Below are 71,719 nucleotides of genomic sequence, written 5' to 3' on the forward strand. Positions count from 1 at the left end.
CATGGTCACTGCTGGAGCTGAATGCTTTTTGCATTAGTAGTTAAAATGCCAAAGAGATATTTGGGAGTTGTGGGGGGGACCACCTCTGGAAAACAATATTAAGTGTCATACAATACAATACAATACGATGTCATAATGTCATACGTTAAATGTATATAATGTCATACAATACAATACAATGTCATAGTGTCATACGTTAAATAATGTCATACAATACAATGTCATAATGTCATACGTTAAATATATATAATGTCATACAATAAATGTCATACAATACAATCATTTTCAGGAATCCTTTTTCATTAGACAAAACAACACAATCTTCCCTGGTCCTCTGGGGAAGATAGTTGAGCCTTTGCTATCCACTCAGTGGGGCAGCCTCAAAGAAGGGGGAAGGCAGGATCTCGCTTTTAAGCATTTGTCCCCCACCCCAGACCCTTAAAAAGAAGAGGGTGGACGACCTGGGCGCTACAAGGGCGTGTGCCATGCCTCCAGCAGCACTGCCTACCGCACCCTGCCCCAGGCTTTGACCTGGAGCGCCTGAGGGCTGGCACCCAGCACCAGCCTTGTCTGGACACCTCAGCCCTCAGTGGAACCCTTCAGGGGGGGGCAAGTGACCTCACCCCGCAGCGCCTGCCCTGCCGGGGAAAAACACGGCCCCCGGGGCACCGCAAGGAGAGAAGACGACTCCCCGTGAGCAGCAGCACGGGTAAGGAGGCGGCCCCAAGCCTTCGCGGGAAAGGACCGTGAGGAGGCCGCACTCTGCAGAAGATGGCGGAGGCCGGCGGCAGGGCGGGAACGCTGGCCCCGCCCCCTCCTCCGGCCCCGCCCCCCGGGCCGTTCCCCTGGCAACGCCTGGGGCGGTGACCGCCCCCGCCCCACCTCGCCGCGCGGGCTCGGGGAGGTGAGGGGGCGGAACTTCCGGTCCGTCTTGCCCTCCTCGGAAATGACATCAGAGTGTCAACATGCAAGATGGCGGCGCATCATCGGCAGAACACGGCGGGGCGGCGGAAAGTCCAGGTGAGGGCGCGGCGGGGCCCAGGGCGGGCTGCGGCGGGGCCCAGGGCGGGCTGCGGCGGGGCGCGGCGGGGCTCTGGCCCGGTCCGGCTGGAGGAGGAGGAGGAGGAGGACAGCTCGGGGCGGCGAGGCGGAGCGCGGCCCGAGAGAGGGGCGGCGGCGGCGGCGGCGGGGGTGGGGTCAGCGGGCGGGGGCGGCGGGCAGGTGGCGGCGAGTGGCGGGAGGGCGCCGGGCCGGGGACGCTGCCCCTCGGGGACGCTGCTGCCTGGCCCTGAGGGGCTGCGGCAGCCGCTGCTCTCAGCTGGGGACGGAGGGGTAGGGATTGGGGGTTTCTATGGCAACGCAGTCGCCTTCTTCCGTTTCCCCACAACGCTGAGGTGAAGGGGCGACCCCCCCCACCTCCCCACCCCCTCAGTGGCGCTCCCCACCTCCACTAACGCCCGTGGAGGGGACGAGGAGCTGCCCTTGGCACCGCGGCCTGGCCGGCCGAGGGGGAAGAGGCGCTGCTCGCTGCCGAACGGGGTCAGGTTCCCCAGCCCGGAGGAGGCAGAGCTGCCCCACCCCGCCCGTCTGCCCTTTCCAGCTCCGGTCAGAGTTTCTTAAATGAAAACCGTGGCCTGGGCAGTCTGGTGGGTGTAAACTTTCTCAGCTCGCCTCAGAGACCTCGTGGTGTGGGCTTATATGTAGCTGTGAATACACTGTTGTGGCCTTGGAGGAGACTGGAATTACTGAAATGTGTGTAAAAAGTCAAGACTCGTTAACAGTAAAAATCATGAAAATGGTTTTATTATGGTCCTCAACTTTTTTGTTCTTGTTTGTGATACTGCCAGCACTTTAAACATTTTTACAGCTTTCACTGTGGAAAAGATTTAATGCCTTATCAATGTGCAAAGCTGCCTACCTCTAGTGGCAAGTGCACGTTTCAGCTGTATCTATCTACTGTGATCGAAAGAAATATTGATTAAGCCTGAAATAGCGTTAGAATCCTTCCAAACAGAGGTGGGTTGGGTTTTTGAACACATCTTTTGTGTTGTATCACACAGACGAAATGGGCACTTCTTCATAGCCTTTAGTGTTTTTCATGGTTAAGGTAAGCACTCGATCAATACTGTATAAAGAAATCCCTTGCCCTTCCAAAAAAACCCTCTGATATTCTTTAAAATACAAAGAATCCAAAATATAATATCCCTTTATTGACTTCCTTGCCTGTTCCATAAACAAGTTTTTGCAGGTTGCTCTCTCAAGGAGGGGGATTTTATGGTAACTAGATATTTCTTTGATGTAGTCCTATTTCTTTATGAAGTATTACTTCCCTGACAGCAACATGCATCAAAGAGTACATTGTTTCCTTTTTTGCTACTACGTTCCTTTTCCAAAAATTAATTAGCTCAAAAGCTTGTATTTACAGGTCATTTTGTGCTTGTTTATGGTGGCTTCTTTTCTGCTTTCATTGTGTTACGTGAACTTTTTCACTTCATGTACTGTTACACTGATCTGTGTCTCAGCCAGTACGCTCGAAGTCTAGATCTGCAGAGAATAACTTTGGTTACATTATAAGCATATATAAAGCCTTGAGTAGAAGCTAGATATTTTCTTGCACTCTCATTATTTCACCTACTTGGTTAGAGACAGGATTTTGTTCATGGAATGGAATTTTAAGTGACTATTGTATCCAGCCACTGATGGAAAGTTAAAACCACTAATGATTTATTTTGCTTCTCAGTGGCTGAGCATTTAGGGTACTGCTACGTCAAGCTTTTGAGAGTGAGAGGAGAAGAAATTTCTCCAAAACCTATGAGGCTAGGGGAAGAAGCTTTTTAAAAAAATGCCTCTTGGGCATGGAGGAACTTGATTCCTTACATGGCAGGAGAGCTGGTTGAAGTTTATGGAAATCAGAATTATTATTATCTTGGATGCACCTGTTTTACTGGTAAGCAGAACCATCCAAAATAGTCAGTTTAGGGTGCTGCTGCATATAATTGTACGTTTATAAGGGTTTAATCAGAATAGATGTTTTAGGCCTCAAAATAAATTCCATGCATAAAAAAAGGTAAGAAGTTTAATAACTTACATGTAAGTCAGGCATTTGAAATGTCCAGCGGGAGGCTATTGGTTTCTTAAGCGTAGCCATGCATGTCTGAAGGCTGCAGTAGCAAGGTTGTCTGATTTGGGAAGGGAATGGGGATGCAGAGGTGTGTCAGACACTGCTGTGTGATGCGAAACAGTTGGCCACACACTGTAGTTTTCCGATAAGTTACTGTGAATTAAGTCAAGACAAAGCCACTTTTCAGCAGGTGGCTTAAAGTAGCTGCCCTTGAGGGGCTGCATTGCGACTGCTCTCCCAAATTCGCTGCCTAGCCAGAATAAACTCACCCCCACACTCAAAACCTATTGAATGAACATGGGAATTTTGCCGTAAGTCATCTGGATCAGCATCTTTATTATGAAGTTATTGAATTAATTTTAAGTCCTTTTTGTCTTTAAGTCTTGTACAGAGTAAGATCTTTTTGCACTGACTTTGTCATGTGCACTGATACTGCATTATGACAGCAAGTAGAAGGTAATTAAACAAAAAACCTTTTACATTTAGAAAATATTTCAGCTACTGATTTTTTAATAGTACCATTTATTAAAAGCACACTAGATGTATGCTGTAACTTATTAGATTTTATATATATTATCTTTATATTGCATATATAATAAATATATAAATTATATGTATAAACTGTATTTATTTTACATATAATACCTAAGCAAACAAATAGCCAGTAAGTTGATTCCATGTAAAAGGATAAAATGAACTTCTTACTGCCTTCCATTACTTTTATCCTAGGGCCTAGAGCGCCTGATAAAAATTCAAATATCAACATGTTCTTAATTTAAAAATTTATTTTCAGGGGTACATCTGCTCTACCAAGATACTAAGGCAATAGATTTTTTTTTTTTTCTTGGCGGTTGATTGCTGCTTCTCTCATTTTTTGATGCAATTCATGTCAGATCTTGTGGAATCCTTCCAGTGATTTTGAGAAATATCAGGTTTTTAGTTACTCACAATAGCATTTTTGTCTTTGACATTTTTCTCTTCTTACAAACAAGAAGTGAGTGCTGTCAGAGCTTGGCTGTTCGCTGTTTCCTCCACCATGACGGTGCGGTGGTATTTTTAAAAGAAAATTCTACCTATCTATTAAGACATAATCTGTTATAAGACATGTAATATAACAAGGTTTCAGATCAACTCATACACTCATCCATGAAGGAAACACATGATAGATCCTATAAGAAATTCGCTTGGCTTTGTGTGCTGTAACGTATCTGTTGACAGTAGCTTTATCTCTGGAGCTCTTAGATAGTCATTAAAATGATTAGTACTGATCCATTTAGGGTACTGAATCCCATAAATTCTTTATAATGAGGGTCCATCACCTTGTAATGTTTGCGCACTGCTGCAATGAAAGATTCTTATTTGTTATGGAAGTTTATAAAAGCTACAGCAGTATAAATGTAAAAGGCCTTGGTCATTATTAAAATATTTCATATCCCACAAATCTTGCCCCTCCCAGACCATCATGGCAATAAACCGACTATGATCTATATCATAGTCATTATTATCTTTGTGGTTTGCAACTGGCTTTGTGAATCAAGGCAATGAACAAAGCAGAAATGTGCTCTCAGTCTCCCCTGTTTGAAGTAAATGCCGTTTGGTGCTTCGAGTCGCAACTTCCTGGTGACCTTCCCAGTCCTCTCCAGGCAGAATACAGTACCTTCCCTAGCGATGCCTAACGATGAGCGTGCTGCAGGTCAGAGTTGAATTTTATCACAGCAATTTCTTCTCAGCCAAAAGCCTGTTGCTTTTACATTGTTTAGATATGAGTGTGTACACGCATACTTGAATGTATACCTCACATTTTTGTATTTGTTTGTATAGTTACTATATTTACTAATAGTTCTTGTATTTCTGTGTTCAGTGACACTCAAATTAAAAAAAAAAAAAAAAAAAACAAACAAAAAAAACCCCAACAAAACCAAAACCAAAAACCAACAAACACTTTCTGACCTTTTTTCCCAAAAATAAGAATATAATGGAGAACCACATGTGGATTATCAGCAATCTTCCTCTGTTCATCTTGGTGAACTTCTCGGTTTACTGAACTTGCCTGCTGTCCACCACTCTTACACGTAAGTGTAAGGTCCTTTAAATCGAGTTGCTGTTGCCTTTATTGATCCATTTTAAGTTCCCTGTATTAAGAGAGGCATTTCAACACCCTTTCAACAGAGTTTGTGGAACCCTTAATTTGTCCCTCTGTGTTAATATATAATTAATGGATTTGAATACAAGCTTGGATGCTTCTGGTCTTATACCTCTCTTTCTAAAAGGTTCCATGTGGTGTACAGCAGATGTCTTGTGAGGTTATTTTTAGTTCAGCCACATATTCTGCGTGTCTTGTTCTAGTTTTTTTAATATACAAGATGTTTATTTCAGTCTCAATGACTGGTTTGCAAGAGTGGACCATTTAACATTTTTTGTTCTGGATGAGAAAAGAAATTTATTATTTCCAGTGTAAGCAACTCACAGTTACTAGGATGTCATTAGGCCTTCAGTAAGAGTCGGAGAGTCCATTTTTGTGCCATAGTCATAATTTTCAATTCATATTCTCTTCATGAAAAGTGGTTTGTCTTGTCCTTACCTAACTGCTCAAATAGCAGTACTCATTTGAAATGTTGCTGTGGTATCCAATAAACTTGCTGACCACAAAATGATTTATTTTCATCTTAATTTTCTCCCCTTGTGCTTTTAGTATTAGAAATAAAAAAATAATATTAATGAGCACAAGCTTAATTTGGATTAGAATCACCTTTATCATTGAAAAACTGGCTGTCACTGTTTCTTCATTACCTATTCTTTATACAATAGAGATTTATTTGCCTTCTTACTCTTGTGTCTTAAATTTGTAAGACAGTTTATCAGGAAAGGTATACTGTTCGTTCTGTGGATAGAAAGTAAAACTTTGTGGAATTGTAAGTCTGAGGAGAGACAAAAGTAACTGGTTGAATTCTGTGAACGGTAGCAGTCACTGCTGGGTAATTTAGTAAGTGTCAAGATGTTTTTGTTGTTTCGCTATCTTTTTTTCCCTCAAAGCTGTCATGTATGTACACAAAGAAAAAAAAAAAGGAACAGTAATAAATAAGATTTTAATCTTTTTTTAATTCAGTTGTTACAGCAGAGTTACTTTGTCAAGTTTCTCACAGGAAGAAAGAAGGATGATGCTATATTTAATGCTGAACTGGTACTGAGATCTAGCATTTGCTCTTAGATCTGCCACAGACTCATTAACCGTGAAACAATATAATTCCTCTCTTTGTCTCAGTTCTCTTAAAATATAAACAATACTTGCCAAGAGATGTTTGACTAAATGCATGTGTGGAAGTGATTAAAAGGAATAAAAGGCAAATTAAATTTGACCTTCATTTGAATGTTTCAGTACTGGTGGTAGTGGGAAACGGTTGTCAGCCTTCCTTGGTCATGTCCTTGAACGATGTTAAAACAGCGCCTCGTTGAGCCGACAGCCACAGTTTCAAGGTCTTCTAGGTGGAAATTTAATAGTTATGCAAATACCATTATAGAAAGAAGTGAAAATTATTTTTATACATCTAATGTCTATGAGCTTTTTTCACTGCTAGTTTCTGTGTTAAGAATAATATTTAGTTCTTTATTTTAGCAATAAAATATTTTATCCATTGTATTTTAATAAATTATGAAACGACTTTAATTCTGTCAAGATTAACATAGAAACATGGCTCAATTTCCACAGTCCCATCAAAGTAGCAGACATACATTAAAAGTATCTTGTTTACTAGAGTAGGCCACCATTTGCTTTTTTTCATTTTTAAAATATTTATGGTTGTTCTTCACTTGAACTCCTGTAAATTAAAAAAGTAACGTTGTTATGAGCAAAAAGCTCCTTGAAACGCTTGGGTGACTAACATAGTTTGACAGTCTTATTTATGAGTGGAATAAAGAGTTCTATATTATACCTGAAAATATAACAAATATGGGAGGTGACTGACAGAAGAGGGACAAATAAAAAAAGTGAGGATTTGTCAAAAAATATCCTGCTAGCAGTTTGGAGAAGCAAGAGCCGAAGAGCCCCTGCTGATCTTGAGTCCTTATTTCAGGAAGAGGTTGTTCTCGCTAGTAACTAACATCAAATTTGGTCTACTGACCTTTTGTTTTGAGTTCCTTTAATTTGTGTCTTACCTGCTCACGCTTAGTATTTTTAACTGAATATTTTCACTGGCTTTATTCAAGGAGTTTGAAAGCAGTGTGAATTTGATGGCCATCCCTTTGCCTTGTGTTTTGTGTCATGTTAAACCTTGACTTTGTTTGTAACATTCTTTTACTCAAGTAGTCTGTGCGGGTCTTCTAGCAATGTAGACGTGATGTGATCAAGCCTTGGTGAGGAGTTGCACATACATCTTGCTGTCTGCATCACAAACCACCCCCCCTCAAACTTCAAGTATGTGAAGTGTTTTAACATAACAATATTATGCGTGGTTGACGGCGTCTTCTCTCAGTAACATCTCTGAAGCTGTGTGTAGGCAGAGACTTGAGCATGGGTAGCAAGAATGTTACGGATGAGTCTGGAATGGGTGAGAGAAGCCGAGAGTGTTGGAAATTAGGACACAATCTGAAACTGGGAGGAAGAGCTGTGACTCTACAAGGACTATGGGTGGCTGACAAAGACTGTGAGCAAGAATTGCTTTAAGAGCGTTGGGGTGTAACATAATAAATGTAGTAAATGGACTTTTGGAATGGTAATGGAGAGTATTAGGGCAGAAGGATTCAGGAGGCTCTTAATTTTGATCCTCCAGTGTTGGTCTATAGGGCTGTTGCAGCTGTTTCTAAAATGGAGAACAGGACTGGATGTGTGCTTTCTAGAAGCATCAGTTCTCTTACTGTGCTGCACTGGGGCAGGATAATTCAGTTGAGGTGTTGCCCGCATTCACCAAATGGACCTGTCAGTTCTTGTGGTATAGGATCTGAGATGCTGCAAAATGTTTCTTCAATGATAAGGACCGCTGAACATTTTGTTTAACTTGTTGGTTTTATTTTGTGTAACTGAGATCTGATCTGGAAAACATTTTCTTTATACTGCTATAATGCAGTTATTGAAGTGAAAAATTGCTTTCAGATCTCTAGCCCAAGACTATTCCTTGAAAACATTTTCCAAAACACCGGTACATATGTATCCAAATGATTCCCGCTGTGGGCAGGTTGGACTATACCAAGCCTAACATTTTCCTTGTTGTTCTCATTACATTTTGCAGAATCTGGGAAGAGGCATAGCTGCCAGCTTCCCCTCCTTTTCTCGAAGTGTCAGGGCTTTCCTCACAGTAATGCGTAAACCCTCTGTGACCGGGAGAGATGCAGCACAGCGTGAATGGGGTAGCTCCAAAGAAACTGTAGTGCCTTATAATTGTGTTTACTGAACAGTAATAATGGAGAGTGCTGTAGCCTTTGCTGTATGTCTCCTTAAATCTCTTTTTAGTATTTCTGAACAAACCGATGAATATATATATATATACACACAGTACTAGCAAATATATATATATATTTGTGTGTATATATATATACACACAGTACTAGCAAATATATATATATTTGTGTGTGTATATATATATATACACACACAGTACTAGCAAATACAGAAGGAAACAAACTAAAGGAATAAGTTATCTGAGAGAGCAGTAAATATTTGTGCTTATTATATTAGGAAGTAGGTAGTTTTTAAAAAATAGGTTTCAGAATAATAGCGACACCTGAAATATAGCTAGCATTTGTATCTGCAGTCTTTCAATGCTTTGTGATCCTTAGTGACCGTATCCTCTCCCTTGTGTCTGGGAAATCCTGCCATCGCAGCTATAGAAACTATGAACCCTACTTAGGAAGCGAGACACAAACTCAGTGTGTTGTCTAAGATCACCCAGAATATCTGCGCAGAGCAGGGAATTGGACTAAGCATTCTCTGGGTGTAAGCTTGAGTTGTAATGATTAAATAATCCTTTGGGCTCCGGTTCTAGCACTGCTGATGTCTCCTCTGTGATTCTTCCCCATTTTCAGGGGGGTAAAAAACGACTGAGGTGGTGTTGGTAACTCTCAAACCGACAGACTTCTTTAATGCTTGTGAAGCTCTTAGTATTTTCTACCCGAGAACCTCACAAAGATGAAATTAGATGTTAGGATTTTATGGCCAAGTCAATATCTTAATACCGTAATTGGATTTGTGGAAATATATTTTAGGTCTCCTATGTGATTAGAGATGAAGTGGAGAAGTATAACCGAAATGGGGTAAATGCACTTCAGCTGGATCCAGCCTTGAATAGACTCTTCACAGCAGGCCGAGACTCTATAATAAGGATATGGAGTGTCAATCAGCACAAGGTAAGTTATGAGAGGATTCCTGTGTCTAAACCTACTTTTTCCCAAGTTATCATGCTAGTGAGCTGCCTACAGGTGTACATCTGATACTGTTTTTTAACAGCTGCCAATTATTATGATAGGAACGTCATTTTGATATTGCTCATACTGTGATATCTTACATAGCTGTATAGTTCTTTCACAAAAAGATTCTGGAATAGTGACTCCAAGCAGCTCTGCATTAGGCAACATTTGATCCATTTGAAGGTTGAAGAAAATATCACAACAGGATCCGATAGTCACAATCTTTTCCATTTGTGATGAGATCTTATAAACTTTTTTTTTCTTAATTTGCAGCAAGATCCTTACATAGCATCTATGGAACATCACACAGATTGGGTAAATGATATTGTGCTCTGCTGCAATGGTAAAACATGTAAGTATTTAAATGTTCGAAAACTGCAGTATTCAGAAATTGTGTATAAAAGTATATTATCTGCTGCTTTAATTATTTTCCATCTTGGCATGTAAAATTAATTTGGGATGTGTGTTGTAAATTTGATAAATAGCAGAAGGAGATGTTTTAATGAAAATTTAAATGTGTATATAAATGATTCTTTTAATCTTTTTGAAAAACAAATTAGAGTAGTATGAATATGCTCTAAAGTAATATATAAGCCATTAAAGTTTACTCTTTATTCTTTCCAATTTAGTGATATCTGCTTCTTCAGATACTACTGTTAAAGTGTGGAATGCACATAAGGGATTTTGCATGTCAACTCTAAGGACGCATAAGGTGAAAAACATTATCTGTAAAAACTGTGTGTTATCACTGACAATCTTTTAAATATTAAGATGGTGACTTCAAATGGATAATGTTGTTGATTCACGTTGTTATATTTACTTTATTGTAGGATTATGTGAAAGCCTTAGCATATGCAAAAGATAAAGAACTGGTAGCATCTGCCGGGCTGGACAGACAGATATTCCTCTGGGATGTAAATACTCTAACAGCACTGACTGCCTCAAATAACACCGTAACAAGTAGGTACCTAGGGAGGGGAGGCAAATGCAGTGCATTTTATTGAGTAGCGTAATCCGTGAGATCAATTTAAAACTATAGATACCTGTTTCTGTGTGTACATAAAGAAATGTGCAAGAAATTTTAAAGTGGTTGTAGTATGTAATCAGTCCATTTGTTGCGTTATATAATAGCGGAAAATCTAGAGCAGCCAACAGTCATGGCGTGTAGAATAGAGGACAGGTCCTTTGAACATTTTCTCCTGAAATGTAATGTGCTGGTGTTCTCTGAAACTTGACAGACCTTCAGCTTGAGAAGCTTTTTGCTCCTCAACTAGCCTGTTACAGAAATTTTCCCTTGGGTTATTTGTCAGTGCATTTTCTGTGTATTATAATTCGGTTATTTTTTTGAGGGCTTTTTTGTTTTGTTTATATAGATGCTGCAAAAAGTGCAGTACAGCTCCTACAGCAGAACTTGATACATTATCAAATCTATCTGTCAGAAGAATAAAGTTACTAGATAAATTTAGATTAAAAAACATGGAAAGTAATGCTAAGCAATAACTACACGTAAGGATAGCATACCAGTGAGATGTAACTCACTGGTTAGATATTAGACGCAAAGGGAAACTGTCCATAGATTCTACGTATCAGGGTTAATCCTTAATGTCATCATCATCTTTTAAGAAGTGGTCTGTCCTGCTTCTCTATCCTAATAAAGACATTACAATAAATTGTGAGATCTTTCCCCATAGAGCAATTCCAGCACTGCTTTCTTAGAATAGTCAAGGTAGAGCTGCTGAAGTTTCTCTTCTGGGAAGTATGGCACCAATCTTCAAGTTCAGTTAGATTTAGTTAGTGAATAACATAAATCTGGGTCATCAGCATCCTGGTTTCTATTGGCTATTTTACAGTATATTTTTTCAGAAAGAGGTCTAGTTTGACCACAGTGTGTTTTGCTGCCTATAGGAAGGTTGGAAAAATAGTGTTCAAAGTGACTGATCTCTTTCATTTTATACTTAGTGTTTGATACGTGTTTAAACAGTAGCAGAGTCTCAGCTGTACGCATTGGGAAAGAACGTATGAACTTGCTTCACCACCCCACTTGACTTTTCTAAATAAGACTACTTGCTTCCTCATTCATAGGTTAGGAATGACTCAAGAAAAATCTGCAAAACTAAAATTTGGAATTGCCATGACAGACTTTTAAGAAATTTCAGGAATATGTGATTTTGTAAATAAGAGACAGGTGTATAGTTGTTTTGGTGTGGGTTTTTTTAATTACTGTTTTGGCTAATTCTGCAAGGTATGTTAATTTTATGGATTTGGTAGCTTCTAAAACTAAAGGTGCATCTGGTTGGCAGAACTGTCAGTTTTGCATTTGTTCTGTCTACAGGACTTTTTAATTCAAGTATAGCCTTATGCTGGCATGTCTGTGTAGCCTTCAGAAGGGAGATGGCTTCTAGTGAGCTGTGTTGGACTGCAGGATGGTATTGGGATGGCACATGACTGCACATAACTAAGTAGATTTACCTTCTATTTCTCAGAAGTTTTCTTTCACTGAAAGTAGAATTATTTTATCACCAAACAGCATAACTTAGAGTAATCAGCAATCTTCTGATTGAACAGGGAGTTTTTGAAGGAAGAATTTATTTGCTGGCTCACAGGAAAACTCGGTTGTGGGGGAAAAAAAAAAAGGATTTCTCGAGCACCACAGCAGTGATACAGAACCTAAATGATTCAAGTGAATCATAACTGGGAGATGGGGAGTACTGAGGAGCTGATGCTTGTTTTGAGCCCAAGATCAGACAGAAGTGGAGGCATTACCTCTAAGATGACAGAAATAAATCTGCATTTCTAGAGTTAGAACAGTAATGCTTCATAAGGGGGAGAAAGGGGAAGCGGGGGAGTTGCTTTTCTTTCTTTCTAGTGCTCCCAACTAACAGTGTTTCTGTTGGGAAGAACACAGTATATATCCTTAAAGAAGCTGGTTTTCCTCAGTCCTTTCAAACAATATTGATTTTTTTCAGAATGCAAATGAAGATTGTTCTTGTGCATTAATTTCCTATCTGATGACAGGGAAGCAATGTACACAAGCCAACATTAAAAGGAAGCCTATTTTTAAAGAGTCTCTCAGTCAGCATAGCCGTAATTTAAATTAAGTGGAGAGATTTTGCTTTTGAGAGGTAGTCCCTTCCCAAAGAGGGCGGAGTCGAGTTTTGCTTTTCTTCTGGCATAACTTTTGCTTCTGTACACTTAAGATTCTCTTTTCCGTTCCTGATGTCCAGCTTGTGATAACTCTGTACATTATGCTTTCAGAAATTATTATGGTTGTTGAACAGTATGCTAACCTTCAAGAGTTTTCAGTTCTGCTTTTTGCCTTCAACTGTTCTCTGGGCACAGTGGAAGACTGTGACTTTATTTTGGCTACAAATAATAGATTTCATTTGAAAGTTTACATTTGTATAGCCATAGCCAGTGGTTAAGAGGACCCTGAAGTAAAGCTGCATAATTCTTCCGCTGTGACAAAATGTTTATGATACTGGGTCACAAATACTGTGTTAGAAACTTATTTCCATAATATACATAAATCATTATATGAAGTTTCACATTTTTGCTGCCAATACAGTTTGTTGCCATTCTGAGCCTTTTTGGCATACTGATCGCATGGTTTTGAGGCTTGATGAAATGTCTGACAGTGCTCTCTGAATAGATGATTTTCATTTGCTGTGTCTGTGCTTTTCCCAGTTGAGGGATTGGTACTTTAATCTGTCCAGAAGCAGATTAGGCTAGAGCTAGAAGGTACAGAATTCCTCGACTGATGACAGTTGCAATGCTAAGGAGTTGCCATATGGTTTTCCCAAATGCAAAGGTAGCATCCATGTTCAAGTAACACATTTCAGCACTGCAGTGTAACTTCCGTAACGCATCTCTGCTGAACTAAGAGAAGAGCCTTTAATATATAATGTGGAATTTTACTGCTACTTCGCTTGGGGAAAAAAACTCTGCACTTAAATCCGACTGTTATGTATTATAAGATCACATAGAAGTATCATTCTCTAGGAAAGTAGTTGCGAAGAGCAGGAGTACCTTGATGGTCCTGGCACTGAATTGTGGTGCCAAAAGGGCACCAGGACTGTAATGACCGTAAGTCTGAGGGGTTACTTTGTTTTTATGCTAGCAGTAGATTAAAAATTGGGATGGCGTTTACCTCGCAATATGCTGTCTACATTCTTTTTTTTTTTTTTTTTAAAGCAACTGTCTATATGGGGTAGAGTGGCACTGTTTTCATGGATCAAAGGGTATTAAAATACCCTAAAATACCATTTCTGAGTGAATAAGTATGTTTTTCAAATGACAGCATTAAAATTGAAAATGCAAATTTTATTTTGAAATAGCTTCTTCCCTGAGTGGGAACAAAGACTCTATCTACAGCCTTGCAATGAATCAAATGGGAACAGTTATTGTATCAGGGTCCACTGAAAAGGTAAGCAAAAATCTGGTAAGGCTAATTCCACTTCAGTTCAAAGTTCAGTATAAAGAGACAGTTTTATTAATTTTCAATGTCATGTCTGTAGCAGCTTTTGTATTTTTAATAGTGAGGGTAGATACTTTTTCTTAAGCGGGAGTGTAAGTGCAGGATACAAATAGCTGCCTCAGTCTGAAGATGTGTACATATCCGTATAGCTTTAATACACAGAAGAGACAATCAGATCATCTTGTGTAACCCTCTGTCTATCAGAGATCATTACATTTCACCCCAAGAGCTCTGATTTTGGGGCACATTACTCAGGTAATTAGAAAAACTGCAGCAGTTGCCACAGGTAAGAAAGAAGTGGTGCCAGCAATTTGTAAGACCCCTGCAATAGGTGGGAAATGAAGTGAGCGAATGAAGTTCAAGAGTTCCCAAGAGACAGCCCATGCTCTTTGCTGTAAAGGAAGGTGAAACACCCTAACGTCCCCTGTGAGTTGTGTTTTTTGTTTTTTTTTTTTTTTTTTACCTGATCTAACCTTGAGAGAATTTTATTTCCAAGTCAATCTAAAAATGAAAATAGGAGACACCAGCGAAGCATCTGAGAGGATTCTCAGTCACTTCCATTCTTTAATTTCTTAAGAAGACAGAAAAAGCCAGAGCAAATGAAATTAAAATGAAGCGAAGAAAATCACATCTGATTATTAGAGGTGCATAAGATCTAGTTATGTCTATCGTGTTCTAATGAAGCATGGTTTTGGTGATGGATGTCTGCGTGTTCAGAATAAGGGTCAGTTTATTTGGAAAGGCTTAATTTTCTGTAGAGAAAATGCATTGGTGGGAAGAATGCTAATGCCAGTTATCCAATGTCTGTCTAGGTTCTAAGGGTGTGGGATCCAAGAACTTGTGCAAAACTAATGAAACTCAAAGGGCACACGGACAATGTAAAAGCTTTGTTGTTGAACAGAGATGGCACCCAGGTATGTGCTTTAACTTGAGACAAAGGCATTTTACAGAACGGAGAAATGTCATTAGTCTTTTTAATTATTTTATGTCACAGTTTACAGAAGGTAGCTTAACAAGTATTTTACAGATATTTCGTAATTAAGGGAGGGAGGCTGGTGGGTGAAAGCTCTGTTTTATTATACGTCCATCTAGGTACGGAGGGGGTGGGTTACATAAAATGTCTGGAATTCGTGACTATAGTTGTTAACTGCCAGTCTTTGTTTAGCACCATCTTAATGGAAAAATATAGCCATAAGAATTATGAAAGCTCTTTATGGAAAAAATGATTTTAAAAGACTTAAATACCTGCTTGATTTAAGTATGATGGTTGTTGCTCAGTGTCTTTCAGGCAGCTCTGATGGGACTATCCGCCTGTGGTCCCTTGGGCAGCAGAGATGTATAGCCACATATCGAGTCCATGATGAAGGTGTTTGGGCTCTGCAGGTCAATGAAGCCTTCACTCATGTTTATTCAGGAGGAAGAGACAGGAAGATTTATTGTACAGATTTACGAAATCCTGATATCCGTGTGCTTATCTGTGAAGAAAAGGCACCAGTTCTTAAGGTAATTGAGTTTAATTCAGAGAATCACAGACTGGTTGAGGTTGGAAGTGACCTCTGGAGGTCATCTGGTCCACCCCTCTGCTCAAGCAGGGCCACCTAGGGCCGATTGCCCAGGACCGTGTCCAGGTGGCTTTTGAATATCTCCAAGGATGGAGACTTCGCAACCTCTCTGGGCAACCTGTTCCAGTGCTCAGTCGCTCTCACAGTATAAAAGTGTAATTGTATTGCATGTTGTCTAATGAAATAGTGGCTTGAGGTATAATTTGATAAAAGAATGTGTATTGGGTAACAAGTGTTTACTACCACATCTTCAGTATATTGCTGTTGTCTCCTAAATTACATCTGAAACTTAATTGTCTGAAGAAGATAAATGCCTGGCAGCTACCTAAAATATGCAAATTCAAATGTTACTGAAATTGAATATGCTTCAAACATGAAAAGTTGTTTTTACCAGACACTAGTATGGTTTTAAGAAACTAAGCTGGCATTGCCAAGGATTTAGACAAAAACAGATGTTTCGTAGCAGCGATATATATGCACAGGACTGTGTTAGGATATGTTCCATACTCATGGGAACCAGGAGTAAAATTTATTATGGTTTTTTTGAACATCTAAACATGATGTTTTCTTAACTGGAGAAAACTGCGTGCACAAGCCTGAGTCTTTGAAGAGACTGCTTTTTGGGTGTTTTTTTGCTGTCTGTAATTCTAGATGACATGAGCTTGGAACATGTAGGTGTATAAGGAATGTGCAATTGAAACAGATACCAGTGTATAAGCAATCTGGCTTTCCATGTGAGTGAACTCTGGCTTAGTATGTTCAGATAAAATCCTGGATATATTAATATGGTTTTGAAAAAGTCAGAATCTGAGAAATTTCAGTTCAAAATGGAAAATGAAAACTGTGCTCAGCTGTACAAAGATCAGAAGGGGTCTTCTAAGATCTTAGCTACAGTGATTCGTTGTTGTCCAAGATATGTAACAGCAGAGCCAAAGGTATAAAGTTCTGCTTTTTAATTCGTACAGAACTTCTTACATTCTCTTATTAACCATGTGAAGTATTTGAATGCAAAGTAATTCAGAAAATATTGTACTTATCAAACTGTCCATTAGACAAGATTGCATCATGCTAGAAGCAACTTTAAATACTGGGTGTTTAGACACATTGCATCTACTGTTGTGCCTGCCCAGAATTTATTTTTAGAATATTTGAAACAATTTCTCTGGAGTTTCAAAAATTGTGGCTTAGTTATTTTTCATTTAAACTTTGTATTTCTTTAGTAAGCTGAAAGTAGTGCTGTTTCTGAGATATATCCAAGTATGGGAGCATGTCTACACATAGCAAATAGTAACTGAACAAAGGAAAATTAAGTTAAGCGTGCCTAAAAGTATCTGTGGTTTCATTATTTAGATGGAACTTGATAAATCAGCTGATCCTCCTCCAGCACTTTGGGTTGCAACGACGAAATCCTCTGTGAATAAGTGGGTAAGTGATATATTTTACACTCTGAATTCAATTAAGTAGTCGTGGGACTTGCAGTCTTGGTTTTGGAACTGTTGGACTGTTGCTTGCAATTTGACTGTGACTTGCTATGATCTGTAAGCTTTCTTAAAAAAAAAGATCATAAAATGCTAATATTGAAATTGATCAAAAGACATTAAGCTTTGAATTATTTGGTGTCTATTTATGCTGCTTTTAGAAATAAATTATCTTACTCGGAACTGGAAAGTTAACATCTAAATAGCAGCATGAACTGGCCGTTTACTCACAGATAAAAGCAAAGTTTATAGATTATTATGAGTGTGTCATTATTTTGTTTCTTTCTTTAGACTTTGAAGGGAATTCATAATTTTAGAGCATCTGGAGATTATGATAATGATTGTACCAATCCTATACCACCCCTGTGTACACAGCCTGACCAAGTTATAAAAGGTAAACAGCTGTTTTCCAGAGAACCTTATAAAGCCTGTTATCATTAGCAGAAATGGGAGTTCTTTAAGACTGCCACAAGTTTTAGGTACTTGATGCTACGATTTCAACTGAAACAAAGACAATGTGGTTATGATCTATCTAGTGTTAGTTACAGTTAAAACAGTGTTTAAACCTTGGTGGTATCTAAGTCTTACATTAAATAGTGAAACCAAAGAACAATCACACATGTCATGTTATACAGTTTAATTTAATGTAATATTAGGAAAAAAAAAATCATTAGTGACCTTAATTCTTGTTTGTTTGCTAGGGGGTGCTAGTATTATTCAGTGCCACATTCTTAACGACAAGAGACACATATTAACCAAAGACACAAATAATAACGTGGCATACTGGGATGTCTTGAAGGTAAGTGTATAATTTTGGATGAAACGTCTACTGTTGGATGATTAATTGTTTTGTACCTTTTTTTATATCTTTTTTCATGTGTGAGATTCCTGTGGTAGGAAGTAAGTCATCTTTCTGTCCCAAGACATAATGCGAAGATGGCTTTTTGAAAGGGGAGGGGGCATTTCTGAGCTTTTCTGCGTCTTTGCCTGATGTGAGGCTGGGTACTGACATCTTCATTCACCTGAAATTCAGACCCTTGGATTCTCTCCTGAAAAGAGTAATGTTTGTTTTGATTGGGTTTTGTTTCAAAGAGGGCTTGTGGAGGCCCATGGGCACGTCTGCCCCGTGCAGCATGGAATATCATAAGAAAGCTTAGCCTGCAAAAGGGAAACCTGTGCTTCAGGTCCTGCTACAAACCCACACGCGCAGCATGGCTCCTGCCTAGTGTTACTTGTTCCTGCGAGGAGAGAGGGACTTGGCGTGGCATTTCTTTATCTTGCTTTACCCAGTGATTGGTCAAAGGAGAGATAAAAGAGTGCAGAGAGAAGGGACTGGAATCCAGATCAGCGAGATGGTCAGCGGTTTCTTCTCTTGCAAAACCCTGTTTGAAATTCTAAATCTTTTTTTCATATTGAACTATGCAGTGCTCTAGCCAAGATTCAGTAATGAAGTAAAGCACGCCCAGCTAACTTACTGGGCTGCTGACGGAAGTGAGAAAGAAGGGAATGAAGTTGGAGAATGTAGATTTGTACTAAAAATGATCTAGATGACTTTCGTGGAAAAGTGAATAGCTTTTCTTTCTTTCTGTTTACAGTTGGTATATATTTAAGTACAGTGTTAGATCTCAGGACCAAAGTTAAATGCTAATGTTAATTTGTACCTTCATTCAATTCTTCTTCTCTTGTGTTAGCAAGGGTTTCAGAAGTGTTTCTTAGACATGTTTAAATACATATTCACTTTAGAGATGGTGTTACTTGTCAGGTCAAAGTGTCATCTTATTTGTAGGATCACACTCTAAAGCTTGGACTCTTTCTTGAGAATGCTGGAAGAAAAGGTTTAGCTTAGATATTAGGAGGTTTAGGTTGGATATGAGGAAAAACTTCTTCACTGAAAGAGTAGTCAAGCACTGGCCCAGGCTGCCCAGGGAAGTGGTTGAGTCCCCATCCCTGGAGGTATTTAAAGAACGGATAGATGTGGTGCTCGAGGACATGGTTTAGTGGTGGGCTTGGCAGTGATAGGTTAACAGTTGGACTTGATGATCTTAAGGGTCTTTTCCAACCTTGACGATTCTATGATTCTATGAAAAGAGGGAGGTTTTCTTACCTGTAGCTACACTCTTCAATCTTTGCTTCCTGTAACTTCTCCTAGATTTTGAGGAAATAAGTCTTGCAAGGTTACAATCCTTAGAGTTTGCTTAAAGCATGTGTTTCAGGCTTCAGGATGACTCTGCAGGTGGATTACAAGAATTTGGATGTTAACAAACTTAACTTGAGGAACTCTAAAAATAAAAGTATAAAATAAACCAGAGAGAAACTAAAATGGGAAAAAAAAATCTGCACACAAATTCATTCACTGCTGTTCCCATTGCAGTAGTTGAGCTGGATTTGTTTCTAGATTTGCAACAAATGTTGGTGTTTGATGGAGAGTTGTGCTGAAATATTGATACTGATGGGGAGAAGAATGACAGAGGATGCTAGAAGACAGCTGTCTGCTCAGTGGTGGGGAAAATGTTTTTTATTAATGTGAAGTACTTCCGTACCTCTCCACAGGCTTGATGCCACTACCTCAGAAATAAATAATAAATAAAAAATAAAAATTACTTGCCACACAAACTGTTGTTCAATTTTTTGAGAAAAATTTGAACTTTTAACTTGGGTGTTTCTGGACTACAGTACTCATGGAGAAATCATAAGTCAGAATCATTCCAAGTGTATATGAAAGTCAAGTAAAGGATTTGAGGTGTTGATATGACTGAATACTCAGAATTTAAAAACTTGTATATTTCTGTTGGTGTACAGGCATGTAAAGTCGAAGACCTTGGGAAAGTAGATTTTGAAGAAGAAATTAAGAAGAGATTTAAAATGGTGTATGTGCCAAACTGGTTCTCGGTAGACTTGAAAACTGGGGTGAGATACAACTCCTAAATCTGTTGTTCTAATGTTGTATTTCATATACTGTTTGTTCACAAAGGTTTCAGTGTGTTTTAAGTTTTGAAGAACGATCATCGTTTATCTGATGGCTTAGATTTATTTTGAAGCAAACCAGCAAATTTTACCTCAGTTCTTAATAATCTGAATAACAGATTTCTTTTTTTTTCTTATGGTCTGGTCAGTTTAAATCCACCAGTACCAATTCTGAATTAGTACAGTTTGGTAACGTGTGCTATCATGCATTTAGAAAGTCTTTGTTTTGTATTCACAGCTAAGTATGAACAAAATAAATGTATAGACTTGTTTAATACAAAACGACCATTGCATTCCTCTTCCTGGTGGTCTTTTTCGAACAGATGCTGACAATTACTTTGGATGAAAGTGACTGCTTTGCAGCCTGGGTTTCAGCAAAGGATGCTGGATTTAGCAGTCCAGATGGTTCTGATCCAAAACGTAAGTTTTAACTAATATTAATGTTTTATTGAGACAAAAAAGCAGAATAAATTCCAGTATTTATGTTTCAAAATATTCCAGTGCCACATATGTCAGTAGCTGGCTAGATTTTAGGGCTTATTTTCTTGAGACTAAATTCTGCAGAGAATTCTCCAATGAGAATGTTTGCTTTTTTCTGGAACATTTCAGTCATGTTTCAAGTTTTCTATTTAACTTGGTTTTAAACTTTCAAGAAGCAAAAGGGAAAAAGTAATATTCCTAAACTTGGAACGATTGCCTAATCTAGAAAATGTTATAGCATGTGAGTGATCCAACAGTAGTGATTCTAACATCGTTTTTTTCTGGAAGATTGTAACGTAGAGCTCTGAGATTGCGATAAGCAGATTTCTGTGCCCAGAAATAGTTTGTTTTGGGAACAGAACTACTCAAACTTTTGGGAAAGTTTTCAGCTGTGGATCAAAGGTAGGATATTATGATGCCAATGGGTTTTATGTCACTGAAGTTCTACGTCGCTATGTCTTGACAGTAAACCTTGGGGGGCTTCTGCTGCAAGCACTTCTGGAGTATTGGCCTAGAACACATATCAATCCAATGGATGAAGAAGAAAACGAAATAAATCACGGTTAGTATTTTAATGTTTTCTTTTTTTTATGATTTTTTTCTTACATGCTGTTTGTTTATATTTCTGTTTCTTTAACAGATACAGTTTGACTTGCTGTCTTATACCTATCTCTGTATGCATTATAGATTAATGGTTTTTAATGCTTTGAAATTTGCTTTACACCAAAATTTGCTGAGCAGCTTTCTTCTTCTGAAGGTATCAACAAAAATCTTAAGAACTCTAGTCCATAGAAAAGTAGGTGACTAGATGATTCTGAAGTTACAGAAACATCATGCCTTGATGACAACCAGTTACTGGCAAAACTAAGGCTTGACTTGGAAAAGCAACAGCCTAGATAATGACGGCAGAGAGCAAAAGTTCAGTTATTCAACATTAGCCGGTATTCTCTTGACAGAAGTCCCATTTGTTTCTAGGTATTAGGAACAATATAAAATAAAAATTTATTGGAAAAAAATGTATTCAATGGCTATTAGAATAATACATGGGGTAGGTCTATACAAAACCATCTTAGAGCGGTGTTTTAAGGTAATAATGCTCAGTCTAATCAGGCATGAGATAAAAAGCCCAGCTATGTCAAATGTAAGACAGTGGCTGAATTTGGCAGAATAAAAGAGGCTGTATAGCTTCTAAGTTTGTGGATTGTTTTGAAATTAATTCAACCCAGATCAGAGTTGACTGAAAAGTCTTGTCTTTGGCAATTAAGAAATAACTTTCTACAGATAATGCAATTAAGAAAACTGTAAGTTCAGCAATATCTTGCCATTTTGTGACAAAGATTGTGCCAAGAGTTAGCTACTTTCTTCTTTCAAAAATGCCCTCCATGGAGGGTTACAGCACTTGGCAGGCTTTTCTGGATAAAGTTGCTGATTCTTACACTTTTGTGTATTGGCAGTCTACAGCTTGAGAGCCAGACAATATACGAGAAGTATTACTCAGGCTTTTGTATTGTTGGAGCGCTGATGCTGCACTATTTATTTCTGTGAATAGCTGTGGATTAGTGGAATGTTTAGAATATTCACTACAGAATCAGTCTTCATTCTCCCTTTCGAAAGTAACAATTGGGAAACTGGCACTGAACAGGACTTACGAAGATAAAGTGTACCTGTTGGACACTGAAATTTGTGTAAAGAGACGAGAACTTAAATATACATATGTATATATGTGCAGTATTGTTCCTCAATTGTTAACAGAAGTGTGAGGAAGAAATCTTTCAAACTGTAGGATTTTTCACTTGCTCTAACTTCAGTATCATATTCATCCCTTCTAATAGAGCATAGTTTTTCTTTTTTGATTTCTTTGCTTCATATGATTTTTGACCTTTCTTTCGCTGCATGTGTTGCTGGTTAGAAAGCTAAGGAACTATGCATCTCCTGAGACTATGCCATTTAAATTTCTTACGTTGCTTAAATTCAACATCGTGTTCAAATACAGTAATTAGATGCTGCAGTATAATTGAGATGATCTTTCTCAAATGAAAGGAAGGCATCTAAATACTTCGATATTGTGTTTCAAGATACCTGACTTGACTAGAAGCTCCACTGTTCGAGAGGTGCATAAATAATGCTGGTTTTTTTTCTTTAATCTTATCCTGTCCATCTGATGTGAAATCAGGTTCTTCAGTGTTTGAAGACTATACTGCTATAACTAGCTAAAAATAAATTGAATTTAGAATGCAGTAACTTGAAGGAAATGTGAGTCTGAGCTTTCCTAGTACACTATTTTGACATCTGGCAAGTCCGGGTAGAAGAGCAAAGCTAACATCCTTCAGAGTTCTGTACTGTCTGTGTAGAGGGGAAAAATAATCTTGTCTCAGTGGAATCTCTTTAGTTGATTTCTAATATCAGTATGGTTCGGTTTGACAAATCCTCGGAATTCTGTTAAGGAACTGGAGAAAACTAGTAATCAGGTTTTGGCTCATGAGCTCTACTTCCCTTTTCTCAAGGGCTTTTGAAATAGGCCTTCCGCAAACCTGTATTGATCTAGTTACTCTCTGGTGTTCCTTTCTATATACTTGCTCTGTGTTGGAAATGGGGATTTTCTTGGTTTTTATGAAGCTTATGATTTTGTTAATTTATGAAATCCATTAGCTGTAAGTGGAAAAGACACTTGTTGGTCTATGTATACCCAATTTTAAGTCCTAGTGCAGTCTCACTGTTGTGTATATTTTTTTCCAACAGTGAATGGCGAGCAGGAGAACAGAGTCCAGAAAGGAAATGGATACTTTCAGGTGCCACCACATACACCAGTTATTTTTGGTGAGGCTGGAGGACGCACTTTGTTCAGGTATAAAAACTCCAGAGTTTAAATTCAGTGGCTAACCAATCACTTCCTTTGGGCAAGCCGAAATGTTATCAAAATGCGATACTTGCATCTGTTCTGTACTGTACATTCAAGAGATGCCCTTGACAGGCAAAATAAGCAGCTGTTCATGATGATTTTGCTTTGGCCAACTGAGTGTGTGAGTCTGAACATCAACAAGGTGCGGGGTTTTACAACGGTAAGAGTTGTATATTGTTCGTAGGTGTACGTCATAGCTGTGAGATCTTTTTGGGTGCCCTCTTCCTGCAAACCAATTAACTGAACTTTGGTTTAGAATGACATCGTGCTACTTTAGATTCTTGTAGAACTTCTCTTACGGGTCTGTTGTGCTGGTCTTTGAGCATTAATGACCCAGACAGGAGATCTTAGTCACTAGAGAGTTGGTTTCTGCTCCCAAAGTTGTACTTGATGACCCATTAGAAGGTCCTAAGCGCTGGCCGGTAGGAGCACAGGTTCTGTATTGTAATGTGTATATACTGATTACCCTTCTCTTTCTTTTCATTCTACATTGAAAAGCCTAACTGTGATATATGATACGTCAGAGGCAGTTTAACAGTGCTGCAAAACAAATGCCAAGCTTTCAAATACTGTGAAGCATTTAATATTTACTGACATAGTGGATTTTAAATTTGAGGGGTGGGGGATGTTTGATTTGTTGCTTTTGTTTCCCAGGCTGAATAGGCCCAAAAACTACGTAACTTTCAGTCCGTGAATTGCTCAGTAAAACAGGGTAACTTTTTCAGCTTTGGAAACTGATTTTTTTTTTCCCCCCCCCTGCAGTAGCAATGTATTTACATTGTAGCTGGGGCTTAATATTTATATCCATTCTGTACTGGTGGATCTTACATCGTATGCAGCTTGTTCTCAAGAGAACACTGAAGAGACACCACTGGAGGAAGCAAGCCGTGCTTATTGGACCGAAAAGGTGGCTTGCAGGACTCTCTGATATAATGCTTAATTGGAATTTATAAAATTATGTGTGGCTTTGTTTCACCATTGTATGTGCGTGTTTCTTAACATCGGTTTTATTCTTTCCATTTGGCGAGGGTTCAGCAGACGCTTTACGTGCGCAGTTTGTTTTTCCCAAGCAGCAAAGAATTGCTTTTTGCCAGGTGCCTTTCCCCTTCTCCTGACAGTTTTGTGCTTCAACACACAAACACACGCAATCCGTGAGCAAAGTAGTTTTTTAAATTTCTCTCTGCAATAGCCTAGAGTCTCCTGAGGTATTTCTCCCTGTTTCTGCTCTAGGGATCTGCCATCTTCCTGCAGCTACTTCTTCTGGTCTTTACAGAAAATCCGTGATCACTTCCCCAATAAGCTTGATGATATGAAGGGCCTGCGAACCGAGTTCAAGCTCCCTGCCCATTAAAAGGGCAGCTCCTCTCCTAAAAGCTTCTTAATGCACATTACAATAATTGTTTTCATTCACAAAGGTTGTTTCTGTATGCCTTAGGTTATTATGCCGGGATTCAGGTGGTGAAACTGAATCTATGCTTCTTAATGAAACTGTGCCACAATGGGTAATTGACATCACTGTGGATGTAAGTATCGCCTGTATCGATTTTGCTTTTTGGGGTTTTTTTGGTTTTGTTTTTTAAGGTGAACTACAATGTTTTTCACAGTACAGGATCTGAAATAACATATTAAATTTTTCTCTGTTTGTATTTAAAATAAGTGATCTCAAGCTCTGTATTCAAGACCCTTGGAGATTCATTATTTTTGGATGTGTCCAGTTACGGTATTTTTGCTCACTTTCTTTTGACAGAAAGTCTTAGAAAAAGAATTCAAAGCACTGTGCATAATGGGTATCCTTTTCAAGTGCGGTGCTCAGGAACAGAGAATACTCTTCATGGTGCCGCAGTCTTTCGATACTATCTCATTTCCTTTGAAATAAATGATAATTTATATTCAAAAGCTAGATGTAATGCGTATCATCTAAATTGAAGCATCTCAGGAGTACGAGTAATTTGGAAGTTGGCTGTGGTGGCGATATTGATTAAGAATCTCTCTTGGTCTTTGATAATGAGGAGCTGAATGTACTTCGCATACCAGGTGGCAGAAATAGGAGCTGATAACAGTTCATCCTAAATTAATGCTTTTCAAATTTGTTTCCTTCTAGAAAAATATGCCCAAATTCAATAAGATTCCCTTCTACCTCCAACCTCATTCATCATCAGGGGCAAAAACTCTAAAAAAGTAAGTAATGCATATTTGACTCTCAAAACTGCAGGAAGAGAATTGCAAGCTCAAAAAAAAAAAAAAAAAAAGGTTTACCAGAGAATCATATTGTGCTTGATGAATTTGTAGAAGTTTCTAGTCACTTAAGCAGCATCGCTCTGAAGCATTGAATTGTATCAGAATATTGAAAGAACTGTAGGTTTCTTTTGGGTTCAATGGGCTGTTGCTGAAGTTGATGCTAAGAAATGTCCAAGAGCTACCTAGTGAAATCAGACTTTCCGTCTTTTGTGGTATTTAATCAGAAAACAGAGGAACGTAGATTGCTACGCTGTTCAGAACCACAGCTTTATATTATGTTTCCTATTGCTAACAGTGATGAATAATGGCTTTTTAAAAGGAAGAGGTACAAAGCCTGACGGTAGGGAATGCAAGATAGCCTGCCTGTCACGTGAGCCGTAACTGGGAGCTGCGTAGCTTAGAAATCAAGGCAGGGCCTCGGGTATGAAGTCAACGTCATGGACAGTATGCCTACCGCTTATAGGCAACAATTTTTGGTATTTTGCACAAACGCCTGGTTCCTCTTTAAGTCTCACTGAATTCTTCAAATCGGAGACCATTTGTGAAAGAGAAGCTTCACAGGCTTTGTGTGTCCTTTGTGGCAAAACTGCTGCCGCTGATTACTTCGGAATGCCCTCCGGTTTATGCAGTAGGGTGAACAGCATATTCTGCCTTACCTCTTTTATTATTCCATGTCCTCTGTTCTTCTCCTACTAATCCCTTTTCTATTGAACGAATGAGGGTTGTGTACAATACTCCTCATCTGAAGTTTGATTTTAGTTTGGTCTTTTGAATATCTTACCACTTTTCTGAGTCCCTTTTGCTGTGTGAAACTTTGGATAAATAGCTGTTACGATCATAGTATTCTGGATGATCCTGGTAATTTACTATTAACCTTACAATATAAAGAGCTTATCTATAAACTTGTGTAGTTTGCTACAGATTAAGGTATTGTGAAGATGATACATAGTTTCTCAAGTTTTTTTCCTGCCAAACTTTGCTTACCTTATATAGAGACCGACTGTCAGCAAGCGATATGCTTCAGGTGAGAAAAGTGATGGAACACGTGTATGAGAAAATCATAAACTTGGATAATGAGTCTCAGACAACTAGCTCTTCCAATAACGAAAAAGCAGGAGAACAAGAAAAAGAGGAGGACATTGCTGTGCTAGCAGAGGAGAAGATAGAACTTCTGTGCCAGGACCAGGTAAGTTACTCGGGCGTTTTAACCTGTGAACAAAAGCAATGAATTAGTTACGAATTTCTGAATACTGAGCTTGAAATATGCGATAGATTATCTGTTACCTTTAAAACTAAGTAAATGTTTTGACATCATCTTAACTTGCTGCTGACACAAGTTCAGACAGCTGCAGACAGCCAGATCAAAGAAGGTACATAGTTTAATTTGGTCTGACTAGTAGCTTTTATAGGATTACTTACTCATACTCAACAAATGGACTTCATACAATTCCATAGAGTTCCATTTCTAGGATTTTTGGAATGTTTTGAATTCTACATTTCTAACAGTTTAAAATTTGTCCAAAATAATGAATTGTCTAGGAAGTGTAATGAGTGCATGAAGATGCAATATTGAGGAGGTGGTTGTAGTATAAAGTTATATGTTACATTGCTAAAATCTTCCAGTAATGCATCAGGTTTACTTGCCAGTTGAAAAATCCGAGCCTTGGCATGCTTCACCGTTGATGCCGGTTCACCCGTAGGATTGTTTTGTCCAACCAGAGTGTTTTATCTTTGCATTTCTGACAGTCTAGCAGATTGGTGGTAAAAAGATGAATTTTTATTCCTTAGGTTTTGGATCCGAATATGGACCTTCGAACTGTAAAGCACTTCATTTGGAAGAGTGGTGGCGATCTGACGCTTCACTATCGCCAGAAATCAACGTGAAGGCAGTGGTGGACCCCAATGGTTACTTATTTACTTGACCATACTGTACTGGTTCCAAGAGTAGTACTAGAGAAGCCCACTGAACCCCTAAGGTAGATGAGACTTCTAATGACTCAGTATGGACGGAAAGTGTACCTTTAATTGAAGTGACTAATAGATCTGTAATATAGAGGAAAAAAAATCTATATGACTTAAACTAAAGTCTGTCCTGGTCTCAGCCAATGAGATGGGAAGTCCCTGAGTGGTTCGTGTTGTGTGAGGTGTACAGAGAACGGATGATAATCCAGTGCAGACTTTTGCTTCCTCCTTTTTTGCTTTTGTTTTTCCAGAACATAATATCCTCATCTGCTCACGCTTGATATGAAACCGTTTTGGCCATATTAGTCGCTGTGTCCACAATATAATTCAGAACTGCACACAAGGTATTTTTAGTACATTCCATCCATAAAGTTCCTACGGTGATGTCTCACAGGTTACTCAAACATTTCTACCACCTAAAGAAATTTGGAAAAGAAAACCAACAGAAAATAGGTATGGCATACTTGAAAGAATCGGCCCGTTTAATTGCAAATGAAGGGTTAACATTAGAATTGTGTTAATGCTGCAATGCAATCGTCGCTTTCGAGAGCTGTTGACGTGCAGAGTGAGAACACTAGATCATTATTGTAGCAGGGTCAGTCCAATGATGCTGTGCATCATAATAGAGTGAACAAGCTTTGCAGCAACTGAAACGAGATTTTTTTAAATATATGTAACTACTTCCTGCACTGTGTCCTAGGTGTTCTAAAGACACACTAGTCTAATTTTTGGTAACTGCTCCAAAACTACGTGACATTTTGTTAAAACTTCAGACCATTCTGAAAATAACTTCCTATGTTTAATGTTAAACTTTAGAAACCTCTCAGCAGATTTCATATCCATGATCTAAAAATACTTATTCTTCTTTTCCGAAGTTTTATATGCAGTTGTTCTTTTGTTATAGATGTATGCGGATCTTTCTTTTCACTGTTATTTCTAAAATTCCGTGACTGTCATAGACTCGTAGTAGTCTTTTATAGAGTTTAACTTATTGGGGGGGGGGGGGTAAAGGCATTTCAACTTTTCGTGAGAAAACGTGGGGCTGTCCCGGAAAACCATTTGTAGCCAGAACAAATTACAAATCCTCGTAAAGAAATGGTGTAAAAATGACTCTTGTCTGAAGCAGAAGCACAAGTGCCTTCAAAGGGCAGTATATTATTCGAGTTTCTTCAGGAGACATATGCTCTTGCCCTTCCTGTATCTTGCTATCAAGATTTAGGTCGAGGCCTAAAGAAAGTCCCAATAAATTGTATTACTGGGATTGTGTTGGTCAAACAAAAAGTAAAATATTTTTCATCGTTATTTTATTTGAAACAACAGTCAAATCATTACCTTCTGCACTCTTAACCTAGCTAAACAAACTCATTGCTTAAACGAAAACTATGGTTCAGCACTAAGCTCGCATGTCTTTTTCCCTGTCTTTGAGCATCAGTTTCAGTTTTTAATCCCCATTTCTGTGTAAGCGCAGTTTGACACAGTTGTGCTGTAACTGCACATTTTTAGTGGTATTTGTGAATTAAATGGTTAAACAGAAGTGTAACTTTTATTGATAAATTGTCCTGACTTGTATTTATTAATAGCAAGGGTCTACGCTTGTTCCAGTAGGCACTGTTTGGGTTTGGGTTGTTTGGCTTTTTTCTTCCTGGTTGTCTTGCTGTCCTGTTGCATACATTGGAATTGCTCCCAGTAATTTTGTTTGTAATCAGCCAAGGTTGTAATTTTTCTTTTTTTTTTTTTTTTTTTTTTTTCCTTTCTAACCATCCCGAAACACAGTTTCAGGAAAGATTGACAGAAGAGTCTGCAATGCCAGAAGGGTAAATGATGTTTCACAGTTGTATAGAATAAAAGGCTTTAGTTAAAATATTTTCCAGTTGTTTTGTGTATTGGATCAGTGATGCAATTCGAGAGCTTGGACCATTGCCACTTCACGGTTGTGCTACAAAGGACTTCAAAGTCCTCTGAAGCCTCGAGTAATGGAATGGCTGAAGAAACGGCAGTGCCTTAACAAAATCCCTTAAAGATCATAGAATCACAGAATGCTTTGGGTTGGAAGGGACCTTTAAAGGCCGCCCAGTCCATCCCCCTGCCATGGGCAGGGACATCTACAACCGGATCAGGTGGCTCAGAGCCCCATCCAGCCTGGCCTTGAATGTTTCCAAGGATGGGGCATCTCCCACCTGTGCCTGTGTTTCACCACCCTCATGGTAAAAAATGTCTTCTTTGTATCCAGTCTGAATCTCCTGTCTTTCAGTTTAAAACCACTACCCCTTGTGCTGTCGCAACAGGCCCTGCTAAAAAGTCTGTCCCCATCTTTCTTAGAAGCCCCCTTTAAGTACTGAAAGGCCGCAATAAGGTCTCCCCGCAGCCTTCTCTTCTCCAGGCTGAACACCCCCAGTTCTCTCCACCTGTCCTCACAGCAGAGCTGTTCCACCCCTCTGATCATTTCTGTGGCCTCCTCTGGCCCCGCTCCAACAGCTCCACGTCCTTCCCGTGCTGAGGACCCCCAAGCTGGAGGCAGGGCTCCAGGGGGTCTCCCCAGAGCGGAGCAGAGGGGCAGAATCCCCTCCCTCACCCCGCTGGCCACGCTGCGGGGGATGCAGCCCAGGATAGGGTTGGCCTTCTGGGCTGAAATATATCATCTTATAATATGGTTGGATATAAGAACTTAGCAGGCGTGCAAGCCTTCAAATACAAGCTCTGAGATACTGTTGAGGTGGAGAATGTGCTTGAGTAATGCCATTCACATGGGCAGCGCGTGCTTGCGTTCTGTGCTAACAGCAATGTAGTCCGTCAGAAAAGACAGCCCTGCTACACGTGACCCGTGCCAGCTGACGCCGAGCCTTCTGGATGCGGAAAGGCGGTAGCCCTGTAGGAGACAGGTGGGAAGCCAGGGCTGGGCTTCCTGATGCTGAAAATGCCGGTACAGGATGCTGAAAGCCTTTGCTGTGGGGGCTGTCAGCACCCATTACTGGCTCTTGGAGAGGGCACAGGAATTCAGTGACCGAATGTGTTCCCAGAGACTCCCAGCATCCATCTTGGATGCAGTGTCGGGTGGGAGGAGGATTTTTGCTACTCCCTTTTGATTTCTATTGCCTTTTCTGGAGTTGCGCTGTCTGCAAGAGTCCTGAAGGCAAGAAGAGGAGAGGCCCCTGTGCAGCATTCAGGAGTTAACGCGGGTCGCAGCTCACTGGGGCGTTATGAACAGAGGAAAGAGTCCCAGTTTCCCAGAACTGTAGGAAAGGCCCCTGATTTGTAGAAGTTTCTTTAATTTCCAAGTTTGTATTGGAAAGGAGTTGTAAATCTATTATTGAGTAGGGTAATCTGTCTCCTGGAAAAACGTTTAAGTTACCTATGACAATTTTTTTTTTTTCTCTTCAGGTGGGGTAGTGCTGAGAACAGGAGAGCGAGGTTCAGTGGTTGCAGCTGAAGTGCAAGTGTCATTTCAGGAAGAGAACTACTTGAAGGATTTAGCATAAACTTTTAGAAACACTAAAAAAAAAAAAAACCAAACCTCAAAATACGTCACAGGTAGAAGATAGTAACCTAGTTCTACCTCATTGCCAGAAGTGGTGGGGGAAAAAAATGACGTGGGATTTATGAGTTCCATTGTCTGTGTGCCGTGGGAGCCCTGAGCAGAGCGGCGTGGAGAGCAGCTGCCCGCGGCTCGGAGCACGCAGGCTGCAGCGCGGGCGCCTGTCCAGCGTGGTGATGTCGGGGGAGAGAGGGGAGCTGCAGAGGTCCGGTTGCTGAGGTGAGTTAGCACGGAGGTGCCAGGGAAGGGGAGAGAATGCGTTTGCCAAAGATGAAGGCACAGAGTGACTGTTAACGGCACAAATCCAGTTACACCACTCCAAATTTTGGCCGGTACATTACACCAAGGTATTACTTTTTCTTTCACAGAGGTCCCATTTGATTCAGAATTTATCCCTAGAAATTTCTTGACGTTTAGCACAAATCTTTAAGCACAAGATCTTACACTTGCAGATGTGCTGATGGCTCCCACCTGGAGCCAGGCAGAGTCACCACCCAGCTAGACAAAAACTGTTAAAAGCATGTGCACACTTAAATATTAAGAAAGTGATGGACTAAAATAGTTTCCTGTACTATGTGGTGGAGGTTTTTCTGTAAGCAGTGGAATCCTTTCAGACACGCTTTGTACAGACATCATGCAGACCAGCGCTACTGATCGGAGACCGGGCAGGGGCACGGCCCGTCTGTTCCTGAGGATACTGTGACAGTGCTCTAGCCATCTCTTCGTGGGACTGTGAATGCTTAATTATTTTTTGTATCTTAGAAATGTAACTTAAACCAAACAATTGCTTTAGAATCATAGAATCGTTAAGGTTGGAAAAGACCCTTAAGATCATCAAGTCCAACCGTTAACCCCGCAATGCCAAGCCCACCACTAAACCACAGCCCTAAGCACCACGTCTACCCGGCTTTTAAATACCCCCAGGGATGGGGACTCAGCCCCTTCCCTGGGCAGCCTGGGCCAGGGCCTGACTGCCCTTTCAGGGAAGGATTTTTTCCTAATTGCCGTTACAGCTGAACCAATGCAAATTCCTGTTCGCTGCCCCAGTTAGCGCTGTAATGCTCAGTGCCAGGTGCGATTCACTTCCGAACCCCCAAGCAGCTGGAAATGCGTAATTCAAGCCCACCAGTACACACGTGAGCGGTGTGATCTCTGCTCGGTGTCGCAGCCCGTCTTCCTGCAGCATTTCTCGGTTACAGCGAAGAGGGATTCGGTCAAGTACGACAACTTGGATGAGCAGCTTCTACACATAGTAGTACAGCAGCAGATTTGTGCAGACTCAGCACATCGGCAAGCCTGCTGTGAAAGTTTAAGAAGGAAAACAAAGTCATGTCTGCCTGAATTTGGTATTTCAACAGTTCTTGCCAGTAGTTGTTCACCTGGAAGACACTAAATACATTCATTCACAAATTCAAGTTCAGCTGCCATTAGTTTAGCATCCATATTCTTGTTAACAATGAGATTTGCACGTTTATCTCTAGGATGGTTATTTCCTTGTGAGTTCTGGGGGTTAGGATCGTTCCCAGTACAGGGTTGTGCTGTCTGACGTAAATGAATCAAGTCATTTACTTCAGAAGGGAGGGCTTGGTCCAACCTGCAGAAGTTGGCCTTGCTCGGGGCAAGGCTTGCACAAGTCGCTCCGGCCTTTGCTGAGCAGAGTCGCGAGTACCTGGGTGGGCGGAGGTCCCACAGCCTCTCCGAGCGCCCACCCTGCTTCAGCCTCTGCCTCCTGAGGCTTGGCAGAGGCACGGCTCCGTGGAGGTGAGCTCTGCCTAATCCTTGCTGTAATACTTGAGCTCCTGGTAGCCTCTTTGGATTTCATGTCCACCAGACTCACGTCCTCAGGCTTGACTATTAAATATTGGAGAGCATCTTGGGTCTGGAAGCTTGTCCTGCTGCGTCTGGCCCTACCCAACCACTGTGCTGTGCCCAGCCACACATCCACTGCATCCAGGCTCCAAAATTAGCACAAAGCACTCTTAAGGCGACATCCTCCTCCTTTTGCTTTGCCCTCCTTGTGATGCTGCCGAGATAATCCCTCCTGTGTCTGCAAAAGAAATACCGCTGTCGCGTTTATAGATGCCCTCAAAGTTTACAGAAGCAAAGAAGGTAAATACACAGCTCTCCTACTTTTCTGGAAAACAGCAGCTGTTTGGGACAGCACCTGACTGATTACTGGGGTTTTTTTTTAAACTTGTGTTTCAAATCCCAAATACAAAAGTGGGCGACTGAAGCCATTTCACACAGAGAGCTCCATCTTCCACAGGTTTCAGACCAACAGAAAATAGTACTTTTTTTTTTTTTTTTTTTTATTTCAGAACTGGCCTATCCTTGCAGGCCCTGAGGTACGTTTCTTTCAGCAGTAGTACCTGGTCATTCCCTTCTGGGATTTTCCTGAAATTCAGGTGGCAGCAGCAGTCAGTTACTTGCAAATGCTCCAGCTCGGTCTACAGCACAGTCTGTATCGGAGGGGATCACTCTCCCGCTGTCCACGCTTGCAGCAAAAGCAGGAAGGCAAGGCAGGAGGCCTGTGTCTCCTGTCCTGGATCCTGCCTGGATCCAGCCACTCTCGGGAGCTTCTACCACTCTTTTTAGGTTTTGTTTTGAAACTAAAAAATTCCAATCAGTTTTCTCACTTCTGCACCCACAAGTAAAAGAGTACTTTCTACTTCTCTTTGTTTCAGCAAGGAGGTAGCTTCAGGCATCTCAAAACGTAGTCTCCAAAATGTCAAGAGAAAAGGAATTTGATGAGGAGGTTAAACTCTTCAGCTCATTTAGCATTTAAATGATAAAGTTATAGATTAGGAGAATATAACCTGCTACTGCTGGAGGTTTAACTCTGTTTTTGGTTTTCTAAACAGATATGTTAGACCATTGTTCATTTGGATGTTACGGAAAAAGAATCAAGTCTTCATAAATATAAAGCAACTCCCCACCTCCAAGAGCCAATTAAAGTAGGCTGGACACAGACTGCCCTAAGTGCTAAGCCATTTATTACGGTGACATTTGAAATTTAGTATGAGTTTCGACATTTCCTGCTCTTTAAATTTCTGAAGGGTGCTTATGGTACAGCATCACTTAAATGAGCTACTACCAGCTTAAAAAGTTTTGACAAAGGTATAAGACTAGAAGCAGTCCTAAATAAACAACAATCACCTTGTCCTCAGGCTCTGACACCAAACAAACTTACCATTAGCTTAAATTATTTTTAGTGTTTGGCTGTTCACCCTTGTAGCAGTCAGCTGGGGGAAGAAGACAGGAAACTTATTTTAGCAATGTAGGAAAAAAATCTGTTCACTATTAACCATTCAGCAGACTGGATTTCCAATCTCTTAATTCTACTACCTGTAATTAGAGCTTAATACATTCTTCTTTAAAGCAGAAGGTATTTTGACCATCCTGTCCAGAGCTACCGTATTTTATGTGAAAACAGTATTTTAGAATAACAGAGATGAAGGACTATAAAGGACAGATTTTATTAAGGGTATACTCATCTGAAGACCTCTCTTGTGTTGCAACTTCACCTGCGCCCTTTTGCTGAAGCCGAGCTGTCACAGGCAAATCGGTGTGGCCCCGACTCCCCGTCCTGCATCGGTACTCGATTTCAGCCCAGTCAGCCGTTTCGCTGACTGACCTCCACAGGGCACCATGTAGAAACAGATCAGGAGACAGGGCAGAGAAAAGGACATTAGACAATATCGTGCTAAATAAGTACACTCTAGTTTATAGCTTAAACACGCACCTAACCTTGTACCCATCCTCTTAATGTATGAAGGATTTTCACCACACTAACTGTACCAGCTAGAGTGAAGGTATTCCCAATCAGCAGCTTTAAAATTCCATGATAAATTGCTGCCCTGAGGGGTATAAACACACCCACATTTCTTTGTGTTTACTATGACATTCAGAAGCTATTTGAAGGCAAGTGAAAACAAAACAAAACAGTTACAAAAAGCAATAGATGTTGCTGCACTAACTAGTGTCTTAAACTTAATGATTTGTATAAAAATAGAAATGGGTAAATAGAAAAGCACAACTAGAGAAAAGCTATTTCTCTGTCGCTACAGAAACCAAGACATATTCAACTCCACTGAAAAGGTTAAGCACCCTGAAAACACATGGGCCTGACTTAAAATCATATTTGACTTCAGTTTGTTTCAAATAACCATCATCATGTCTTCCCCTCCCACCCCCCTTTTCTTTTTTTAAACTGTGAGACAACCACATGATCCACTGAAGAGCTAAAGTGAATGACAGGACCCACCCATACGATTTTGTCCTATCTATATGCTGCAACATCAAAGCGCACCGTACTTCCTTTCCTGCAAAAGCAGCTGTAAAGAAGGTACGTGAATAGCTGTTACAGAGAAGGGAAACTCTAAGACAAGTAGGAAATGCCTTGAAAGTCACAAGCACTGTCAAATTGAGGTGTACCGTTAGAAAAGCTTTCTAGCAAGTCAAAACCATAAATAGCTTTTTTTTTTTTTAATGCCATCAATCATACTGAGAAAATCATCATCAAGTGTCACTGTTCAGGCAGATTGCCTTCATAAATACATTCAGGAGCATTTGTAGGCAAATGTGAATTCAGGAACTTGACGTTTTGCCAGTCTCCAACTTGTTTCTGCATTAATCTCTCCATTAATTTGGTGATTTTGGACAGCATTCAAAGTTTGAACACAGATCAATCCATTAAACAATGACTGGAAAGGACAATAGGCTACGTATTTCATATGATTTCTTTTATAATATTGCCTACACTAACAAAATAGAGTAACTGTAATTCTTTCAAGATCAGAAAAATATTCCAGGCTGTAGTATTACAGCATATGGCAGTCTGTAAACAAAAGCAGCATCCATTTCACTCATGGTCTTCTGCAGCTGCTGCTTCTTTCTGTTCACATGCTGCTTCATCATCTGGTTTCACCGGAGTAGTGGTTAACGAGCTCTCGATACTGTTGAAGAGCAGCTTTGTTTCTTGGTTATCGGGATCAGTTCCTAGTGTTGTTTTTGAAGAAATTTCATTGGGAAGAGCAAAAGAAGGTAAAGATGGAACTGAAGGCAGTAGGTTGTCCAACTCAGGCTGCTTGACTAAGCCTTCAGAATACATGGTTGCATCTTCAGGGTCCAAAGCTGTGGCATTTTCTAGGAAATGGAAATAGTTTGTAAAAAAACAAAAGCTGTCAGGCTAACGGCCAGTGCCTCTGGTTACCATACATCCAGAAAAACAGCTCGAATGAGATACCTCGTACAGGCACATAACCAGATTCACAACCGGCAAATACATGGGCTGCATTTACTCAGTTCTCCCCAAATCCAGAAAATCTGATGGTGCAATGAGGCTTTTAAGAGACCACGAACCATTTGGGCTGCTGTATTCTTATACTAGAGATGTTTTATTTTGTGTTACAACTCTCAGTCACCCCACCGCTTAAAAGGGAAAGGCATCCATAATGTGAAGATATTTTTTTTTTAAATAGGAAAGTCACTGTTAAAATGACTGCAATTTTGTTTACACTTTACAACTGTGAAGAGAAGCCTGTGGTACAAAAACTCATTTATGCTGATTTTAGAAATACATACTTTTAAGGTCAGTTTAATTTGGATCATCAACATCTTCATTTAAAGAAAAAGACACCCACTCTATAATCTTATAAAAAAGCCTATTAGTTTTTGTCCATTTCTACACCTGATTTTGGCTACTTTTTCCACCTATTTTAGCCAATCCCCTTTCTGATTTTTTTTTTAAAATTGGCTTATTTCCAAAAAGCATGATACCGTTGAACAGGGATGAGCTGGTGCCATTCCAGAAATTAGGTCAGAGGCCTAAAGGAAATCTCGAATACACTTACCAAAATAAGCAGAAGCATCATTGTTCGACATTAACTTTTCAGTGCCTACGAAAGCATCCGCTACTGGCGTGTTGAAGGAGGCCGATGAAGACATGCTGGACGCTTTTGTTAAGTCAGCGAGTTCAGGAAATGAAATATCAGACATATCTAGAAATCCTGAAAGCAAATATTACAGTACTGTTTCAGATGTAACACAAAATTCTAGATTCAAAAAGACATGTTATATCCAGACTGAAGTCAGTGAAGTCCCCTCCCCGCTAAATGCAAACGAATTTAACCTAAAAATCAGCTGACGTCAGCGGAAAGACTTCTGCAAAATGTTAACCTCAGTCAGGTTAGGGAACTCTACCGTTCTGAAATTCAGTGAAGTCAAAAACTTTAAGGAAAATAACCACCGATGCTCATAGTTCTGTATTTAAGTCTCAAACTTGTTTAAGACCTTATGAGTTTACCTAGGTGTCCTCTACAGAATTGCTGAAAAAAGCACCCAAGAAAATATACCTGGATCCATAACTCTCTGGAGAGGGGGAGGAGGAGAAAGTGAGCTTTCTGGTGAATAACCACTCATTTCTTGATCTGTGGAATGATCCAAGTTCATAACTATTTCAGAGTTGTCACTCTGAGAAGTAGGTGCCAATAATGGAGTCTGGAATGACACAGTAAGAAGGAAAAGCATCTTTTTATATTGAAAGCTTCACCTGAAGACGACCTTCCTATGAAAGCATTCTGCCTCGGTCTCCAAGTACACCAATTCAGACAGAACCTATGATGCCAAAACTGATAGTTAAGCCACCAATCAGGACATGTTCCAATGTAGCCTTTTAAAGCCAGTGCGTTCTTAGAAGAACGGTCCGTACTTAATTCTTGTAGGTGTATTTTATTTCCTAGTGAGAATGGTATTCTTCTCATGTGGTTCTCATTGTCTCATACAAGGCTTCAAAACAGGAAGAAAGTCTCTGGCAAAAAATTTCTATCAGCCCACACTGGTGAAAGAGTAATTGTAATGTATGTAATTGCACCCAAATACAATGAGGAATATGGAAGAATACCTGCTGAAAGCTTGAGAAAATAGAGGGTACAGCTCAGCAAACAGTTTCTCGCCCATGTTACCCTTCCTGTCATCTGCTCAGCATCATCAGCTCTCACTTTGCCTTCACCTAACTCCATTTTGTTCAAGCAAAATTGTATGCTGTACTCAAATAAACTGTATTACAAATGTTCCAACAAGTAGGAAATGTTGAAACTCCAGAGAACGTAACTGATTTCCTACGTACCTCTGTGTAACCATTAGTAGATGGTAGAGGAGTTCCAGCTTCTGGTAAGGGTGAAGGTGGTTTGCTTTCTGGCTTTTTGTTTGATACTATAGACTGCGTTGGAATTCTGTGCAAATAGCCATATCCAATACCACATCCTAAACTGTACAAGAAAAGTAAAACAAGACTTGAAAAAAAGGTGTTCTTAACAAAGCTAGTAAGTGTTTTAAATTTTGACTCTTTAAAACAAGAAGAGTTTGAGTCTTTAATCTACAGCAAGAAACACCTACCTGTGAGAATCATTTCACTTACTTAAAATACTCAAGGAGCACTCCGCTATTGACATTTAGACATACATAGCTTAGCTTTCAGTTGATTATTTTTATGTCTTTACAAAACATATAATCTGACCTGATTTGGATTTTGCTCTCTTTGGTTTTGTTTGGTTTTGCCATTGGTTTCAACTCAAACAGGATTAGATCCAGAACAAGCCTAATTCCTAGTTCTAAGCTTTTTTTTTTATGGAAAGATGAACAGTTTTGTGACAAGTGTAAGAAAACAAGGCTTAACTTGAAAACAGCAAGCTGTAATCAATAATAATTACAATACTCTTAACAGGAGCTCATTTACAGTGAGTATATAACCTGTCATCAGCCAGTGACTGTCCGGAGATCAGTACCTTCCTTCTCCACCCCAGGCTCCATTGGGAGTCACAACTACCTCTCGAATGGAATCTGCTTCAGTGTTATAAACCATCAGCTTCAGCGCCTTCCCCTCATGGGATTCAATCAGTGAAAAGAAATCCTCTGACTAAGAAAGAAAAAATGTAGTAGTTATTAAACTCAAATGTGTAAGACAAGGAGCTGGAAGCAAGTTAGCATTTTACGCAGTTACTTGCTTCAATATGAGATATTAAAAACCCAAAGACAGACTAAAACTCACAAGTGCAGTTTGATCTTCAGGGGCAACTTTTTTATTGTCAGATTAAAAAAGGTAATGTTTACCTCAATCATAAAGCATCTGTCATAAACATCAACCTCACGAAATGCCAAAAAACTATCCCCATACATTTGATGTGCACGCAATTAGATTTATAAAAAACCCAAAGCCTACAACATACATTTGGCGGGCATGAAGACAATCACTACTTGAAGGAACATGCGCCCTACCTCCTGAAGAATCTGATCCGATCCAACAATGTAGTCGGTGTACGGCTGGAGACCAGCTAGTGCTGCAGGAGACGCAGGTTCAACATCCTGTGAAAGAATGACATGTGTCATCTGCACTCCAGCAGGATAAACTGCCCCAAGATCAAAACGGAAATCTAACTCCAAAAACAACAGAAGGAAAGAATATTTTGTTTATGGGACAAAATAGAAGTCCTTGAACAGTCTACACCTAGGTGTGACATCTTGTGAAACATGCTGAATAAGAAAGACCAGGATACTACCAATTCAAAATGAGATACTCTGAAGATGTTGAAAAGTTGCATTTAAACAATCAGACACATAACATAGTCTTTCCTATTCTGTTCTACTCTTTCAGCTCTCCCTCTTAATTTTAAAATAATTCTTTGGTGCTTTTTGTTAACATTAATATTACTTCGATGAAATTCAGCCAACACACAGACCTACCGAACCAGAATCTTTTCTGCTTTTGCCATTGATTCATTAACATAAGACAAAAAAAACCTTCTCCCCATCACAAACTACTTGGTCTGGTTGGGATGGAGTTACTTTTCTTCCCAGTGACAGGCAACACTAACAGGCACCCACTACTTGTCCATATTCAAATAGCTCAGACAAACTCTCAAGACTGCATTCCCTTCTGTGTGATTTCAGCATTGTACTTCTACATACAAGTTGCTTCTAAACATTGCACTTAAAAACAAGGCTGTATGAACACTAATAAGCCACCAAAGAATTCTGTCTCACCAAGACGTGCCACACATGTTCATTGGCTCCTTGGAAACTGCAGAACCTTACGCTGGCTCCAAGAAGACCTTGTCCTCCCCACATGTTACTGGGGATCACCTCCACCTCTCTTATTTTCATTGTTTTGATATTATACACCTCCAGCTTCACTGCTTTTTCAGCATTTGCCTTCAGCAGATCTTTCAACATATTGTTTTCTTTATTCTGTAGAGCACAGAAAGCGATATATGATTAACATTATTTCTAGTTGCACCTGTAACATAGACGTCACACCTGTAGCGGAATTTGAATACAAAGAACTAAAACCGTCAAATTTTAGGCTCTGTGTCTCACAATCAGTCCCAGCAGTTCAATTTTCTTTTATTAGAAAGAAGTCAGTACTGCCAGCTCATGTCCCTTTATATAAATAATTACTATTATTCAGTTTCATCGCTTGCTTTCCTGTTCTTCATAACTGCTATTAAATAACAGCAGCAATATTAGATCTCAACTACGTGGTCGTAACAATAAGCAGGACCATGTTACTTCATGCCTCTGGTCCCAGTGCTCACTCAGTAGCCCTTCAGAGTCATTGCAAACTGACTGTGAAAGGACAGACTATTTGGGAGCAGCTTAGAGAACTATCATTATTTCTGTCACGTTAAAAGATTGATCTTTTAACCAAAATCTACCATTATAACAATCATTTCCAGAAAGACACCTCCACTAACAAAAGCAAGACAAACTTAATGAATACAGCTTGTATGTAGCTAGGATGAAGCACACAGCCAAAGCTGTGAGCCTTTTAAACTAAAAAAAACACCCAACTGAAACTCAACTCCTCTTTCATAACTCACCATACAGGAACTGTGTTGCCAGTCTTAAGTATAAGCAGACAGGCCATGATTCTTTTTCATATTTTATCAAATGTTGAAACAAGTTTGTTTAAACAAATGTTGAGCTCTTACCATTGACTCACTAGTTCAATATTCACCTTGTGGCAGAAAACATGCATGAATGAGTAATATAATAAACATTGTGTTAATCTGTTAAGAAGTTAAGGCTACTAAAGGCGTAAATAAGGACTTTCCTCAAATTTGGATCCAGCCAGAGAGGAGACTTTGAACACCACCAAGTTTTACTTTACCTTGTTAATGCCATATATAATGTCCAATATGAAATGTTTTCTTTACTGTGACAGCTTTGGCTTCTACCTCTCATCATTACAATACCCATATTTCATGCAGGAGAGAAAAATAAAATCGTTTGAGGCTTACAAGCCTAGTGTGTCCTATCGCAAGGATGAAATCAAAGAAAGGTTCCAGTCCTCCTTGTTGAGCTGGGGAGTTTTCCTGAACCTGCAAAACATACATTTTACTTTTATTATACATTGATCTCTAGTTACACTAAGGGACAGTGTTACTCTTTACACTTGATTCAATATTTACTTTTGAATTGAACCATAGATGAGATACCAAATGACAGACCTCGGGAAGCAGTCCACAATTGTGAACTTATTTTTATAGAACTACAAGCAACTGCTTAGAGCTTAATTATTAAGCTGTAAAAAAACAGATTTCAAACCCCATACAACACACAAATATCATGATGCAAAGTGCACAGCGTGGCATTATTAAATATTGAGGACTTCGAAGAAGGGCTTAGTTTTCAAAATGCTGCTTCAGGATTTTCTTCCATGCTACTAACAGCCTGAGCACATTGAGAGTCCCCGGTTACATCACATCTATTTTTTACATAAACACAGTTTACAGTTAGGTTCCCATGATTTACAGCACATTAGAATAGGAGCACTTAAAAGAGTATGCTACAAATGCATGGCTAACCACAAGTACTGGTCAAGAAGATTGCCATCACAAAAGATTCGTAAGAGTTAGTTACAACATCTCAATTTCATTATAACCAAGTTATCATAGAACAGATGTAATAAAGAAATATAGAGAATACCTATTAAAATGCATCCACACCAGGATGAAACCCACCAAAAATTACACAGAACTTGATAAGTGCAGACCATATGCGAGTATACCCATTTCAAAGTATACTAACAAAGCAACATGATATTAAGGGAACCATGGCAGACATGCTAACAGCTCAGGCTGCTTGTAACTTTACTTTTTGTGAACTCAGCAGTACAGCCCTTAACCTGCAATATATTCAACTCCTGAAAGCCACCCCACAATTTAAGTGCTGTTACAACCCACGCGCCACCTAACCTAAGAAATTCATTGCTAGCAACGTTAAAACTGCCACATCTTACATTTGGTCTTGTGTTACAAAACTGCTATATTTTTTTTTAAGTAAAGTTGTATCGGTATTGGGGCTTTTGCTGGCAAGTTATTTTTGCTGTCTACGCAAGCCGTAAAATATACATAAGTAACAGCATAGTTACTTCAGCAAAAGCTTCTAAAGCAAAAAAAAAAAAAAAAAAAAAACACCATGCTTTATTATTAAATAGTCAAGACTGACCACTGTAACCACAATTGGAGTAGGAAGTATTAACTTTCATCACAACCATAAATTGCATCAAAAGCAAACAGCCAGCTTCTACTGAGCCAAGCTGAAGGTTAAAGAGTTTACCCTACACCCCAATTCTAAATAATGTGCAAGAAGCCTTACAATGAAACTATCACGTAACACAATGTCAAGGATGAAAATGTACACAAAAAGAAGTACATGGAAGTTATTACAGAGCTCATGACATTGTTGTTCAGATGTCTAAAAGCCATACAGATTCCCACACGAAGCTGTAAGTTGCAAAAAAATCCTGCAGTATTTTGTTTTCAAAATGACACCACATCAAAAGTTGCATGAGTTCCCTGGAGAAAAAAAAAAAAGACTTTGTCTTCTGCATGCTTTAGGTCACCAAAATCATCCTCCAGTACAGAAAACTGAGCAGTATCCTGCACTTAACATAAAAGGAGGAAGCATTTCGTGACCAACAGTCATTTCTGATGGAGTTAACTCAGTTAAGGAGACTGACAAAAGCAGATTTCATAACAACACCGGTACCCTAAACACATCTTCTGATATTGAGAAACACAAACTGCTGGGGAAGTGGAAAGCAGCATAGGGCAACAACGTTTCCACTCTTATTTCAGGGAGGAAGACCACGAACAAAATGAAATGGTAACTTAGGCAACAACTGTTATCAGCAATACCTCTGCCTACCTTTAAACTCCAAGATATGCATTTAAACCAATGTGCTTGCAGTCAATTTGCCAGACAGAGAAGTTACAACAAATTTGCATCTAGATACAGCACTGTGAGACGCAGCCCCTCAGGAAAACGCTGGCTGGAGCGGTAATTAACCCCCAGCCAAGACGCTGTCCAGATCCGCACAGAAATTGGTCAAATCTTCAAGTCAAGGGAACGTGGAGGGGAGCGGGGAGGGAGGGCTATGCTACTCTTAAAATATTTCAGATTCCTCGAGAACAGCAGAAAAGGCTCCCCGGGCTGTCCGACCTCGCAGGTCGAGGCTCCGAGCCCGGTGAAGCCGCCGGGGTGGGCACCCACCGCCTACCGGGAGCGGGGCGGCCGCTCCTCCCCTGCCGCCGTGGCAGTTCCCTGGAAGGAACCACCAGGTAGGGGCTCGGGATCCCACGGCCGCCAGGCCCGCCGTCCCGAGCCCAGCGCCCTCTCCCGTGCCGGGCTCGGCCTGCCTCAGCGGGGGGAAGCGGGACGCCGCGGCCCGCCAGACCCCACACGCATCTCAGCGCCCGCCGCCCCTCGGGGCCCTCCCGCCCTCTCCTCTCTCCTCTCCCACCGCCCTCCCGGCGGCGGCCGCCTCACCCCGTGTACGTGGAAGCCCTCGGCGCCGCCATCGGGGACCTCGGAGCTCGAACCCAGCCCCATGCCCACCGCCGGGACGGGACGGGCCGGGAGCCTCAGGCGGCGGCGGCGGCGGCAGCAACGAGCATCGCCCTCCCGCCGCTCCCTCAGCTGAGGGCGTCGCAGGCCTGAGCAAGCGAGCGCCGAGCGCAGCGCCCGCGCACAGCGGAGGGGAACTGGAGTTCGGCTCGACTCCGCTCCCTGCCGGCCAGGCGCGGCGCGTGACGGGGGCGTGATGCCGAGGGCGGGAAAGGGGCGAGCGGCGGCCGGGGGCAGCGCTGAGGGGCGGCGGGGTGCGGGGGTCGCTGAGCCCTGTCAGGGCTCGGCTGCCCCGCAGAGGGTCTGTCACAGCCCCGAGCCGGGCTGCGGCTCACCCCCGGCTCCTCGGAGGGCGGCAGAGACCCAGGCGCCGCGCCCGGGGAGGGGAAGGCAAGGCAGGCGGTCGGGTGGGCCCTCGCCCTCCCCGCGGCCTGCCCCGGCGCTCGAAACGCCCTGCACTGCTGCCGCTTGAAACGAGGATCGGGGTGCTCCCTGCCGAGCCCGGGCAGCCCCTCCGGCAGCCGGCGGGCAGCTGAATGGCTGTTTGGGTCTCGGAACCTTTTTATCTGGCAGAAACACACTCACTTATAAATTTTTTTTTTTTTTTTCACGTCTATTCCTACAAATCACTGTAAAAAACAGTTGATTACTGTTCTCATTCTAACAGCCTTTAAAAATTATACTCCTGTTAGTATAATCCAGAAAGAGATTATAATTTTTTACCAATACCTAATTTGCACATTTCAAAAGAGCATGTGTTCCTGTTCCGCACCTCGCTGTAGGCATATATGTATTACGCTCAAGAAAAGTATTTCCACCAGCTGAGACGATTGGCAGACTTTGAAGAAGCAAGTCAATGGCCCACTGTTGCTGTTTTTCAAGGCACAGAGGGCCTTGTGTTTAGGTAATTATTAAGAAGTGGTGATATTTATATTCCCCTGAAATTTCATATCTGCTCCACTCTGTTTTACTTAGGATGAATTCTTCTGATTCTGCCTTTAACCCATTAATGGAAAAGTTCTGAAAGTTTTCAAAGTATGAGTAATAATTTGAAGCATTACTATATTAATATTTCCTGCATGAGTACTTTCATTCCAACAAAAAAGCATCCATTTTAGTAAAACTCCTTGGTAGTTACTGCTCTCACCTCCGAGATGTCATTTTTCCAACGGACGCATCCACATAATTTCTGTGGTTGAAGTGCGATGCATAAAGACAGAAGAGAAAAAGAGCTGCTTTCTCCATCCTCTGCCTTTGCTTCCAAGTGAAACTCTTAAATTCCCTGGCACTTCAATAGCTATTTATGCTTGAAAGCCATACATACTGGCTCATTTTTTCTCCAAAGAAAGGCCAGGATATTCTCAGGAGCCTTTTTAAGTAACTTTTTTCTGGTGTTATCTCTAAGCTGTGACTGCAGATCTGTGCATTGCATTCATTGAGCATATGGTAGAAGTGCATGTAAGTATTAAAAAAAAATTGTGTCAAACATTCTTCTGTGTTTTCTGCTACATATTTGGGAACCTTATCACATAATTATATTTTTTGTTAAATTCCTTTTCTTCAGAACATCTTTTATAACAGGTGTGCCAATGAAGAACTGCAGTGTTGGCCATATAATTGTGTTTCTATAAATAATAGAAATAAGAAATCTTTCTTCAGACATACCAAAAATAGATGCCAGAGAAGCGTCTGATCCCAATGTAAAATGAGTGCCTAGGAAATGTAAGACCATAGCAAAATAAGTCTACAGGAATTATTTGCATTCATGTTTACCATGGAAGACAGCGAGGAGGTTCCCATCCCCAAACCTTTCTTTGTAGGGAACTCATTCGAGCGTCTGTCTTATATTAAGGTGAAGGTCAAAAAGATCATGGAACAGACAAAATGATCAATAACAGTTTGCAGGAATAGGTGGTACTTACCCAGTCTCTTCAAAGGGACTTGGGAATGAGCTAGCACACCTACAAACAGTTATATTCAACTTCTTGCTTAAAAGGACATTGGCTGCAGGGGACTAGAAAGTAGCAAATACCCTATTTTTTTAAAAAGGCCTCTAGTAGAGATCTGAAGGGGAGGTCTGTCAGCCTCTGTCAACAAAGTAATAGAAACTATAATAAATAACAGTTTTAGTGGGTACCTAAGTATTGTATTCTTGGGAAGAGTGGACGCAGCTCTGATAAAGGGGTGTCCTGTCTCACACATCTGTTGGAGTTCCTAAAGGTGTTAACACACATACAGAAAGGAGGGATCTGGTTGGTTAGATGTCAAAAAGTCCCTTATCAAAGCTTTATCAAGGGCTTATCAAGGGAACTAAGCAGCAATACCGTAAGATAGCTTTATTTAGATACCTTTAGAGTGGTTAAAAGATAAGAAGTAGATGGTAGGAGTGAATGATCACTGCTTGGAAAGATCATCCAAAGAGTTAGCCAAAAAAATGGTTAGACCCTGCTTCATATTGTAAAAGTCCTGGAAAAAGAGATAAGCAGTGAGATGAAAAAATGTACTGCTGCCATGGAATTATTCAGAATAGCAAAACTAAAGAGCAATTGCAGAAATGCAGAAGGATCTTAGAAGATTAGGTGGGCAATGAAACCACAGGTATAATTAAGTGCAGATAAACACAAAATGATACACGTGGGGAAAAATCCTGACTAATTCCGCTTGTGAAATGGTGGGCTTTGAGCTGTTCAGCAACAGTCTGAGGTGAGATCTGGAGTTTACAAGGTGTCATTTCAGAAATCGGAAGTAGCCAAAAAGCAAATCCATTATTAAGAACTATCAGGAAAACAACGGAGACTAAGAAAGAGGACATTGTCGATTTACTGTATAAACTCATAGTTTTCCCAGATCTTCTCCTTCCATTAAAAAAAAAAAAAAAAGTAGCTGAAATGGGGAAGCTTGAAAAGGGGCAGAAGCAATGATTAAAGGTATCACTAGTTACCACATACGGAATGATAAGTAAACCAGGGCTTTTTCATTTGGAAGAGGGAGAGCTGAAGAGAGAACGTGCTATAAAATCATTTGTGGTACAGAGAGAGTAGTCAGGAACTGAGTGTTTGCTCTCTTTCAGTCTAATAACAAGGGAACTGTTGAAACTATGAGGGCACACATTCAAAGTAAGCAAAAGGAGGTGATTTTTCATGTAACAGTTAATTCAGTTCTGCAACTCTCCTCCCCAGGAGATTGTGATGCCAAGAATTTATCTGGACCCAAGGAGGCAGTGGGCAAGTTCACTGCAGAAGAACCCAGGAAGGACCAATAAGTACACAGAAACCAGGAAAACGAAAGATATTTTCTGAGCTGAAGCCATCTGAAGGCTGGGAGACTGTCCGAAGGAAGTATCGTTTACTTCTGTCCCAGTCTTAGTCTTTGGTAGGTGCTGTTGCAGGTTGAGGGTGGGCTAGATGTAGCTTTGGTTTCACCCAACGCAGTTCTTAATGCTCAGAGCTCGTTACTCCTTGCTATTCCACGTCGTTCACAAAGCTATCGTAGAAACATGCATGCACTGAGAATAGCTTATTGTGATAGAGCATGCAAATGGAACAAACTACATAGTTAGACTGTGGCTCCGAGTTCATTTATATAAATAACTTTTTAAGTGATTGCTGATAACATCTGAATCAACCATCCATCTGCAACGTGTCTGCTGGTCAAATGCAAGGTGCTATCTTACAGTTAGGAAAAGCCGGAAGGAACCATTCTGGTGTGCCATTGTGTTGTCTTTTGGAACTCATTTATGCAGAGAAAGGTGTAAAAATATAGGTAAGGGCTTTTTTTTTCCACTGTGCTTTTACGTATTACTTGCCACAGGTTTCAACAGTCAGAAACCTGGCAATACGTTAGTCCAGTGTTTCATCCACTTATCCAGGTTAAATTAGGAGTTGTAGAATGAAAGAAATCTAGGATAAATGTAGGTATGGTTTATGTAATTTTTTGTCTAATTTCCTAAATAAAATAGTACCAAAAATAGTGCTGCTGTCACTAGAATTACTGAAAAAAATCTAATCCGCCCTGGACACTCTTTTGCAACACATTTTTGTTTATTTAGAAAAATAATTTAGCTCATGTTTATTCAACACTTAAGCAGTGCTTGCATAGGCTATCTGTCAACTTATACAAAGCTCAGAGACTTCAATAAATCATTAAACAACAGCATCGCGTAGGAGAATTCATAGTCATCACGTTATGGCATTGTCCTGAAGAGAAATCAAGTTTTATTTTCATGTAGCTGCCTTGAAGATGATTCTGCGCTACACTAAAGATTTATTTTGAATAGTTGCATGGGTGTTTCTAGAACATAAGCACAAGAATATTTCAAGCACTAGAGGAGAACGTGAACTAGTAGCTATTTCTTCTATTAGAAGTAATGAATTTTAGGAATACAAAGATCCTGAAAGACACAAAACACTTGCAGCTCACATGGGAGTGACCCAAGGTTCCACAGCAGTTAGGACTGAGCTGAAGTCCCGTACAAGGTAATGGGAGATTTACATCCTATATCAGTGGAGAACTGTATATTATTTTTCAGTGTGCCTTTGTGCAAAAATAAATCATTTTTTAAAGGTATAAGTTCTAAAGGAGAAAAGCTTACTAATTTACTTTCCAATCTGGCAAATGCTGAACAATTTTGACTTCAGTAACACAATCTGAGAAGCTACCTACACGTGTGTTTCAAGGATTAGGCAGCTTGTTTGATTTGACTGCTTTTGTCATTACATGACTTTTCAAAATTTAACACACTTAGCACATTTTTGTTTGAATATTTGTTTTTTAGATTGTGAAGCTGAAACAAGAAAACAAGAAAAACAGGAAAAAAGCAGGGACTAAGGAGTTATGTTATGCAGGAATGGTTTTATGGCTAATGGACAAAAATGATGAAGGACTCGACACAATGCTGAAAATGTCTCCTGGATCTAGAGAGGTTGTGTATAAATGGTATTTCATCCATAACAAGACAGAAGTTCTCACTATTTAAAAAGTAAAATGAGATCATCAGACTTTTAGCCAAATATAAGAAAATATAAATATTCAAAACCTAATGGATACTGTGCTTAAGATTATAATTATCTAATTACATTTCTTGTTTACTATAAAACCTGGGGAAATTAATTGATTTTTTTTTTTTAGTGGATATTTCTACATTCATCCAAAATTCTTTTTCTGATGAGGAAGAATGTTTATTATTTTTTTCTACAGTGGAACAATAAAATAATGGTTGGGGGTAAAACTGTTTCATCAGGTCTACTTACATTTGATTGTAACTTCAGAATTACTTTGATGTAATTATATGCCAGAGGCAAGGAGTCTGGAATTAAAAGGCTTTCTGAGCAGGTCTTACAGACCACTCCACTAAGAGGCAAATCCTGACCTACTGAGAAAAAGGTACAAGGAGTTTAAGATGAATTTCAAGCCTCTTCTTCCTGTGTTTCTTTCCGTGATTCTTCTTGCCTCATGAATTGTGTTAAACAGGGAACAGTCTGCATTTAAGAGAGTTTCTGAAAATATATGAAGAGGACTGTCGCGTCACATCTGTGACACTTCACAAAGGTTACCTACCTGCATCTTGATGTCATCAAAACTGGCTGCTCCGTAACTGGTGGATGAAAATTGTTGTCAAGTTTCTTAGTAAATACTTTTTGAAACCTTACTTTTTCAATTTTATTCTGTTACTTGTGTATTAGACAGTGAAAATAGGATTGTGTTATTGTTAGTAAATGGCTAAGAGTGATATTTTAAGCATTCTCCAAAATACTTAGTCAACAGAGGATTTTCCTTTTATAATAAAGTCAGTACGTGATAAAAACCAGCTAGTTGGTAAAGCGAGGTTAAAAACAGAACAATTGGCAGGTCGTTAGAAATATGTTCTGATTGTTATAGGGCTTTAAGCCACTAGAAATAATGCAGTGTTGTGGCATTTTCACACCATGATATCTATATGAGGTCTTTGCTTTTGCAGATATTGAATTTTGAAAGAAATGTCATTTATCATTCATGATAATGAAACTAAAACAATGTAATACAGAACTGACAGATTCTGCAGAGTACTGTAAACTTTTAAATGCTTATTTTTCAAAGCTCTTTGTATGCTTAGCAATTACAGCTTGCTTGCAATATCAGTCTTTTCTAAAGCTTCCTATGTAAATGAAAGTTGATATGTGAAATGTGTGCTGACCATTCTAAAATATGTTTAGATATGTAGATGTAGTAGACAAAGCTGCATCTGAGTTAGTCGTAAGTTCCTTTTTTTCAATCAGTGGAGAAAAACAGGCGCTTCTCGGCTGTAGCTCTTATAATTAAGGATTTCTCATCCCCATTGTACAAGTAATTGCTCAGTATGGCAGAAGAATTGTGTAATGTGAGTAAAGATCTTTGGCCCCTTTCAGAAGTGTTTTCTGTAGAACTCATCAGAAATTATAAAGGAGTAACTGTTCAAATTCAAAATTTCAAAGGAGTAAAGATTTTCAAATGTTATATCATCTGAACTCATAAGCTTCAGAAGCAAGCTTGCAATTCAGAGGAAATTCTGTGAATGAGTTTAATTAGTTAGAAAAATCAAGAAGGATGAAAAATGTTAATGGAAGATTAATTCTTTGGTCATTATCAATGCAAAATATTTGTATAATAATATTCCTGTAGTAAATTTTAGAATGATCAAAGAAGTTGACCCTAAACACGCAGTAACGTTTTGGTCAAAATGATTGGGAATAGAAACTAAGCATTACAGAATTCATTATGCGAAAATAAGAGGAAGAGCATCTAGTAGATCAAACCTGTTGAAGCTGCGTTTTCTTAAAGAGATTAATTTCCTCTCAAATTTGTGCAGCTGATTTACAGGACCTTTATTGTCCTGAAAAAGTGGGTTTGTCTATCTCTTAAATATGCTAAACTTACATCAAAAGATACATTTTATTGCTTGGGCTGTTTGGAAAACAAAAGAAAAAGTGAACTTGACATTGAGTTGGAAACTACTTGATGGCAGTATTATTGTCCTTGGTGGAATAGTGCTTAGTAGGGCGGTGTTCAGTTCAACATTAAGATGCCTATATAGTGCTTACGGTCCTAATTAATGTGCCTAAACACGGGGTTTCAGTGCCAGCTAAGATGCTTTAGGGTGCTTGAGAAATCTGAACGAGACTGTTGGTTGTTAGAGACGAATGACAGGGTGCTGGCGCCTTTCTGGCACAGTGTCTGAAGGTGAGGTGAGATACTGTATGGCATCTCAGGTGGTACAGGGCAGCTACGGGCAGGTAAACGACTTGAGCCATAGGTGTCAAAGCTCCCATTATACCCAATGGAGGTGGAGAAAGTGGAGAATTGTTCAGCTCACCTCAAGTGCTTTCCTCTTCTAGCTGGCTGAGCCAACGCATCCAGACCAGGGCCACAATCCGAGACTGAGCACAGATAGAGCTGCTACGCTGCTGCGGCGTAGCACAGGCTGGGGCTGGTGGTAAAGCCTCAGCTTAAAAGCAGCTCCCAAGGGAAGGAGGAGGTAAGCCCTCACTTCAAATCCTTTGGGGGATCTCCAGGGATGCTGGATGCCAACGTGTGAGCAATTGAATTTAGTCCTGAATGATTAAGTATCCGACAAGATTATCCATTTCACTGGCAAATATTAATAAATCTGTCAAGATCTTCAGTCATATTTGTTTATACCTCCTTGAAGACGTGCACAGGATGCTCACAAAGAGGAATTCTGAAAGCAGTTGTCTCCATAGCAATGATAAGACAGCATATGCACATCATACATTAAAATTTTAAATGATCATCACCTTGTTAACAGTATCACCTCTACAGACCTTGTAAAGAATTGAATCTTGCAACCCTGGAGAAGCATAAATAAAGATATTTCTGCACATAAAAGTTGCCAGGCAAAGGCAAGGGTTCAGTTATATCCAGTTTTGTTCATTTTGGTGAACTGCTGTAGTGTGTTTCAAGCCCCTTCTTGTATTCACAAGAGAGAATTCCCATTTATTGTAAATAATATACTGATGTTCACTGGTAAAGAAAGTTGTGGTGTTTTCAAAGCTCTAGGATGCAACCGAATTTAGTATAGCAGTACAGCATAACATGTCTTTAATAGTCTTATTTTTCTGATTACTGAGACTTGCAGAAACTAAGCAATTTATTGTCTCCATTACTGTACCAGCGTGCCAGTGCTATCACAGCCGCCCGGGCCGGTAGGCAAAGTTATTTTCTGTACCAACAGGGCTCTTGGAAATGTTCCAGCATTTAAGCGGCGCTGCTTGATGAAGGAGCAGGCTAACTGCGTTGATAGCAGTCAAGCAGTAATGCAGTCATCAGCAAATTGAAATAACTTGAAAAGCGTTTGGATTAAGTTGCCTCAAAGCCTCAGAAGTGAATGGGTCCCCCATGGAATCACAGAGCGGTTGCGGTTGGCAGGGACCTCTGGAGGTCATCTTGTCCAACCCCAGTGCTCAAGCAGGGCTGCCTAGAGCCAGCTGCCCAGGACCACGTCTAGACATCGGTCCTGTGTCAGACTGCCAGCCCAGTGAGGATGTGTCAGATATTCTGGGGCACTTTTAAAATGGCTGTTTAAGCCTATATTTAAGTGACTGAATCACTCCCAAGGGAGTCTAAAGACGTATGCTGCTGATAAAGTATAGGTTTATACTATAGGGCAAGCTGATTAACGATCTGGATGATGGGATTGAGTGCTCTCCCACTAATTGTTAATAAAGATATTGAACAGTATTGACCTGAGGCATGCCACTAGTAATTGGCCACAGTTGACCTGACAATCCACCCATCCACCTTATTATTTAGTCTTCCAGTCCATATGTCACCAATTTGGCTATAAGGATTCTGTGGGACGCTGTCTTAAAGTCAAGATACACAACTTCCACTGCTGTCCTCCTATCCACACAGCCAGTCATCTCATTGTGGAAGGCAGCTAGGCTGGTCAGGTGCAATTTTCCCTTGGTAAATCCATACTGGCTGAGCTCAGTCACCTTCTTGTCCTTCAGGTGGCTGGAAATGACTTCAAGGAGTATTTGTGCCATAACCTTCCCAACAACCGAGGTTAGGCTGACCAGCCTGTACTTCCTTTGATCTTCAATGTTGAAGATGATTGTGGTATTGTGCCCTTTTATCGCTCCTGTGACCTCTCAAAGATGACATAGAGTGTTATGAGGTAGTGTTTAGCTGCCGGTGGAGTCAGGCCCAGAACACATGATACCAGGATGCTCAGTCCATCTGTCCAGGCGTTCTCCAGCCAGCTGCCACACTCTGCCTCTCCCCTGCTCCTCCCGGCAGTGGAGGCAGGTTTGACTATTACAGTATGGTCACAACAAACGGGTTTGGTTTACTGTCCTGCTCCACCTACGATGAACAAGCCCAGGGCTGCTCAACAGATGTGTCCAAACAGCACTGATGACATGATTTCCATATGTTGTTATCACTTCTCCTGTTTTTTGACCCTACCTTTTGCCGTCTTTTTACCTCCCTTTCTTTAACCCAGTCTCATTCCCTCATTACTTTTTCCCCATTGGTCCCAGTGTTGCTATATTCATAACGTAATTTGGTATTTCTGATGCCATTACCTAGGCCTTATGTGGAATCGCTGATACCCTTAACTCGATGTTGGCCTTGCAGGATTCTGCTCCACAAAAAGGTCCCCAGTGCTCCCCTCCAGTTATCTCTGAGGGTCACCCATTTCTCAAATAACTCCCTGTGAACCCCCTGCAAAATCCAGCCATTCCTCGTGGCATTATCTGTAACTTTTGTCAGCTTCTCACACTGTTATCATGCCTGACAGTTTTTGATGTCATGTCCAGTCCGTGTCCAGATGCGTTCCATGTGCTGTTCAGTTAGCTTTGTTAGGTTACGTGATATGGCAGGGGAATTCCAATAACGCAGTCTCAGATACAGACACCCTGCCCTGGCTCCTCCCGGGGCTGTCACAGGTGAGCCATCAGTCCCCTCGGCTGGGGATGAAGCCTGTCATCATGAGTCAACAGGGAAGGTTCTCCAGAGCATCTTTGGCTTATGGGGGACTACTGCCTGGGCACATAGGACACATAATGGCATGCAGGGGAAGAGCGTTTGGGGATTTTACAAGACTTATCATGAGATGTTTAGCAGAGGAACCAAAACTGGGGAAAGGGAGGGATTAAGGTGGTTTGGGGAGGAACAAGCATGGGAAAATAGAGGTATAAGGAGATAAAAGGGGGTTGGTCATCTGTAAACAGGCTGCTGCTGATCAGTGCGCTTGTCTAGCCATGCCCTGTGTCTGATCAGCACAGCCACATTAACCTCAGTTTTTAACGATTCTCCTGGATGAGGGGCTCTCTGCGATGTCTATAGGGAGGCCTAAGTGCCAGCAGCTGGGGTGGGGACCATGGGTCACAGGGGCTTGTGTGTCTGTAGTTCCAGCAGCTGGAGCGGGTGAGGGTACGCGTGTCGGTGTGTGGCAGATATTAAGCCAGACTAGTCAGTGAGTAGGATAAGTGGTGTGGGAGCCAGGTGTATGTGTGTGTTTCTGTGAGTGAGAAACTGATTTCATATTAGAAATACATTTGTGAATCCATCAGAGATAGAGCAGGAATTTTAATGTAAACATAGTTCTTTTAATACAGTTTACCTACCTGCAGAGACAGCGCCATCCCAGACACCATTTAAAGTCCATAATCCCTGGGGTGACATACTGAAAAAGGGTAAATTTTATATATTGAGAATTATCCATTGATAAAAAGCAGTGCTAAAATCGGGATGTAGTCACCGCAGTGGTGGAATTCATAGGAATTCATAGGACCCCATCAGTCTCCCCATATACTGCATTGGAGGAGTGAAGCATTTTAAGAAAGGATTTTATTGAAGTGAACTTAAGAGAGGCAAGGGTCAAGCCAGGAGATGGGGAGAACCATCTGTCCACTAGGAAGAGGCACGATATTTCAATGGATGGTTAGTTATTTAACTGTATGCTCAGTCATCCACACTTATGTATGAAACACACTTGGAAGAAAAGAATATTGACATTATAGTCCAATGGCCATGCCCTCCCCACAGGCACAGGTCAGGTTGCACGAGTCTCGTTAATATGTTATTGGTAAAAAATGGAAGAGCTTCAGTGGGCAGTGACTGAAAGAGATTTCTCTTTTAATATCAGTCTGGCTTTTAGGACACAAATCTGGTGGTAGGAGAGTTGAATTTTGAGTTCTGTGTTTCAGATGAAGAAAAGGCAATTTAAAGGCAGATGTCTGCTCCTCAGGTGGATGCCCAAACAACACACAGACACGAAAGAAACTGCTCTGAAAAACTGTCAGAAATGGTTGCAATTGTTATTTCGTTTTCATGAATCTCTCTTACACTGTTCTTCATTGCTACAGGCTCTTGAAATGCAAGAGAGAACACTGAAACGTGTCCCTTTGGAGCAGCCAGGATCAATTTCTTCTCAGAAGAAGCTGGCAGCACTGATTAATGGCCAGCACTGTCTGAGTCAGAAGGACTATGTACAAGCTACTGAAAGCTATAAAACTGCATTAACATACACTCCAACAGACAGTAAAGAAAGTATTTTTAAAATTCTCAACCAACATCTCGTTCATAGTATCTATATACAAGGTAGGTGAGAGAAACTGTTCTGTTAGTGTTATGTCCTCAAAAATATAGAAAAGGAAATATTTAGTGATTTTTCAAAACCATAGAATTACTGTGGGTGAATTCTTAAATTATATTTCTGACATTTGAATGGCATAAGAGCCAAAAAGGAACACAAACACAAAAAGGAAACACAGCCATGTTAGTTGGTTTTGTACTTATTTATCCATTCAATAAAATGTATCAAATTGAAAAATATTGAAAAATTCACATGTAATATAATAAATTCTCAGAAGAGAGTATCATATTACAAGTGTAAAACCAGGTCACACTTATAACAAAGAAAATTGCTCAGGTATGGTTTTCTACTTGCAGTAAAAGCTAGTTCTTAAGGCCCATAAAGTATTGGTTTGGAAAAACTCCCATTTACATTTGTGAATGTTTGATTCTCAGGGCCATTAACTGGCAGAAAATAGCATTGAGTTAGAGAGGAATTCCATCTACGCTTTTACTGACAGCTAACGATACGCAGCATATTACAAGCTTTAATGTCTAGCAAGCACATGCAATTTCATTTAAATAGAAGTGCTATTAACATTTTCCAGGATTACACTGATTTTCAAAAGTGGCCATCTTATTATTTGTATTTGGCTTCCTCCGTGTTTCCTCCATTTGTTTATTCATAATAGAAATGATGTTAGCCCTGTCACTTCAGATAATTAATGATGCACAAGAAAAATCAGTAAAGAATATCCTTTGCTGATTAATCATAATTACTTGGATACTGCAATAGTTGTGCTAATGGGGAAATCTGTCTTCAGTTTAATTATAAAAGTCGATGGAAATTGCATTGGAAAAAATTGATCTACTCTGTTTCTGTCTTCTGTGATAGAATTCAGTAGAGAGAAAATAAGAGGCTCTTGCCACTTATTTAAAATTGTTATCTAAATACTTCATTTTTAATTACTTCTTATTTTCTCAGATAATACTGAAGTTGGCTTATTTTGATTTGGATGATTGATTGTCAAGATCCAATAACTGTTTTCCCAGTCTACACACCAGCACGCTATTTTTACAGGAAAGTACTAGTAACAAAATCGCTGGCATGATAGGTTGGCATCACAAATTTTTTTCCAGAAAAAGTCCTAGAAAAGGAGTAAAGTAATGGAATGATGAAAATCAGAGATCTGTAGCCCCCAAATATAGCCTTTGTAGGATGGGAAAAAAATTCACTCTATACACACGTATGAAAATAGCAGAAATGTTTGCTTTTTGTGGGCAATTGTATGCCAAAGTGGTGACATTGCTCCATCCATTACAGCGTGACACCTCATGATGGGTTTGGACCTCTCTCTTCCTAAAAAATGTCAACGTCCCACATGCTTTTTGGTATGGTAATTGTTAGTTCTTCTATTATGTATTCTGATAATATTTAAAATAACTAAACCTGGAATATTGTTTAATCCCAGTTCATATGTAGGGCTTTTTATTTGTGCATCTTCTTTTATTTTTACAAGTTTTTATCTTCTAGATGATGGCAGATCATGAGTTCAGGAAACAGAAGCATGAACAAGCAATAAACCTTTACCAGAATATTGTGGAAAAATCACCAGGTATATAACATTAAATAAGCTTGAAGATGGTGTGTTTCTTCAGATTTCCACTCTAAGTTTTAAAAAACTAACTCATGAAAATGTGAAAACTCTGTTTTCTTAATTTCACCTACAAAATTTTCCCCTTCTGCATAAAATCCAGGATTTCTCAGGACTTTCTGTAGTGTCACATATAGAATATTAACAGATCTGAAGTTTTCTGGAAGAGCTTTCTACTTCAAGAAGCTGGAAATGTTAGCAGCATTTGAATTCTTTTCGGCTCTGTGGCTCTGCCATTTTTTCTTTTAAAAACCTTACCCTCTTCTCAAGAGATAAGCAGTATTGCTGTATCTTATTAATTACAGGCCCCAAAACAAAACAAAAAACCCCTGCATGATTTAAGTCAATATTTAAATTTTGCCAGTTTTGAAAGCATCTGAGTTATTGTAAGGTAGGGATAAAATGTACTTTATTGCTTTATAATTTTTAGGTAACTCTTCAGCCCTGGAAAGATTAGTTGATTTGCTGAGAAGTGGTAACCTTGATAAAACTGCGTTTTTCCTTGAAATGGTGAAGAAACATGATTATTTTTGGAACCTGGATATAACTCCTGCAAAGGACTCTACTGCTGGTAAGCCATGCAAAGGAATATTTGTGGATTTTGGATTTTCAGAGCAGAGCTGCAGAACCTCCGTGCAGTTTATGTGACTGCTTTAAGGCTCAGTTTGTTAAATGTTATTTCTTCATGTGCACAGAAATGAAACTACTGTTTTCAGATTTGCCTGTAAGTTAGAGCTGGTAAAAATACAAACTTCTTAATAGGTCAAGACTTCTTTTGGAAAGTACTGGAGCATGAAGATGGGGAAAGCTATATATATAGTGAAACAGAGTACTCCAAATAGAAGTATGTTGATTTGAATATATCCACTGCAGATACTTGACACAAGAGCCTCGATTGTACATAGTACATGTACATTAGGAGACAAATCCTGGCTTAAATTATTTCAGTGAGCCAGGATTCTGCCCAAGATGTTTTTCTATAATGTAGTCAGTAAGAGAATTCAAATAAGTCCTGTAACATACCATAAAAGGCACCTATTTGTTTTGGGGATCTCAAAACATTTTCTACACATCTATGTTATACACATGACCTCTATATTCTACAAATTTGGGATTTTACCCATTTTCCAGTTGTATATATAAGTCCAGGTAGTTCTTAGTCTACTTTTTGGCTTCAGACCTTTTTGGCATTTGGCTTTAAAATGAGAGATTATAATTACAGGGTTTCACATCTGATATGTGTCTGTAAATGATATATCAAAACACAATTAAACAAAACTAAAATACAATTAAACAAAACTAATTTGGACTATATAATCAACCTGATAGCAAGAAGGTGTTTTTTTTTTTTCCTTTTACTGCATAATGCCGAATACACAAACCCAAATTGTTTGTAACTAGAATCTGTTTAACTTAAGTATTTAGTGATTTCTTTATGACTTGATTGCTCAGAGTAGGTCTCTGCAGGCATAAGCAACTGGAATGTATTAAATATGTGAAGGCACAATAGAGAGTATATGGCACAGATCTTTCAGCTTGCGCTGGACTGTCTTTGCAGCACTGAATGAAAAACTTAATAAAATGTTCATTATGTAGATGTGCAATTTTTTTTTACTTCTGAACACTGATGTCTAACTTTATGATACAGATTTGGGCACTTGCTGTGCTGAAATGGGAAGGTCCAGCTCTTCCTCCTGCCTTGCTTCTTGCCACATGGTCTCACCTGCTTCTTTGCACAGGTTCTGAAAATCATCCAATTCTATACCTGCCTGATTCAGCTTTCTAAAATGACAAAGAAATAACCAGCAAAAATATGAATATATTTTCCCTGAGTTAGAGAATCAAATCATTTTACCATGTGAGAGGAAAAGTTCCAAAGCTCAAGGCAAGTGAGGACCTTGTTGCCAGGAATAGAGCGATAACAAGCCACTTTTTTTTGTAGCAACAAGCTGTTAGAGCAGCTCAACCATATATGTAACCTTGGCCTTGGCACAGCTGATGGAGCTTGCCCGATCATCAGTTTTGAGCTATGTAAGTACCCGTAACTGGAGAGCACATGAGCCAATACCCTAATGCTGGATGCTATTCTAATTATAAATTATCCTTGCCAGTTGCTCAAAGGGGTTCTTTCAAGACCTCAGTTGTTCAATGAAATGCTGTTCTTTATCAGCATTGCTCCTCACTATTTTATTTGTCACCATCACCGTAGTACAGGTGTAGCTTTGTGAATTGTGTTAACCAACACAGTTAACATCTGACACAACCCATCTATTCTCTTACTCTTTCATAAAGGGAACATTGTGCATTTAGTAGAGCTCGTGGTTTTGCTAGGATTTCAGGGTGGGAGTGAGAGCATCAACTTTGACATTAAGGTAGAAGTTTGGAGAAATGTAAGCAGCTGTGTCCCAGAGAGAGACTTGAATTGGCAGGTTTCCAGCAGCACATACTATTGACAGGGTTTAAATTCATTCAGCACCTAAACAAAAGTACTTCATTAATTGCAGAAGCACTCTTTGTCTAAGCATATAAGCAGAAGCGAGGTACTTAAACAGTCATGATTCAATGCAATAGTTGTGGTACTTGGGGAAAAGTAAAGAAACTCATTCTCTTCCTGGGCTAACTTCCTCCTTCAGGAGCAGAGTTTACATGGTTGGCACCTGGTTTGTCTCTTTTTTTAAATGGTCGATTTTGCATTAATCTGTGCATCAGAACTGGCAAGCGTATGGTCTGTAAAACTGTAAGAACTGTGGAGCTGTAAATTAAAGGATGGCATATGTATGAGAAAACCTATACATCCATCAATATATTATAAAATAAATTCAACATCTATCTGAAGAAATTCATACACTTGTTTATAGGTTTGTATACAGAGGTATGCTTACTGCAAATATTTCAAAATTCCCTTTTTCTAAAAATAGTTTTCTTTTTTGTGGTGTTTTATATAGGTAAATATAGAAACTTCCAGTTGAGAAGATTGATTGCCTTCTATTCTTTTCAGGTAGGTGTGTGGGACAATCTAATCAAGCTCTGAGATACTTTAACAAAGCTAGAAAGAGCAGTGACTGAGGCCAGAGAGCTATCAACAATATGATTCAGATTTGTCTAAATCCTCTTGGACTTTGGCTCTTCATGTGCCTCATGACCACAACTTTTCTGACAGACTTTTTATAATTTATGGAACTGATTTTTCTGCTCTGGTGAACTTAGCCATTCCTTCCATTGTTTGGGTTAAGACTACATTCCTGAGCAATGCTTTGTCTCTGTCAAAGACTTCTACCTGTAGGGATGTCTGTAAGGTAGGTTGGCTGCTCTCTTGAGGTTTTCCTGTGCATTTTCATTTAATTGTCAGGTACAGCACCTTTTGTAGAGTCCTTTTGAATGCCTAAACCAAGTTCTTACACTCTGCAAAAGACTAATTTGATTCAGCGCTTTCAGTGAGCCAGCCCACTATTCTCCAGGGGGAGAACAATGTACCACCGCTGCCTCAGCATCCAGACTTTTCAAAAAGGTAATACTCTTTGTCAGAAACTTTAGGGTGAAAAGAGTAACTGCTTCACTTTGCATCAGCAGCAGGCTTAAAAATGAGGCATCTGGACAGAGTTGCTGATGACAAATAAATTCATTCTGAGTCTATTAGTAAATCAAATGAGTGGTACCTATTCTTTGTTCCCGAGTCCAACTGGTAAGACGTGGCTCACGTCCATGTGATTAAAATCTTTCACCTCTAAACCAGAGTGTGTGCATTCCAGTTGCCTATTGGAACCGTTCCTGGCCCATATTATACACTAAAATGTGACCGGGAATTGTCTGAGACTGTGGTGGCTGACATGGGGCAAAACCACACCAGGAACTGTGCAGTTTCACAATACAGACAACAAAAGGAAATGCCAAGCCCTTTGCTCGGGTGCTGTTTAGTTCTTGGCATAGAAGGAGCTCTGGGCCTCAAGATAAATGTAGAAAAGTTCCCTTTGAGCCAACTAAACCTCTGGAGTTCTGGCTTTGACTTGGACTGTGCGATATCAAAGATGCAGAGCATGAAGCTGGTCAGTGTACCAACTCTCCTGATCACTTTATCACTTGATCAACATGAATATGTTGCTTCTGCAGAAAGTCTGGGGTTTTCTTTATCAATGGCAAACATGGAGAAAGGATATAGCAGAATGCCTTTGGAATTATCTTTGCTACTCTAGTTAATAGTTATAGTTGCCTCCTTGCTTGGTTGGAAGGTTCATCCCAGTGATCTGTAAGCTCAAAGTTTGTCATGCTTGGGAATATCCCGAAGCCCTATATGAAGATCCATCAACCGCTCATCATAACAGGTAATCTCAGTGCTATAATATCAATCAATAAGGTACTGCAAGGTTCCCATCTTCTTTACCAGCAAGTAGCATTTAGCATCAAGTTTATCAATGAGTGACTTGCCAAGAGCTTCAAACACACTAGTGAAAGTGCTGATCTGTTTAAAGCTGATGACCATGAAATGGGGAGTGGGGGGAAGAAGGGATGGGGAATTGTGTCCTAAGCAGTGTAGCTGAAGCAAGGACCACGAGCAAGGACTTGAGCAGCAGGCCCAATGGGTATGGCCCCAGATGAGGCTTCTCAGTTTTTTTTTTCCCCTCACTCAGCATTTTCTCACAATGTAGCAGTTTCCACGGAAGTCTGATCCAAGGCTACAGCTCCACTATATCAGAGCTGACCCTGACCACAGGCAGCTGAACACCCAGAGGGGGTGAGGATGGGGTTGCAGCACCCACTGGTGCACTCGGGACCCTTGCCAAGTGAGCTTTGCCAGCAGAGTTTCAGCTGATCCTACTCTTGGCCAAGGACCTTCTTCTGTTTTCAGGGTATCCAGTGAGTCCAAGATCCCTGCCCTTCCTTCCACATCTTCTTGTAGTTGTTTCAGGCCAGAATTGCCATCCCAGGCTCTGCTGTCCCTTTTCAACGGTGCTTGTGTTGGTTGTCCTTCTGGATGAGAGCATACCTGCAACTTCTCAGCAACAGAAATTCTGATCCTCAGTCAAAAATTACTCTCCCGTGCATCCGAATACACAATGTTTGTCAACTGCTGTCATCTGAGATGCTTTTCTTCGTTTGGCTGAAATGCTAGGCACTGCAAACACAGTTAATTGAAACTAAACTAGATGGGCATCTCCAAGTTATGAATACTCAGCCACCATCTCAGCATCCACAAGTGGAGGAACTCTGCCTTTTTCTGCTCTTTATGTTGAGTTTCCTGAAATTGGCCGAAATCCCATTATTTAAGGTATGTTTTTGTATGTATATTCCTACATCTCTTGCTTTGAAGCCATAAGTATTTTTCCAGAAGTTCTGATGTTGAGAGAAACAGATATTGTAGGGTGTGTGCCTTCTTATTACACCAGCATGAATGACATGAGAAAGAAGAAATGAGGGAAAACAGAGGAGAGTAACTTATATGTATCCCCTGTGCATACTACTGAGATAAAAATTTGTCAGTCTTGGGTATGTGAATTTATGTACAGCAAAAGCACAAATGTACATCTTGACAACACATCTAGAAATAGAATATTGATATCTAACCATTCTTTTAAAATGTATTTTCATTTTAAAACTAAAGGAAAATGTAGCACTTCTGAAAACTGCCATGCATGTGAGACCTGGAGTAAGATGAAATTAGCTATCGAACAGATACGCAAATAGTAGCAGTTTAAGGGGATTCATTTCTGGTCTGGGAAACAGTGTGATTTATGAGATACTTAGAATAACAAATGCATAACCACTGTGTTTACATATGGGGTAGTCAGAATTTATAGACAAAGATGCATATTGCTTTATATTAGTCGCTATTTGATAAACTAGGAAATGCCATATAGAATTTAATGTTACAGTAATCTAGATGAGAAAAAGGAAGCTGTGCAACAGGGTGTAAGAACAGCAGAAAAATTATTAAAGGAGTTTTGTCCTTGTTTGCAAGAGGGCCAAAATGAGCTAAAGACGTTACAGAACTACTGTTTAACGGCTGCTACAGGCATACACAGTGTAGAAAATGCTCTCAGTGTATTTGTAGAAATGGCAAAAAATGAGGTCAGAATTCTTAAGATCTTTTCATACACATTCCTTCCTGCTATAAATTGCTAATAGACTCCTGCTTTGGTTTTTTACCTGTTTTTTTTCTCCCCAATGAATAGCATTTTCTTCTTAACTTTGAAATTAAATTAATAAGCATATTAAAATACTTATATAGGAATATGTTTACTACTTTTTTCCATGTTGAGTAAGGACTGAAAAAGACAGAATGTGGGCTACTTATTTTGTACTTTTTCCTCTTTACTTAAGGTCAAAGTGGACTTTTCCAGTAAACACACTGGGTGAGATTCTGAGGTCATTAATACTAAACTTTTCCATTGATTTCAGTGGAGTTAGGAATACTGGTATTTATAAAGCTTCATAGACTAATTTTTCTAAAGCATACAGTTTATTTGCATGTAGAAAATCACACCCATAACTCTTAAGAGTTATGAAAACTGTGAATTTCAGTAAACTGCTTACTAGCACAACAGTTACTTAAAAAACTGAAAGAAGAGATTGAATTATGTACTGAATGTTCTGCAGAATCTGGAGGCAAGATCAAGCTACTCTGCTGTTAAAAGTAGATAAAAAGGACATTATGTCTCAAGACTTGCTCTTCGAATTCTGTGACGTGCATAAGTAATATGAATTGTTGACATTTTTCTCCTTTCCCAAGATTTTCACTATAGTCAAATCAATATGGGGAAATAGCAGTGTGAAACTACAACTAGCTGAACACTCTGGTCCTGATCCAGCAAAACATTTAATTACATGCTTCCCCTGCATGGATATCTGTACTTAATGATTTTAATAGAGCTATATGAATGCTCAAAACTAATCATCAATTATTTAACATATTAAAGTGGGTAACATGTTTTGCTACTTAAAGGAGTCCTTTGACCTTGATTTGCTTAGCAGTGTTTTGAATAATTAAAAGGTGAATCATCCAAATTCTTCATACTGCGCTGAGGAAACATGTTGTCACATTGACAGTACCCAGCTGTAAAACGTTATTCCTGGAAATTTTATCTTTGCCTGTAACACGGGCGATCGTTTTCCTTTCGGATCTTCTGTGCTCAATGTTCAGACAAGCTGAAAAGCTTTTACAGGTGTTTTAATTATAAGAACTTTTGATCCATATATTCCATCTAGTTTATCACTAATATGTTGCTCTAATATAAAGATTTCACATATAAATTCCTCTGTATTACGACATCCTAAAAACCTGCCTGTAGGAATTCAGTTGAAAGAGAAAAAAAGATAAAAATGTAGCTATATGTTCAGTGGGTTTTTTATGCTATATTGGGTGTGTGCTATAAATGGAAGTACTGAGGTTTATTTCACAATCTGTTAACAATCTGGTTTTGCATTAGCCTTTTGTAATACGACAGTGCAAGATATGATATGATCACTAGCATATGAAGGGAGATTACTGTAATTCGTGTGGTTTATATTTTCTTAGCAGGAAAGCATTCAAAGTATTTTGGCAATGGCCGAACACCATGTGATACTTAAAACAGACCACCAAGGCCAGAATTCAACTAAAACAATTAGCAAAAGTAAACCGGATGTTGTCAGATGCTGGAGAGTTAGAAAAAAGTAGGGCGTTAGCTGTTGTTACTCATCTGCCCCGGTACTGGGCACTGGTGGGGCTGCACCTCGAGTGCTGTGTTCAGTGTTGGGCCCCTCACTACAAGAAGGACATCGAGGTGCTGGAGCGTGGCCAGAGAAGGGCAACGAAGCTGGGGAAGGGTCTGGAGCACAAGTCTGATGGGGAGCGGCTGAGGGAGCTGGGGTTGTTTAGTCTGGAGAAGAGGAGGCTGAGGGGAGACCTTATTGCTCTCTGCAACTGCCTGAAAGGAGGCTGTAGCCAGGTGGGGGTCGGTCTCTTCTCCCCAGTAACAAGCGATAGGAAACGGCCTCAAGCTGCGCCAGGGGAGGTTTAGGTTGGATATTAGGAAAAACTTCTTCACCGAAAGGGCAGTGAGGCAGTGGCCCAGGCTGCCCAGGGAAGTGGTTGAGTCCCCATCCCTGGAGGTATTTAAAAGCCAGGTAGATGTGGTGCTTGAGGACATGGTTTAGTGGTGGACTTGGCAGTGCTGGGTTAACGGTTGGACTCGATGATCTTAAGGGTCTTTTCCAACCTGAACGATTCTATGATTCTATGATTCTATGATTCTATCTCCCAGTTCATTGGTCCTTATGTACCGGTTTACTCTCCAAACAAAATGTGTACTGAGGCAGTACCCTGCAGTCCCCAGGAGCTGTGTCAGGGCTCTGAAAAGCCCAGCGACGTGACAGGCTCCTTTCCCAGGACCACAGGGGCTGCGAGCGTGTTAGCCCTCGTTTCCCAGCCCTGGGCAGTGTGAGCCCACCAAGTGTTCGGCACCTTACTTGCAAACTGGACCAGGATCCAAAGTGCATAGGGCCGTATTACCCAGCAAAAATTTTTCCTTGAAGCCCTCTTTTTTGGGGTTTTCGTAACACAACGTGCACATTAATCCAAGTAAATTGTCCAGATGGAAACAAATTGTACCATGGATCACATGTTCATTATCTTAATGTTTTCTGGGATATCCTATTTTCACTCTAAATCTGTTGTGATATCAGGTCCAAAGTGCTGTTTGAATCTCAGATTGACCTCAAGAAGCTATACAGGTGGTAAACCACTATTTTTTCTGTATCTCTTGAAGATTTCAAACTTGCTTTCAGTTACTTAAAGGATAAGAGATATGTGGAGGCGACAGAAGTTTGTCATGATGTAACTTATTCACAAAACTTTGAATTGCGTCATGAGAAAATAGGTTTTAATTTATTATTAACTGTCTTTTTTTTTTTAACTAGGTTTTGACGCTCTCTCCAAGTTACCCAAAGATTCATGAAGATTTTAGAAAAGGCATAAGCAGCAACTAAAACCTAAAAATAAGATCTTAATACAAAATGTTTAGCTATTAGAGATGTCAGTAAACACTAGAAATAAAAAATGTTGACTAAATATGTATTTTAGACTTACTAATTAACATAAAAGCAAAGTTTTCATTTTTAGAAGAATCACATGAAAAGACAACCGTTTAAGACAAGAATAAGATGACTCAAACGTGAACAATAAAGTCTGTGTGTGTTCAGCAAGGGAGAACTTTAGGTTCACCAACAGGGGACATTGCATTTATCATAGCTGTATTATAAAAGAAGGTTCAATTTAAAAGACAGTGAATATCAGACTCTCTCTCTTGCAGCCAATTATATTATTTGCTCAGACTGAAAGAACCCTATAGTGGCAGTAAATTGGATTTATCAATTTTAAACATCCTTTAGCTGCCTGGATGGTGTAGAAAGGTTTTAAATAAAACCAGGAAGACCGCCATATGCAGTAGTCTGTGTTAAGGACATTATAAGACCTGCCATCTTCAGCAGCCTCCGGCACCCGAGGTTTCTCCTGCCCAGCTGCTGGAGCCCAGTCTGGTGCACCCTTAGTGGGAACACTGGGCCCTCATACCAGCTATATGATCTCCTACTTGCCAGCTAGTCCAGCTTGCTTGTCCTGCACAGCCCCCTTGAACACCCCAAATCCTCAAGTTCATCTTCTTTTTCCCTTCTTATCAGTTGCACCACCCAGGTTAGCTCTCTCCACAGCCCTGCCCGTAGTTCCTTCATGGCCCATCAGTTACGGTCTGGAGACTTTTGGTCTTTGTCATCATCTTAGTTATCCCTTGTCTACCAGGTTTGTGTCTCTGTGTTTTGTTTATCCCTTTCCCTTTTACTTGTCATCCCCTCTGAACTAAAAAGGTCCTTGATCTTACAACGTTAATGAAGCAGATGCTCTCACATTCCACATACCCTCAACAGTCTGTATATCAAACTTCTTTAAAAACCACTTGCAGAGTAGAGTTTTGTGCATTATAACTTACCTGCACCTCAAATGCCTAATAAATTTATCAGTATTTTTCATGTATGTGTATACCACAGTGTATACTACCTCTTGATACAAAAATTCATGGCTGCTTCTTTTCACAGTCCGAATCTCCCCAAGGGAGAAACGGAGTATTCGGAGAGTCCCTGAAATGAAACTCAATAGCAACGAAGTTACTGTTAAGCAGGTATCCTTTATTGCAGCGCTGGGCAGCACTGGGGATTCTCCACCATAAGTGCTCCACCAATTTGGTAGACTTTCAGAGATTATGTAGTATAAAGTCATACATATTCACAGGATTTCCGAGAATTCATTTACATAAACATGAGATCTCCTGGAATTTATTAACATATGCAAATGTCCGATCTGCATGTGCAGTCATCTCCCGTGGTGGTCTTCAAGTGGTCTTTGGGGGTCTTCAGATGAAGGCTCGTAGTCTTCTTCACTGTGTTCGCTGATTGACCTTTGCTTCTGCGCAAACTCAGTCCTAGGATCACATAAACGGTGTCCTTCAAGGCTGCTGTTGTCATTCTTTTGTGCATTTGTTCTCCCAAGGCCGAGTTGTCTGAGATGGGATTATCCCTTATGTTACAACCATTCTAACTACTCTCTAAATCACAAAGGCCTTTCTTTTGTTTAGTTAAGTGACTAAGATATTTAAAATATCCTCCTTGCCCCTAGGCTTTAATTCTTTCAGGAGGCATTTTGATGCAGTGGCTTGGTCTATCTTGGCTTTAACCCTTTCACTCTAGTGTTACTCAGTCACTTGCCCTTTCCATCAAACATCAGTGAATATGCATTAAGTGCATGTATTTCGTGAGCCTGACCTTAAATTAATAAACACTTTTATCATTAAAGTGAATATGCAGGCATTACCTCATGTCATTTTATGATTTCCAGTGTTGAAATGTAAAGGTTTCTCACTTACTGATTTTATGTTTCCTTCTTGCTAAGAATTTCTTTGGAGTCAGATATATTTTAGATGAACCTTCAAAGATATGCTTCCAGATACAGAGATTAACAATGTGGTCTGACAAATTAGCCACTTCATGTCATGCATCCCTTTCTAAAGCTCAAGACTACTCATACTGAAATAAAGGCTTCACCCTGTAGCAATAGAAAAAGGAGGAAAAAGTGAAGTAATTTGTTCCTTTATCCTCATTTATTGATGATTAAGGCCACTGTAGTATATTTATTAAGAACTGTACATTAGATCAAGGTTTTGTCAGTCTTCAGGATAGTGTATCCATAGACTTTTTTACTTAAGTAAAAAAGGTCATGTTGTCCTAACCTGTCGCCAAATGGTGATAAGCTAGGAATATTCATGGGTTTATTAGTGTGTTCATCAACTCAAACTCAGCTATGGAAGAGAAGGAATATAGATAAAAAAATAATGAAAAATTAAATACTCTGTGTGCATTGGAAGGAGTCTTCTCTAGTCCTGCTTAATACATTTAAAACCATCTCTGTTGAGGAGCATGTGCTTTACATTAGCACATACTTAAGTTAACAATGTGCTTAATACTATCCTGAATAGAGATGTTACGTTGAATTGCTGCTATAAAGAAGAAAGCAAACCTTGGCATTTGCACTGCAAAAATAAATCTCAGGCTTTTGTTTCTAGAAACATAGTCAATAAATAAAGATATATGTAGGGCTGAACTGTGTCATGCCAAAGATCCATCTAGCCAGTATCCTAGTGACTATGGGTGATAGCAGATGCTTAGGAAAAGCCTGCAAGAGCAGAGCAAACAAAGCTGCACAATAAACATGCACAGTAAACCCTCCCAACGTCTGGAAGCCAGTTTGTGCTTTAGGACCTCCCTGAAAGATGACTATATCCTCAATTTTGTGCTCAGTAGCTCCTAACAGATCTCATCAAGTCCACCCAAATCTCCTTATTTGCTTGTACGACTAGTCCTGGAATCTTTCCCCACCACCCATCCTATCCCTCACAACCTCCCTTTATCTTTCCCATCACTCCTAAAATAATCTACTCACCCAGAAAATGCTGCTGTCATCAAAATATTTAATTCTGATGCTCTGAGAAGGACAAAAAGGCTATATACTAATTAACTAAACAGTGCTAGATCACTAATTAACTAAACAAAACTAGAGCATCAATCAACTAAACAGTGCTGGAGCACCAACCCAGAGGTTGTCCTGTTTTTTCTGTACAGTTAAATGTTAGCACAGTCTAGCATAACACTGGTTTGTGCCAGCCCGTGCTCCCCATAGCAACTCTTACGCATGGTTTGGAAAGTTAGTGTGAACAAGAGACCATGGTCCCTAGGCAGCATGGACAAGACCTCTCTGTTTTAGACTATTAAAGAGTTTTGCCATATGGACACAAACAGGGCCACTTGAGTGGGCTTTGTGATGTGAAAGATATCCCATTTTGTTTACTGGTAAAGACTTGGAGCACAGAAATTCATTTTTGCCTATATTTGTGAGAAACCCTGAGATGGTTCTGGCTTGAGATGGTCCTTCAGAGAGGAAGAGTCCTGGACTCCGATTCCTGGACTGTGCATGTTCTGAAACAGATTTCATAGCCCCTGGCAGGTTATGAGCCTCTGAGATTTCACAGTAGGTGAGATGTTGTGTTTTGGATGGCAGCATTAGACTTCAGCACCTCAAGCCAAGCTTCGCAATCGGAGCTCCATGGTAATGCTGTGATACCAAAAACTAATCAGCCTTCTCATTGCCATTAATGCCAATCTCCATGTTTTTTCATTTTCTTCCCTTACAAAGTCCTAACTCCTAAATTCAAGTTTTTTCACCCTGGCAAGTGCTTGTACATGGAAGAGCTTCCCAGTCCCAATGCTCAAACTCCCCTCTCTCCATTCACATATGTCCTGTAGGTTCACCTCTTCCACAAACCATGTGTGTAGAGCCCAGAGCAAAACACAGACAGTCCCTCAAGAGCTCTACACTAAAACAATGTCTGAAGCAGAGGAATTCTGAAAACAGCTGTAATTCATGAGCCTCGGTGTAACTTATTTCTCCTTTGGGCATTACAACACATCCCAACATCAAAGCCACTCAGCTGCAAAATGAGTATGATACCATGTGCATTTCTGTAGAGTACAGATTATGGACAAACAATTACTCAAGCTAAATGGCATGATGTCCAAAAGGAGAATAAACAGACAACAATGTTCTTCAACAAAATTGTATGTAGGGAACACATAAAGTCTTTGGAAAAATAAATTAGCAATAGAAAATAAGTGAGTTTGCCAGGTCTAACAGGGATGATGAATGTAGTGAAAGTGAGTGAAGAGACCGTTTGGCTAGGAGGCCACTTTCTGACCTCCTAGCCAAAACTAACTGGAAGCTAAAAATGATCTATGATGTAAGGGGGAAAAAGTGTTCAATGACTTAAAGACAGTCTCCATGCTGAAATATCGCACTGAACTTTTTATAGCTTCCAATAAAATAGAAAGGATTTGTTAAAGAGGACTGTTGGGATGATATGGAAAAGGTCCTAGTCCTACCGTATCCATTCCATGGACAGTGGATCCCATTAGCATACCTGGGAGGATGAGCCTTGTAATCTTCTCCAGTTCATTTCCTTAACTCTTCCTTTGTTACTTGACAACTGTTCTCTGGCTTCAGTTGAAGTTCAAGGTGAGCTTTACTGCCCACCCGTTGATGGTCTGTGTGTCCCAAGGGGATTTCCTCTGATCATGGAAACAAGTCTCTGGGTTTCCACCAGCTACAGGCATTTCTTGTTTTCTTCCTCACTAGATATGTAAAGCAGGGCTGTATTTTACATTTAACTGAAGAACCTGTGCATCTCCTATGCTCCTAGATAGATGCCTTAAACCACTAAAGGGATATAAATCATCACGCTCCACAAGTATAAAATGGTTAGGGGACTGCAGTTAATGGGGATATAAAAAAACCAAAACATACTTCCCCCTAGAACAAGGTTATCCATTACAAAGGCTTCTACATTTTCTTCTAAAGTGCTACATGAAGGCCACTGTCAAAGATGGGATGCAGGTCTTGGCAATGTTGCCTGGTGCCTCCCCTACCTACTGCCAGCCCCAAGCTGCTGGAAAGCAATGTGGCAGAAGAGGACCTGGGGGTTCTGGAGGACACCAAGTTGAACATGAGCCAGCAGCGTGCCCTTGTGGGAAAGGCGGCAAATGGTATCCTGGGCTGCATTAGGCAAAGCATGGCCAGCAGGTCGAGGGAGGTGATCGTACCCCTCTACTCAGCACTGGTGGGGCCACATCTGGAGTACTGGGTCCAGTTCTGGGCTCCCCAGTACAAGAGAGACATGGACATACTGGAGAGAGTCCAGAAAAGGGCCACAAAGATGATGAAGGGGCTGGAGCCCCTCTCCCATCAGAAAAGGCTGAGAGAGCCAGGACTGTTTGGCCTGGAGGAGAGAAGGCTCAGGGAGATCTCATCAATGTATATAAATACCTGAAAGGAGGGTGTGAAAGAGAGTCAGGCTCTTACCAGTGGTGCCCAGTGACAGGACCAGAGGCCATGGGCACAAAGTGAAACACAGGAGGTTCCCTCTGAGCAGC

The 71,719-nt window shown here is 40.1% G+C and overlaps 2 protein-coding genes across 4 annotated transcripts; one reads left to right on the forward strand and one right to left on the reverse strand.

The window, feature by feature from the left end:
- Nucleotides 1-945: 945 nt before the first annotated feature.
- On the forward strand, nucleotides 946-29,424 carry WDR48 (WD repeat domain 48). 3 transcript variants are annotated; one of them, XR_014229075.1, is made up of 20 exons: nucleotides 946-1,020; nucleotides 9,317-9,457; nucleotides 9,791-9,869; nucleotides 10,147-10,229; nucleotides 10,348-10,477; nucleotides 13,852-13,940; nucleotides 14,804-14,905; nucleotides 15,270-15,494; nucleotides 16,904-16,978; nucleotides 17,323-17,425; nucleotides 17,733-17,830; nucleotides 19,831-19,938; nucleotides 20,319-20,415; nucleotides 20,942-21,037; nucleotides 23,215-23,320; nucleotides 24,810-24,897; nucleotides 25,476-25,552; nucleotides 26,606-26,798; nucleotides 27,401-27,588; nucleotides 27,826-29,424. XR_014229075.1 is itself a non-coding variant. In XM_082320535.1 (19 exons), exons 1-19 carry the CDS (start codon nucleotides 973-975, stop codon nucleotides 27,494-27,496), a joined length of 2,034 nt encoding a protein of 677 aa, XP_082176661.1. In that variant the 5' UTR covers nucleotides 946-972; the 3' UTR covers nucleotides 27,497-29,424. The 3 variants fall into 3 exon arrangements, 2 of the variants coding, with proteins under 2 accessions (XP_082176661.1, XP_082176662.1); XM_082320535.1 differs by having other exon boundaries at nucleotides 27,401-29,424; XM_082320536.1 differs by lacking the exons at nucleotides 946-1,020; nucleotides 9,317-9,457; nucleotides 9,791-9,869; nucleotides 10,348-10,477 and having other exon boundaries at nucleotides 27,401-29,424.
- A 6,248-nt stretch (nucleotides 29,425-35,672) lies between these two features.
- Nucleotides 35,673-44,060, reverse strand: GORASP1 (golgi reassembly stacking protein 1). The gene is made up of 9 exons (XM_082311278.1): nucleotides 43,935-44,060; nucleotides 41,402-41,482; nucleotides 40,146-40,349; nucleotides 39,381-39,467; nucleotides 38,891-39,021; nucleotides 38,233-38,374; nucleotides 37,460-37,604; nucleotides 36,959-37,114; nucleotides 35,673-36,251 (listed from the first exon to the last, which is right to left on the reverse strand). The coding sequence occupies exons 1-9, from the start codon at nucleotides 43,995-43,997 to the stop codon at nucleotides 35,968-35,970; spliced, it is 1,293 nt and encodes a 430-aa protein (XP_082167404.1). The 5' UTR covers nucleotides 43,998-44,060; the 3' UTR covers nucleotides 35,673-35,967.
- Between the last annotated feature and the right edge of the window lie 27,659 nt (nucleotides 44,061-71,719).

Source organism: Platalea leucorodia (genome assembly GCF_965183815.1).
Source record: "Platalea leucorodia genome assembly, chromosome: 1".
In the NCBI taxonomy this organism is placed as follows: Eukaryota; Metazoa; Chordata; class Aves; order Pelecaniformes; family Threskiornithidae; genus Platalea; species Platalea leucorodia.

Coding starts and splice junctions, on each gene's coding strand:
- GORASP1 (XM_082311278.1), bottom strand. CDS start 43,997: ATGGGGCTGGGTTCGAGCTCCGAGGTCCCCGATGGCGGCGCCGAGGGC. Junction 39,022..39,380: donor CGGATCAGATTCTTCAGGAG/GTAGGGCGCATG, acceptor TTTCTTTCTTAG/TCAGAGGATTTCTTTTCACT. Junction 36,252..36,958: donor TGATGCTTCTGCTTATTTTG/GTAAGTGTATTC, acceptor TCCATTTCCTAG/AAAATGCCACAGCTTTGGAC.
- WDR48 (XM_082320535.1), top strand. CDS start 973: ATGGCGGCGCATCATCGGCAGAACACGGCGGGGCGGCGGAAAGTCCAG. Junction 1,021..9,316: donor CGGGGCGGCGGAAAGTCCAG/GTGAGGGCGCGG, acceptor AATATATTTTAG/GTCTCCTATGTGATTAGAGA. Junction 10,230..10,347: donor CAACTCTAAGGACGCATAAG/GTGAAAAACATT, acceptor ACTTTATTGTAG/GATTATGTGAAAGCCTTAGC.